This window comes from Triticum aestivum, chromosome 2A (assembly GCF_018294505.1).
Source record: "Triticum aestivum cultivar Chinese Spring chromosome 2A, IWGSC CS RefSeq v2.1, whole genome shotgun sequence".
Taxonomy (NCBI): Eukaryota; Viridiplantae; Streptophyta; class Magnoliopsida; order Poales; family Poaceae; genus Triticum; species Triticum aestivum.
Genome location: NC_057797.1, coordinates 752,405,478 through 752,476,925, shown reverse-complemented (window position 1 = coordinate 752,476,925; position 71,448 = coordinate 752,405,478). Strand labels below are relative to the sequence as shown.

The 71,448-nt window shown below is 47.0% G+C and overlaps 4 protein-coding genes and 1 long non-coding RNA gene across 6 annotated transcripts; 2 read left to right on the top strand and 3 right to left on the bottom strand.

The window, feature by feature from the left end:
- Nucleotides 1-18,728: 18,728 nt before the first annotated feature.
- On the bottom strand, nucleotides 18,729-21,466 carry LOC123190890 (uncharacterized). 2 transcript variants are annotated; one of them, XR_006496605.1, is made up of 5 exons: nucleotides 21,300-21,466; nucleotides 20,959-21,208; nucleotides 20,501-20,698; nucleotides 19,528-19,583; nucleotides 18,729-19,344 (listed from the first exon to the last, which is right to left on the bottom strand). It is a non-coding gene; the product is annotated as an uncharacterized lncRNA (long non-coding RNA). The 2 variants fall into 2 exon arrangements; XR_006496604.1 differs by lacking the exons at nucleotides 18,729-19,344; nucleotides 19,528-19,583 and having other exon boundaries at nucleotides 20,079-20,698.
- Nucleotides 21,467-23,713: 2,247 nt separating this feature from the next.
- On the top strand, nucleotides 23,714-25,797 carry LOC123191990 (protein Rf1, mitochondrial). The gene has a single exon (XM_044604494.1). It carries the CDS (start codon nucleotides 23,714-23,716, stop codon nucleotides 25,730-25,732), a length of 2,019 nt encoding a protein of 672 aa, XP_044460429.1. The 3' UTR covers nucleotides 25,733-25,797.
- A 9,511-nt stretch (nucleotides 25,798-35,308) lies between these two features.
- On the top strand, nucleotides 35,309-37,927 carry LOC123190887 (glucomannan 4-beta-mannosyltransferase 1). Its single transcript, XM_044603614.1, has 2 exons — nucleotides 35,309-35,889; nucleotides 36,360-37,927. The coding sequence occupies exons 1-2, from the start codon at nucleotides 35,587-35,589 to the stop codon at nucleotides 37,638-37,640; spliced, it is 1,584 nt and encodes a 527-aa protein (XP_044459549.1). The 5' UTR covers nucleotides 35,309-35,586; the 3' UTR covers nucleotides 37,641-37,927.
- LOC123190888 (histidine--tRNA ligase, chloroplastic/mitochondrial) lies at nucleotides 37,879-41,432 on the bottom strand. Its single transcript, XM_044603615.1, has 9 exons — nucleotides 40,905-41,432; nucleotides 40,562-40,691; nucleotides 40,384-40,476; nucleotides 40,162-40,236; nucleotides 39,373-39,490; nucleotides 39,032-39,174; nucleotides 38,815-38,943; nucleotides 38,330-38,490; nucleotides 37,879-38,237 (listed from the first exon to the last, which is right to left on the bottom strand). Exons 1-9 carry the CDS (start codon nucleotides 41,348-41,350, stop codon nucleotides 38,099-38,101), a joined length of 1,434 nt encoding a protein of 477 aa, XP_044459550.1. The 5' UTR covers nucleotides 41,351-41,432; the 3' UTR covers nucleotides 37,879-38,098.
- A 1,080-nt stretch (nucleotides 41,433-42,512) lies between these two features.
- Nucleotides 42,513-45,121, bottom strand: LOC123190889 (protein Rf1, mitochondrial-like). Its single transcript, XM_044603616.1, has one exon. The coding sequence runs from the start codon at nucleotides 43,502-43,504 to the stop codon at nucleotides 42,686-42,688; it is 819 nt and encodes a 272-aa protein (XP_044459551.1). The 5' UTR covers nucleotides 43,505-45,121; the 3' UTR covers nucleotides 42,513-42,685.
- Between the last annotated feature and the right edge of the window lie 26,327 nt (nucleotides 45,122-71,448).

Here is a 71,448-nt window from a genome sequence, read left to right as displayed (position 1 = left end):
TTTTGCTCTAGGGAGAGGTTTAGTCAACGGATCTGCTATATTCAGGTCTGTATGTACTTTACAAATCTTTATATCTCCATCTTGAACATTTTCACGAATGGAGTTGAAGCGACGCTTGATGTGCCTTGTCTTCTTGTGAAACCTGGGCTCCTTGGCAAGAGCAATAGCTCTAGTGTTGTCACAGAAAAGCTTGATCGGCCCCGACGCATTGGGTATGACTCCTAGGTCGGTGATGAACTCCTTCACCCAAATTGCTTCATGTGCTGCCTCCGAGGCTGCCATGTACTCCGCTTCACACGTAGATCCCGCCACGACGCTCTGCTAGCAACTGCACCAGCTTACTGCCCCACCATTCAAAATATACACGTATCCGGTTTTTGACTTAGAGTCATCCAGATCTGTGTCGAAGCTAGCGTCGACGTAACCCTTTACGACGAGCTCTTCGTCACCTCCATAAACGAGAAACATTTCCTTAGTCCTTTTCAGGTACTTCAGGATATTCTTGACCGCTGTCCAGTGTCCCTTGCCGGGATTACTTTGGTACCTTCCTACCAAACTTACAGCAAGGTTTACATCAGGTCTGGTACACAGCATGGCATACATAATAGAACCTATGGCTGAGGCATAGGGGATGACACTCATCTCTTCTATATCTTCTGCCGTGGTCGGACATTGAGCTGAGCTCAATTTCATACCTTGTAACACAGGTAAGAACCCCTTCTTAGATTGATCCATATTGAACTTCTTCAATATCTTATCAAGGTATGTGCTTTGTGAAATTCCTATGAGGCGTCCTGATCTATCTCTATAGATCTTGATGCCTAATATATAAGAAGCTTCACCAAGGTCCTTCATTGAAAAACTCTTATTCAAGTAGGCCTTGATGATGTCCAAGAGTTGTATATCATTTCCCATCAAAAGTATGTCATCTACATATAATATGAGAAATGCTACAGAGCTCCCACTCACTTTCTTGTAAACACAGGATTCTCCATAAGTCTGTGTAAACCCAAACGCTTTGATCATCTCATCAAAGCGAATGTTCCAACTCCGAGATGCTTGCACCAGCCCATAAATCGAGCGTTGGAGCTTGCACACCTTGTCAGCATTCTTAGGATCGACAAAACCTTCCGGCTGCATCATATACAATTCTTCCTTAAGGAAACCATTAAGGAATGCCGTTTTGACGTCCATTTGCCATATCTCATAATCGTAAAATGCGGCAATTGCTAACATGATTCGGACTGACTTTAGCTTCGCTACCGGTGAGAAAGTCTCATCGTAATCAACCCCTTGAACTTGTCGATAACCCTTAGCGACAAGCCGAGCTTTATAGATGGTCACATTACCATCCGCGTCTGTCTTCTTCTTAAAGATCCATTTATTTTCTATGGCTCGCCGTTCAACGGGCAAGTCAGTCAAAGTCCATACTTCGTTTTCATACATGGATCCTATCTCGGATTTCATGGCTTCTAGCCATTTGTCGGAATCCGGGCCCGCCATCGCTTCTTCATAGTTTGAAGGTTCACCGTTGTCTAACAACATGATTTCCAAGACAGGGTTGCCGTACCACTCTGGTGCGGAACGTCTCCTTGTGGACCTTCGAATTTCAGTAGGAGCTTGATTAGAAGTATCTTGATCATTATCATTAACTTCCTCTCTAGTCGGTGCAGGCACCTCAGGAACATTTTCTTGAGTTGCGCCATTTTCCGGTTCAAGAGGTAATACTTCATCAAGTTCTACTTTCCTCCCACTTACTTCTTTCGAGAGAAACTCCTTCTCTAGAAAGGATCCATTCTTGGCAACAAAGATCTTGCCTTCGGATCTGAGGTAGAAGGTATACCCAATAGTTTCTTTAGGGTATCCTATGAAGACGCATTTTTCCAACTTGGGTTCGAGCTTTTCAGGTTGAAGTTTCTTGACATAAGCATCGCATCCCCAAACTTTTAGAAACGACAACTTAGGTTTCTTACCAAACCATAATTCAAATGGTGTCGTCTCAAGGGATTTTGACGGAGCCCTATTTAAAGTGAATGCGACAGTCTCTAAAGCATAGCCCCAAAAAGAAAGCGGTAAATCGGTAAGAGACATCATAGATCGCACCATATCTAATAGAGTGCGATTATGACGTTCGGACACACCATTACGCTGAGGTGTTCCAGGCAGCGTGAGTTGTGAAACTATTCCACATTTCCTTAAGTGTGTGCCAAATTCGTGACTCAAGTATTCTCCTCCACGATCTGATCGCAAAAACTTGATTTTCCTGTCACGTTGATTCTCAACCTAACTCTGAAATTCCTTGAACTTTTCAAAGGTTTCAGACTTGTGTTTCATTAAGTAGACATACCCATATCTACTCAAATCATCAGTGAGGGTGAGAACATAACGATAGCCACCGCGAGCCTCAACACTCATTGGACCGCACACATCAGTATGTATGATTTCCAATAAGTTGGTTGCTCGCTCCATTGTTCCTGAGAACGGAGTCTTGGTCATTTTGCCCATGAGGCATGGTTCGCACATGTCAAATGATTTATAATCAAGAGACTCTAAAAGTCCATCTGCATGGAGCTTCTTCATGCGTTTGACACCTATGTGACCAAGGCGGCAGTGCCACAAGTATGTGGGACTATCATTATCAACATTACATCTTTTGGCACTCACACTATGAACATGTGTAGCATTACGCTCGAGATTCATTAAGAATAAACCATTCACCATCGGAGCATGACCATAAAACATATCTCTCATATAAATAGAACAACCATTATTCTCAGATTTAAATGAGTAGCCATCTCGAATTAAACGAGATCTCGATACAATTTTCATGCTCAAAGCTGGCACTAAATAACAATTATTAAGGTTTAATACTAGTCCCGAAGGTAAATGTAGAGGTAGCGTGCCGACGGCAATCACTTTGACCTTGGAACCATTCCCGACGCGCAACGTCACCTCGCCCTTTGCCAATCTCCGCTTATTCCGCAGCCCCTGCTTCGAGTTACAAATGTGAGCAACTGCACCGGTATCAAATACCCAGGAGCTACTGCGGATACTGGTAAGGTACACATCAATTACATGTATATCACATATACCTTTTGTTTTGCCGGCCTTCTTGTCCGCTAAGTATTTGGGGCAGTTCCGCTTCCAGTGACCACTTCCCTTGCAATAAAAGCACTCAGTCTCGGGCTTGGGTCCATTCTTTGGCTTCTTCCCGGCAGCTTGCTTGCCGGGCGTGGCAACTACCTTGCCATCCTTCTTGAAGTTCTTTTTACCCTTGCCCTTCTTGAACTTAGCGGTCTTATTCACCATCAACACTTGATGTTCCTTCTTGACTTCTACCTCTGCTGATTTCAGCATTGAACCTAACTCAGGAATGGTCTTTTCCATCCCCTGCATATTGAAGTTCATCACAAAGCTCTTGTAGCTTGGTGGAAGCGACTGGAGGATTCTGTCAATGACCGCATCATCCGGGAGATTAACTCCCAGTTGAGTCAAGCGGTTATGTAACCCAGACATAGTGAGTATGTGCTCACTGACAGAACTATTTTCCTCCATCTTACAGCTGAAGAATTTGTCAGAGACTTCATATCTCTCGACCGGGCATGAGCTTGAAAAACCATTTTCAGCTCTTCGAACATCTCATATGCTCCATGTCTCTCAAAACGCTTTTGGAGTCCCGGCTCTAAGCTGTAAAGCATGCCGCACTGAACGAGGGAGTAGTCATCAGCACGTGTCTGCCAAGCGTTCATAACGTCTTGGTTCTGTGGAACGGGTGGGTCACCTAGCGGTGCTTGTAGGACATATTCTTTCTTGGCAGCTATGAGGATGATCCTCAGGTTCCGGACCCAGTCCGTATAGTTGCTGCCATCGTCTTTCAGCTTGGTTTTCTTTAGGAACGCGTTGAAGTTGAGGACTACGTTGGCCATTTGATCTACAATACATATTGTAAAGATTTTAGACTAAGTTCATGATAATAAAGTTCATCTAATCAAATTATTCAATGAACTCCCACTTAGATAGACATCCCTCCAGTCATCTAAGTATAACATGATCCGAGTTGACTAGGCCGTGTCCGATCATCACGTGAGACGGTCTAGTTAACATCGGTGAACATCTTCATGTTGATCGTATCTTCTATACGACTCATGCTCGACCTTTCGGTCTTCTGTGTTCCGAGGCCATGTCTGTACATGCTAGGCTCGTCAAGTCAACCTAAGTGTTTGCATGTGTAAATCTGTCTTAGACCCGTTGTATGTGAATGTCTGAATCAAACACCCGATCATCACGTGGTGCTTTGAAACAACGAATTGTTGCAACGGTGCACAGTTAGGGAAACACTTTCTTGAAATTATTATGAGGGATCATCTTATTTACTACCGTCATTCTAAGTAAACAAGATGTGCAAAACATGATAAACATCACATGCAATCAAATAATAATAGTGACATGATATGGCCAATATCACATAGCTCCTTTGATCTCCATCTTGGGGCTCCATGATCACCTTGTCACCGGCATGACACCATGATCTCCATCATTGTGTCTCCATGAAGTTGCTCGCCAACTATTACTTCTACTACTATGGCTAACGTGTTTAGCAATAAAGTAAACTAATTTACATGGCGTTTCTCAATGACACGCAGGTCATACAAAAATATAAACAACTTCTATGGCTCCTGCTGGTTGTCATACTCATCGACATGCAAGTCGTGATTCCTATTACAATAGCATGAACAACTCATACATCACATATATATCATTCATCATTCATCACAACTTTGGCCATATCATATCACAAAGCACTTGCTGCAAAAACAAGTTAGACGTCCTCTAATTGTTGTTGCAAGTTTTACGTGGCTGAAGTAGGGTTCTAGCAAGAATGTTTTCTTACCTACGTGAAAGCCACAACGTGATTTGTCAACTTCTATTTACCCTTCATAAGGACCCTTTTCATCGAATCCGCTCCAACTAAAGTAGGAGACACAGACACCCGCCAGCCATCTTATGCAACTAGTGCATGTTAGTCGGTGGAACCGGTCTCACGTAAGCGTACGTGTAAGGTTGGTCCGGGCCGCTTCATCCCACAATACCATTGAAGCAAGATAAGACTAGTAACGGCAAGAAAGTTGACAACATCTACGCCCACAACAAATTGTGTTCTACTCGCGCAAGAAGAACTACGCATAGACCTAGCTCATGATGCCACTGTTGGGGAACGTTGCAGAAAACAAAAATTTTCCTACGATTTCACCAAGATCTATCTATGAGTTCATCTAGCAACGAGTAATCGGATGCATCTACATACCTTTGTAGATCGCGAGCGGAAGCGTTCAAAGAACAGGGATGAGGTAGTCGAACACGACGTGATCCAAATCACCTGAGATCCTAGCACTGAACGGACGGCACCTCCGCGTTCAACACACGTACGGTCAGCGTAACGTCTCCTTCTTCTTGATCCAGCAAGAGGGAAGGAGAGGTTGAGGGAGATGGCTCCAGCAGCAGCACGACGGCGTGGTGGTGATGGAGCTGCAGTACTCCGTCAGGGCTTCGCCAAGCGCTATGGAGGAGGAGGAGGTGTTGGAGAGGGAGAAGGAGGCAACCAAAGGCGTGGATCAAAAAGCCCTCCTTCCCCACTATATATAGGAGGGCCAAGGGGGGGGCGCCGGCCTAGGAGATCCAATCTCCTAGGGGGCGGCGGCCAAGGGAGGTTTCCCTCCCCCCCGAGGCACCTAGGGGGTGCCTTCCACTTGTGGGACTCCTCCCCTTTTGGAACCCTAGGCGCATGGGCCTCTTGGGGCTGGTGCCCTTGGCCCATGTAGGCCAAGGCGCACCCCCTACAGCCCATGTGGCCCCCCGGGGCAGGTGGCCCCACCCGGTGGGCCCTCGGGACCCTTCCGGTGGTCCCGGTACAATACCAATGACCCCGAAACTTGTCCCGATGGTCGAAATAGCACTTCCTATATATAATTCTTTACCTCCGGACCATTTCGGAACTCCTCGTGACGTCCGGGATCTCATCCAGGACTCCGAACAACATTCGGGTTACTGCATATACATATCCCTACAACCCTAGCGTCACCGAACCTTAAGTGTGTAGACCCTACGGGTTCAGGAGATATGTAGACATGACCGAGACGACTCTCCGGTCAATAACCAACAGCGGGATCTGGATACCCATGTTGGCTCCCACATACTCCACGATGACCTCATCGGATGAACCACGATGTCGAGGATTCAAGCAACCCCGTATACAATTCCCTTTGTCAATCGATATGTTACTTGCCCGAGATTCGATCGTCGGTATCCCAATACCTCATTCAATCTCGTTACCGGCAAGTCACTTTACTCGTACCGTAATGCATGATCCCGTGACCAGACACCTGGTCACTTTGAGCTCATTATGATGATGCATTATCGAGTGGGCCCAGTGATACCTCTCCGTCATACGGAGTGACAAATCCCAGTCTTGATCCGTGTCAACCCAACAGACACTTTCGGAGATACCCGTAGTATACCTTTATAGTCACCCAGTTACGTTGTGATGTTTGGCACACCCAAAGCACTCCTACGGTATCCGGGAGTTACACGATCTCATGGTCTAAGGAAAAGATACTTGACATTGGAAAACTCTAGCAAACGAACTATTCAATCTTATGCTATGTTTAGGATTGGGTCTTGTCCATCACATCATTCTCCTAATGATGTGATCTCGTTATCAATGACATCCAATGTCCATAGTCAGGAAACCATGACTATCCGTTGATCAACGAGCTAGTCAACTAGAGGCTTACTAGGGACATGTTGGTGTCTATTATTCACACATGTATTATGATTTCCGGATAACACAATTATAGCATGAATAAAGACAATTATCATGAACAAGGAAATATAATAATAATGCCTTTATTATTGCCTCTAGGGCATATTTCCTAATAATAATGCCTTTATTATTGCCTCTAGGGCATATTTCCTAATAATAATGCCTTTATTATTGCCTCTAGGGCATATTTCCATAGGAAATATGCCCTAGAGGCAATAATAAAGGCATTATTATTATATTTCCTTGTTCATGATAATTGTCTTTATTCATGCTATAATTGTGTTATCCGGAAATCGTAATACATGTGTGAATAATAGACACCAACATGTCCCTAGTAAGCCTCTAGTTGACTAGCTCGTTGATCAACGGATAGTCGTGGTTTCCTGACTATGGACATTGGATGTCATTGATAACGAGATCACATCATTAGGAGAATGATGTGATGGACAAGACCCAATCCTAAACATAGCACAAGATCGTATAGTTCGTTTGCTAGAGTTTTCCAACGTCAAGTATCCTTTCCTTAGACCATGAGATCATGTAACTCCCGGATACCGTAGGAGTGCTTTGGGTGTACCAAACGTCACAACATAACTGGGTGACCATAAAGGTATACTACGGGTATCTCCGAAAGTGTCTGTTGGGTTGACACGGATCAAGACTGGGATTTGTCACTCCGTATGACGGAGAGGTATCACTGGGCCCACTCGGTAATGCATCATCATTATGAGCTCAAAGTGACCAAGTGTCTGGTCACGGGATCATGCATTACGGTACGAGTAAAGTGACTTGCCTGTAACGAGATTGAACAAGGTATTGGGATACCGACGATCGAATCTCGGGCAAGTAACATACCGATTGACAAAGGGAATTGCATACGGGGTTGCTTGAATCCTCGACATCGTGGTTCATCCGAAGAGATCATCGTGGAGCATGTGGGAGCCAACATGGGTATCCAGATCCCGCTGTTGGTTATTGACCGGAGAGTCGTCTCGGTCATGTCTGCTTGTCTCCCGAACCCGTAGGGTCTACACACTTAAGGTTCGGTGATGCTAGGGTTGTGAAGATATGTATGTGCAGTAACCCGAATGTTGTTCGGAGTCCCGGATGAGATCCCGGACGTCACGAGGAGTTTCGGAATGGTCCGGAGGTAAAGAATTATATATAGGAAGTGCTATTTCGGCCATCGGGACAAGTTTCGGGGTCACCGGTATTGTACCGGGACCACCGGAAGGGTCCCGGGGTTCCACCGGGTGGGGCCACCCATCCCGGAGGGCCCCATGGGCCAAAGTGGGGAGGGGAACCAGCCCATAGTGGGCTGGTGCGCCCCCCTAGGCCCACCCCATGCGCCTAGGGTTGAAACCCTAGGGGTGGGGGGGCGCTCCACCTTGGCTTGGGGGCCACTCCGCCCTGGCCGCCGCCCCCCTAGGAGATCCAATCTCCTAGGGCCAGCGCCCCCCCCTAGGGGAGCCTATATATATGAGGGGAGGGAGGGGCAGCCGCACCCTGAGTCCTGGCGCCTCCCTCTCCCCTGCTACACCTCTCTCTCTCGTAGTATAAAGCGAAGCCCTGCTTCTGTGACGCCCTGCATCCACCACCATGCCGTCGTGCTGCTGGATCTTCATCAACCTCTCCTTCTCCCTTGCTGGATCAAGAAGGAGGAGACGTCACGCTGACCGTATGTGTGTTGAACACGGAGGTGCCGTCCGTTCGGTGCTAGGATCTCCGGTGATTTGGATCACGTCGTGTACGACTACCTCATCCCCGTTCTTTGAACGCTTCCACACGCGATCTACAAAGGTATGTAGATGCATCCGATCAGTCGTTGCTAGATGAACTCATAGATGGATCTTGGTGAAACCGTAGGAAATTTTTTGTTTTCTGCAACGTTCCCCAACAGTTTTGACATCCATTTGCTAAATTTCATAATCATAAAATGCGGCAATTGCTAACATGATTCGGACAGACTTAAGCATCGCTATGGGTGAGAAGGTCTCATTGTAGTCAATCCCTTGAACTTGCCAAAAACCTTTTGCGACAAGTCGATCTTTGTAGACAGTAACATTACCGTCAGCGTCAGTCTTCTTCTTGAAGATCCATTTATTCTCAATTGCTTGCCGATCATTGGGCAAGTCAACCAAAGTCCATACTTTGTTCTCATACATGGATCCCAACTCAGATTTCATGGCTTCAAGCCATTTTGCGGAATCTGGGCTCACCATCGCTTCTTCATATATAGTTCGTAGGTTCATCATGATCTAGTAGCATGATTTCCAAAACAGGATTACCGTACCACTCTGACGCGGATCTTACTCTGGTTGATCTACGAGGTTCAGTAGTATCTTCTTCTGAAGTTTCATGATCATTATCATTAGCTTCCTCACTAATTGGTGTAGGTGTCACAGAAACAGGTTTCTGTGATGTACTACTTTCCAATAAGGGAGCAGGTACTGTTACCTCGTCAAGTTCTACTTTCCTCCCACTCACTTCTTTCGAGAGAAACTTCTTCTCTAGAAAGTTTCCGAATTTAGCCACAAAAGTCTTGCCTTCGGATCTGCGATAGAAGGTGTATCCAATAGTTTCCTTTGGATATCCTATGAAGACACACTTCTTCGATTTGGGTTCGAGCTTATCAGGTTGAAGCTTTTTCACGTAAGCATCGCAGCCCCAAACTTTCAGAAATGACAACTTTGGTTTCTTGCCAAACCACAGTTCATAAGGCGTCGTCTCAACGGATTTTGATGGTGCCCTATTTAACGTGAATGCGGCCGTCTCTAGAGCATATCCCCAAAACGATAGCGGTAAATCAGTAAGAGACATCATAGATCGCACCATATCTAGTAAAGTACGATTACGATGTTCGGACACACCATTACGCTGTGGTGTTCCAGGTGGCGTGAGTTGCGAAACTACTCCACATTGTTTCAAATGTACACCAAACTCGTAACTCAAATATTCTCCTCCACAATCAGATCATAGGAATTTTATTTTCTTGTTATGATGATTTTCAACTTCACTCTGAAATTCTTTGAACCTTTCAAACGTTTCAGACTTATGTTTCATTAAGTAGATATACCCATATCTGCTTAAATCATCTGTGAAGGTGAGAAAATAACGATATCCGCCACGAGCCTCAATATTCATCGGACCACATACATCTGTATGTATGATTTCCAACAAATCTGTTGCTCTTTCCATAGTACCGGAGAACGGTGTTTTGGTCATCTTGCCCATGAGGCACGGTTCGCAAGTACCAAGTGATTCATAATCAAGTGGTTCCAAAAGTCCATCAATATGGAGTTTCTTCATGCGCTTTACACTGATATGACCTAAACGGCAGTGCCACAAATAAGTTGCACTCTCATTATCAACTCTGCATCTTTTCGCTTCAACATTATGAATATGTATGTTACTACTATCGAGATTCAATAAGAATAGACAACTCTTCAAGGGTGCATGACCATAAAAGATATTACTCATATAAATAGAACAACCATTATTCTCTGATTTAAATGAATAACCGTCTTGCATTAAACAAGATCCAGATATAATGTTCATGCTCAACGCTGGCACCAAATAACAATTATTTAGGTCTAATATTAATCCCGAAGGTAGATGTAGAGGTAGCATGCCGACTGCGATCACATCGACTTTGGAACCGTTTCCCACGCGCATCGTCACCTCGTCCTTAGACAATCTTCGCTTAATCCGTAGCCCCTGTTTCAAGTTGCAAATATTAGCAACAGAACCAGTATCAAATACCCAGGTGCTACTGCGAGCATTAGTAAGGTACACATCAATAACATGTATATCACATATACCTTTGTTCACTTTGCCATCCTTCTTATCCGCCAAATACTTGGGGCAGTTCCGCCTCCAGTGACCAGTCTGCTTGCAGTAGAAGCACTCAGTTTCAGGCTTAGGTCCAGACTTGGGTTTCTTCTCTTGAGCAGCAACTAGCTTGCCGTTCTTCTTGAAGTTCCCCTTCTTCTTTCCTTTGCCCTTTTTCTTGAAACTAGTGGTCTTGTTGACCATCAACACTTGATGCTCCTTCTTGATTTCTACCTCCGCAGCTTTCAGCATCGCGAAGAGCTCGGGAATAGTCTTGTTCATCCCTTGCATATTATAGTTCATCACGAAGCTCTTGTAGCTTGGTGGCAGTGATTGAAGAATTCTGTCAACGATGCAATCATCTGGAAGATTAACTCCCAATTGAATCAAGTGATTATTATACCCAGACATTTTGAGTATATGCTAACTGACAGAACTGTTCTCCTCCATCTTGCAGCTATAGGACTTATTGGAGACTTCATATCTCTCAATCCGGGCATTTGCTTGAAATATTAACTTCAACTCCTGGAACATCTCATATGCTCCATGACGTTCAAAACGTCGTTGAAGTCCCGATTCTAAGCCGTAAAGCATGGCACACTGAACTATCGAGTAGTCATCAGCTTTGCTCTGCCAGACGTTCATAACATCTGGTGTTGCTCCAGCAGCAGGCTTGGCACCCAGCGGTGCTTCCAGGACGTAATTCTTCTGTGCAGCAATGAGGATAATCCTCAAGTTACGGACCCAGTCCGTGTAATTGCTACCATCATCTTTCAACTTTGCTTTCTCAAGGAACGCATTAAAATTCAACGGAACAACAGCACGGGCCATCTATCTACAATCAAACATAAACAAGCAAGATACTATCAGGTACTAAGTTCATGATAAATTTAGGTTCAATTAATCATATTACTTAAGAACTCCCACTTAGATAGACATCCCTCTAATCCTCTAAGTGATTACGTGATCCAAATCAACTAAACCATGTCCGATCATCACGTGAGATGGAGTAGTTTCATTGGTGAACATCACTATGTTGATCATATCTACTATATAATTCATGCTCGACCTTTCGGTCTCCGTGTTCCAAGGCTATATCTGTATATGCTTGGCTCGTCAAGTATAACCTGAGTATTCTGCATGTGCAACTGTTTTGCACCCGTTGTATTTGAACGTAGAGCCTATCACACCCGATCATCATGTGGTGTCTCAACACAAAGAACTTTCGCAACTGTGCATACTCAGGGAGAACACTTCTTGATAATTAGTGAGAGATCATCTTATAATGCTACCGTCAATCAAAGCAAGATAAGATGCATAAAAGATAAACATCACATGCAATCAATATAAGTGATATGATATGGCCATCATCATCTTGTGCTTGTGATCTCCATCTTCAAAGCACCGTCGTGATCACCATCGTCACCGGCGCGACACCTTGATCTCCTACGTAGCATCGTTGTCGTCTCGCCAATCTTATGCTTCCACGACTATCGCTACCGCTTAGTGATAAAGTAAAGCATTACAGCGTGATTGCATTGCATACAATAAAGCGACAACCATATGGCTCCTGCCAGTTGCCGATAACTCGGTTACAAAATATGATCATCTCATACAATAAAATTCAGCATCATGTCTTGACCATATCACATCACAACATGCCCTGCAAAAACAAGTTAGACGTCCTCTACTTTGTTGTTGCAAGTTTTATGTGGCTGCTACGGGCTTAAGCAAGAACCAATCTTACTTACGCATCAAAACCACAACGATAGTTTGTCAAGTTGGTGCTGTTTTAACCTTAGCAAGGACCGGGCGTAGCCACACTCGGTTCAACTAAAGATGGAGAAACTGTCACCCGCAAGCCACCTATGTGCAAAGCACGCCGGGAGAACCGGTCTCGCGTAAGCGTACGCGTAATGTCGGTCTGGGCCGCTTCGTCCAACAATACCGCCGAACCAAAGTATGACATGCTGGTAAGCAGTATGACTTATATCGCCCACAACTTACTTGTGTTCTACTCGTGCATATAACATCAACACATAAAACCTAGGCTCGGATGCCACTGATGGGGAACGTAGTAATTTCAAAAAAATTCCTACGCACACGCAAGATCATGGTGATGCATAGCAACGAGAGGGGAGAGTGTGATCTACGTACCCTTGTAGACCGACAGCGGAAGCGTTAGCACAACGAGGTTGATGTAGTCGTACGTCTTCATGGCCCGACCGATCAAGCACCGAAACTACGACACCTCCGAGTTTTAGCACACGTTCAGCTCGATGACGATCCCCGGACTCCGATCCAGCAAAGTGTCGGGGAAGAGTTCCGTCAGCACGACGGTGTGGTGACGATCTTGATGTACTATCGTCGCAGGGCTTCGCCTAAGCACCGCTACAATATTATCGAGGATTATGGTGGAAGGGGGCACCGCACACGGCTAAGAATATGATCACGTGGATCAACTTGTGTGTCTAGGGGTGCCCCCTACCTCCGTATATAAAGGATCAAAGGAGGGGTGCGGCCGGCCATGAGGAGGGCACGCCAGGAGGAGTCCTACTCCCACCGGGAGTAGGATTCCCCCCTTTCCTAGTTGGAATAGGATTCAGGAAGGGGGAAAGAGGAGAGAGAAGGAAGGGGGGGCGCCGCCCCCCTCTCCTTGTCATATTCGTACTAGGGGGGAGGGGCGCGCGGCCCAGCCCTGGCCACCTCTCCTCTCATCCACTATAGCCCATTAAGGCCCATATACCTCCCGGGGGGTTCCGGTGACCTCCCGGTACTCCGGTAAAATCCCGATTTCACCCGGAACACTTCCGATATCCAAATATAGGCTTCCAATATATCAATCTTTATGTCTCGACCATTTCGAGACTCCTCGTCATGTCCATGATCACATCCGGGACTCGGAATAAACTTCGGTACATCAAAAAGCATAAACTTATAATATAACTGTCATCGAAACCTTAAGCGTGCGGACCCTACGGGTTTGAGAACAATGTAGACATGACCGAGACACGTCTCCGGTCAATAACCAATAGAGGAACCTGGATGCTCATATTGGCTCCTACATATTCTACGAAGATCTTTATCGGTCAGACCGCATAACAACATACTTTGTTCCCTTTGTCATCGGTATGTTACTTGCCCGAGATTCGATCGTCGGTATCTCAATACCTAGTTCAATCTCGTTACCGGCAAGTCTCTTTACTCGTTCCGTAATACATCATCTCGCAACTAACTCATTAGTTGCAATGCTTGCAAGGCTTATGTGATGTGCATTACCGAGAGGGCCCAGAGATACCTCTCCGACAATCGGAGTGACAAATCCTAATCTCGAAATACGCCAACCCAACATTTACCTTTGGAGACACCTGTAGAGCTCCTTTATAATCACCCAGTTACGTTGTGACGTTTGGTAGCACACAAAGTGTTCCTCTGGTAAACGGGAGTTGCATAATCTCATAGTCATAGGAACATGTATAAGTCATGAAGAAAGCAATAGCAACATACTAAACGATCGGGTGCTAAGCTAATGGAATGGGTCATGTCAATCACATCATTCTCCTAATGACGTGATCCCATTAATCAAATGACAACACATGTCTATGGTTGGAAACATAATCATCTTTGATTAATGAGCTAGTCAAGTAGAGGCATACTAGTGACGTTTGGTTTGTCTATGTATTCACACAAGTATTATGTTTCCGGATAATACAATTCTAGCATGAATAATAAACATTTATCATGATATAAGGAAATAAAATAATAACATTATTATTGCCTCTAGGGCATATGTCCTTCAAAGACGTCGCAGGGCAAAGCCCGTGCGGCCGACGGCGGCGGCGAGGCTTCTTCTTGCGGCTCCCCTGGGTCCGTGGGCGATGTTCTCAGCGGGATCCGGCGGTGCTCCAGGTGCGTGTGTGCCTCGCGTCAGCCGCATGGCGGCGGAGCTCGGCAAGTGGTGGTGGGGCGCGACTACTGTGCTCCATGTGTGGCCATGCCAGACGTGGCCGGCGGGATGGGCGTTGGCCAGGCTGACTGCGTGTGGCATGCCTGATGCGCGCATACTCTGTCCTTTGGCGGCGCTCTGGAATGGCAGATGGGTCATCGACATTGCTCCGGTGGCCTTGCCTATTCTCGCCGGCGCACTGGACAAGACGCCTTAGTTCATGGTGGTTGATGCGAAGGGGAGGGTGTGAGGGGAGTTGGGGAAACCCTATCTCGGCTTGGTGCCAGGAGTGGTGACGACGACGCTTCAGGGCGTCGTAATCCTTGTTGAAGGCGTCGGTACATTGCTCACTTCCTCCCCTCGTGGTCTTTACTCCGAGGAAATCCTTGCTCCCTTCGTGGGACGGACGATGACGACGATGTCTTCGTCGTTGACCTTCTTGGAGGCACTTGTCTAGGAGTTGACTTGATCGCCAGGGCCAAGGAAGCTTGTTCAGCGTTGCTCTGGAGTGAGATCTATGGACGGCGACTTGATGCAGAGGGCATGGATGTGCAACAGTGGCTGTGGATTTATGGCTAGGCCGGCAGTCTCTGGTTGTGAGACATCGGTGGCCACAATCCCATCTGCAGACGACAACATCTGCCTGCCGCGTCATGGTATGGCGGTTCCGCTCGGGCGCATAGGCGAAGGCGTGGTTCTGCGCTGCTTGGTGCTTGCTGAGGCGGGGCCGGAATCTTGGATCTTCAAATCCGACGACAATGAAAATTTTGTTTTGCTGCCTGGTTCTACCGCCATGGACAAGAACGGTGAAGCATGAGGACGATGTGAGACTGTTGGAGCATCCCCATTTGGAATTTGACGGTGTCGGTGACTATCCTCCCTTGATCTCCGTTGCAAAGTGCGACGACGGTCTTCGTTGTTCGGAGTTTGTGGGCGGCGAGTGGCTCTTGTCGCGGCTTGACTGTCTACTTGTGCGGGCATGATTTTCACTTGCGTGGCACCTCCTGTCAAGGCCGTGCTATGCATGTAGTTGCTTGGGTCGTGGAAAGTGGTGGCGACATCACAACTGATGTCAACGGATGGTTGGTACGAATATGGTTGCTGTTGTAGATTGTTGATCATTATTTTGATCGCTTTGGAGTTTTTCTTTTTGCTGCAATAAGGCATAGCTTCGGTCATGTTTGACTTTGCAAGTTGTCGGTGTGATTTGTTTGTGTGTGTGTTGGTGTTGGCTGTGTGCATCCTACCTATGGAGAGGCCGGGTGTGTACTCACTATGATTGTATCACTTGATGCTCCATTTTGAGCTAATAAAATCCACCATTTGTCGAAAGGAAAAAAAACAACAAAGTGATGCAAGACTTAAACTATGATAAGCTACAGTTGGTTCAACAAAAAAAACTATGGAACACAAGCTGAAAGAAAGAGTTATCTGGGCAACAGTTGATGCAATGGTCTAAGTAGAAATCACAAGGAAGTAAAGGAACTTTACGACATCATAAATACCAATTCCACAGCAGGATCAATCCCTGAAGACATCTGAACGATATTCTCTCACAGATAAAGTATGTTGCCGATCGCCTGAGTAAATTGTAAAAAACCATCACAATTGGGGACTCTAATTCAAAAAACCGCTACCATTCGTTTTTTTTCAAAAAACCACCAACATTATGGTGACAATTTTCAAAAAAACGCTGATCACTGAATTAGAGACGTTTGACAAAAAAACTGACAGCTGGGTCCCACGTGCAAGTGATGACATGGCAAGGAAAATTGACGCCGTCCGCATGGACTGTTAATTTGACATGGATCCACTTGTCAGCATCTCCTATCTCTCTAAATCCCTTTCTCTGGCATTCCACCGAGCAGTTCGTGAGCTTGCCGGAGAGCTCGTTGCCGACGGCATCTAGACCAAGGAGGCCTGTTCAGGAGACCAGCGGACGACGGCAAGCGGAGGAAGCAGGGGGTGGCTGGCACAGCCGGCGAAGTGGCTGGTCGTGGCCGAGCCGGGCGGCGCTGTCCGGCAGGACGCTGTTGGCGCGCGTGGAGCTGTGCACAGCTGCGTCCATCACCATCCCCCGTCGATGCCAGGCGCTGCTTCCAGTCATGCCCATCGGAGTGGCGCCGTGCTGGATCTCCTCATGCCTAGGAGCTACCCCACGACGCCGACGAGGTCACGAGCTGAAGGTGCTGGATCCGGTGGGTGGCATGCCCGTTAGCACAGGGGTGGCGACGGTCGTGGAGCGACGGGGAAGATTGCTCCCTGGGTGGCGCAAGGGGCCGGCGCCGCTTGGATCCGTCGCCGGGCGGTGCATGGAAGCCGGCGGTGCTCGAATCCGTCGCCGGGATGTGGAAATTGGCGGCGGTCATGGAGCGATGGGGGAGTTGCGGCGCGGGAGATTGCTCCCTGGGCGGCGCGCCGCCAGGCCGCGGCGGCTGGTCGTCGACGGCGCAGCTCCATGTGGCTGCGCGGGTACGTCTCCGACGACCCCCGCCGGCGGTGGGATGTTGGGCGGCATCGGGTGGGGAGAGATGCGTGAGGTGGGGGTGGGCTGGTTATGTTAGTAACGTCGTTATCTTAGTCCTGGCAACGTGGCATCTGACTGTGGGACCCAGCGGTCAGTTTTTTTGTCAAATGTCTCTAATTCAATGATCAGTGTTTTTTGAAAACTGTCACCACAATGTTGGTGGTTTTTTGAAAAAAAATCGAATGGTGGCGGTTTTCCGAATTAGGGTCCTCAATTGTGGTGGTTTTTTGCAATTTACTCCGATCGCCTTGATGATACAACTTTACAATCAAAGGACACTCTATAGAAAACAAACAAGTATTATTGGGGATTGGACGATAATTGGAAGGCATTTCTGCTTTGCCCAATGACAGTCCACCAAGCACACCCATCATGAAGAGGTGCTTACTTAGATGATAAGGTCATTTTTCACGTGAATGGCACAAACAGCGATGACTACCTGATCTAAATGATTGCATATCTTAGTTGCCATAAGCTGGGTGATCAAAGTTATCTATATGATGTATCTCTGTCTATGTAGCTTTGCTTACCATGAACTGATCTCATGCTTTTCTTTTATCATATGAATCTACAATCAATGTAATATGTAACACTATCTATGAACATCATATCTAAATATATATTTCCCGATGCTTCAAGATTTAAGGATTTTTTGACCGATCTCAAAATATTCCAACTTGCATGCTTTCAAAGCTTGGTTTGCTCTCGCCCTTTGCACCATTGGCGCAACGGGTCATCTAGTTGAAATAACAAGCCTGACTCCTGAGGGTCATATGAGTTTCCCCCTTTTTGTGATGAAGAAAGTGTAACTCTAATCTGGAATGTTTGGATATCTGTCACACATTACATATTTATCAGCATCCAAGTTTGTGGCAAAGTACTTGGTTAGTTGCCTCTGGGAACAACTCATCTCGGCGTTTATGGATTCATGCAACAAGAAGGCGTGACCAAGGAGTGCAACACAAACCAGATATAAAATAGTCTGTTTAATAATTGTGAGATGGTTGATGCACTGCTTTTGCCCTCTGTTGTTGATAGTTACTATTATGTTCACTCTTAAAACCCCAACTAAGCTGTGATCTCTCTCTTCATAATGTTACTGAAAGCTAGGTTGCTCTAGATTAAATGCTTGCATTTTTTAAATTTCCTGGTTACTTTCAATTATGCCTCTCTCAACAGTAGTGCTAATTTTTTCTGTGAAGCGTTAAGTGGGTTGTTTTCATCTAAAATCTAGTTGCCTCCGCTAGTGCACTTTAGTTAGTAATCTGATGTTATGTGCTAAGCATGTTTCGAAGATGACAAACATTGACTGTAAAAATACATTGCAGTGCATAGGTCTCTCCGCTAAGCAATATTTACCTTTATTCTTATTGTATTGACTGACGGACTTATCATGAACAGAGCGTGAAGGATCAGCGCTTTACTGCCATTGGAATTCTCATCTCAAACATTTGTCATGGTACATTCTAGGGTGTTGTGCGATTACCTTGAAGAATTTCTTTAGATAAAAAGTTGTGCAATTTGGATGCCTCCAATGGATGCACGCATTACACATATTCTGTATGGTCATGATCAGTCAGCCAGTCAATACCAGTACGCTTAAAAGTAGCTCCTTTGGTTGAAACACAATGCTTGTCTCTGAAACCAAATAAATACTGCATTCTTTTTTTGGCTTTCTGTTGTGGAGATCGCAGGAGTTGATTATTTTCTTAGTCTTGTGACCTGGAAGGGGTAGACAATATCTTCTCAACAATGGAGAAGACTAGCTGCGCTCTCAACTCTCAGTTGCAAAAAAACATGTGGACAGGGTGTTATTGGAGAAAGGTGAAGTAATCAGGGCCGGAGGCTATCTTTCTAAAATTGATGAGAAGAATTCAGTACTATTTGAAGCTTCAGTCATTGAGTTTGCAGTTGCTGACCTCTCTCTTCCAAAGGAAAGAGACATTGCAGAAAATACCGGATATTCGTTTATGAGCCCAGGCTCAGCTGATCCTGAAATCACCACCATTCACTTGCATGGGGATGCGTGAAGCAGTGCTGTATTTTACTCTGTATAGCAGATGTATGGACGGAAAATGAAGCCTGCCTGTGGGTGCATTAAATGCGGCCACAGCATAAGGGAGAGACGGAACAACTAACTGGAGAACGGCTCAGGCATTATTCTGTGCCAGGCTGATTCCAGAACGGCAGGCACTATCTACTGTTCTCTGCTTGCTTCCCCTGCAAATTAATCAATGTAAAATGTCAGCCCCAAATTTATGAACAGTTGTATGTTCAATTGAATGTCCTGCCTCAAAGAGCAATTAAGCATTTTTTTCAGTACGCACGAAGTTAACTTCAGTCTGCTATTCCGTAACAAGTAGAGAGGAGAAGAAATATGCAAACCTCAGGTAAGCCTATTACCTAAGATGAATTTCTACTACCCCGTTTGTCCTTCCTCTTGCATGGAGCACATCCTCCTGCAAAATATTTTGAAATGTCAAAAATGGAAGTACCGCTGACATAACAGTGCCTCTCTCATTCTTACGAAGCCTTTGATCCCAAACAAGTTGGGGTAGGCTAGATATGAAACCCTTTCACGAGGACTTCCCAGGAGGTCACCCATCCTAGTACTACTCTCGCCCAAATGGGTTTCATACCCAAAAGACTGGCTAGTTTTTACGTTGGCTCGCCAAGCCTATCACAACCCTTAGATATGAAACTCTTTCACAAGGACTTCCCAGGAGGTCACCCATCCTAGTACTACTCTCGCTCAAATCGGTTTCATACCTATGGGACTGGCTAGTTTTTACGTTGGCTCGCCAAGCCTATCACAACCCTCCTCCTTTACCCGGGCTTGGGACCGGCTATGCCTAGAAGACATAGGCGGAGTTGCTGACATAACAGTGCACAACAACAAATTATCCATGATTTCATATGCAGACTCTAGAGCATCTACAGTTAACAGAAATATGAAGAAACCCACATATAATGGAAATTAAACATGTAACTTTCAGTTTCTATACACTTAGATAACCTCAAACTCAGATGAAGGTTTCAGTACACTGACAGCGAGCATCAGAGATATGTTGCTGCAGCGCATTACATGAGAAAACCACTAAATACATCTTCGGTGATGCAATTATCTCAAAGAGACTGTAGGACGCGAAAAGGAAATGCTCTATTCCAGTGGATTCTTTCCAATCAACAACTATCTAACAAACAGATATACATGCATGTTACATATAGTTGCTTCTCAGTATAGCATGAAACTTGCAAATCAGCTGATCTGCAGGTAACAAATTTGAAGTCCATTTTCTTAGTACACAATCAACATCCGCAAACGATCTCCCGCGCTGATTTGGTCCTCTCGGCATTCAGCCTGTTCTTTCCATACCTAACTCCCAAGCCGATCTCGCACGAATACAAGGTGTAGAAATCATATCCATCGCCAAGTGAGTCGAAACTAATTCCTAGTTCTGGTGTAATAACACTTTGTGTTGGCTCCTCCGAGTATTTGCGAATCGACTTCTCTTGTGCACTCATCCTAGAGGGGCACGGCATCCTGTCGGGTGGTGCACTGCCGAGACGCAACCTGAATTTTTCAAGCAAACCATTACTTTTCATTAGGTTCAACTGCAAAGTATGACTGTTCAAAGTAATTGCCGGACTAGGAGAACTAACAAGTTATCTGCACTTCTGCAGGAACAAGTTCCCATGGGCAGTGAACTTGATTTAAATCTCTCTAGGGAGAAGGAAAACTACAATACGAAGATATAGACCATACTACAACAGTCTAACATCCAGCCATCTACAACAAAATGCAGAGAAATTGGGTATGCATCCAGCGCATACCTTTTTGTCCAATCGGGCGCCTTGGGGTTGAACCTGTCGGACGACTGGGAAGACCGAGCATGCCTCACGCCACCGGCGCATGCCACCCTGCGACTCCTCCGGCCGGCGACACCCAACTTGTTGCCCTTATCTAGATCCCGCGTTTGACTCCTCCAGCACAATAGCGCTGGCTTCTCCCGTCCGCAGCACAGCGAGAGGGACCGGATCTGGGTGTTCTAGGCTGTCGGCGAACTCCTCCCGGAGTGGGAACCTATAACGCACCGCCGGTCGTGGTGTCAGCCCCCAGTTTAGAAACAAATCTCTGCAACCACTAGACCTAAATCGAGGAATGATGCACTTACCTGTCATGGCATCCAGCAAAAACAAAGACCAGCATCCACCATTAGTTCGTCGCCGGCGGGAAGCAGCGGCCGCCGCAGCTGAAAACCGGATTTTGGGAGGCTCCTTGGGCGGTGCGGGGATGGGAGTGGGCTGTGTTGGCGACGGCCGACGTGGTTTATAGAAACCTTTTTTTTTAGTTCGACATTCAGCGGCTCAGCATAAAACGAGGCGTTCTAGTCCACGGACCAGGACCCCGCGCCTGACGGAACGCACTATTCCATAATCCCTCCATTCCACAATGTAGTGTTTCCTCTATCCTCGTGCTTTAACTTTGACCATAAGTTTAACTACCAAAACCGATTACGGTGGGAGTAAAAATTATATCAATGAATTCGTATTCGAAAGAAGTTTTCAATTATATAATTTTTTCTGCTGTCGCAGTTGGTCTCGTTGGTTAAATTTATGGTCAAAGTTGGACCTTGGAAAACACGGACGCACTATATTTTGGAATGGAGGGAGTACAGTATACAGGCGTACGTCCTTTTTTCCAGCGCTTCCTGTCAAGTTGTCAGACCGGATTACTCGAATCCCAAACGAAGAACGAATGCCAGCGATTTCGGGCTCAGCTGGGCTCGAGCACCGAATCGCCGCTTTCCAGAAAATACAGTCTTTTTTCCTCTACTAGACGTTTAAGGATGCTGTAATAATCTGTGCCGGGCATGAGGTTCTCTGGACGGTTTCATTTGAATGAAACCGGAAGCATATAATTCGAAGAAAGAAAACAAAATCATGTGTGTGTGCTATCGGGACAAGAACCAACTCGAAGCAATGATCTTCCAAAAGAATCCGAAGTGGACATACTGGTTTGGGGCGCACTGTGAACGTTTTTTTCTGGAGCAGGGCAATATGAACTCGAATTTGGGAAGCTTCAAGCTTTCATCATCATCGTTTGTCCCAAACTCCCAAGTCCCAACACATATTTACAATCAGGAGGAGACTAGTTGATCGGCCGAGTCAACTAATTCTGGCCAAGATTCAATGAGCATAACTAATTTTATTTTATTTTAAAAAGTATCATTTCTTTCTATAGATTGTCACCCATGTGAAATCATTTAATCTATACACTACGGGGAAATGTTATATGCAGAGTGTCGGGCTCTTTGCCGAGTGATTTTTCACGAGGTTCTTGAGAAACATGGCTTTTGCTGAGTATCTCATACAAAACACTTGGCAAAACAAGGGTACTCGGCAATAGAAACTTTGCAAGTACTCACTCGGCAAATGTAGGGACTTTGCCAAGTGTTTTGTAACACTCGGGAAAATAGGTCTTTGCCAAGTTTTTTTTTACAAGACACTCGGTAAACAAATAAAAGTAATAAAATGCATATGTTTATTTAGATTTAGAAGACCAAATTTCATCCATTGGCCTCGAAATTTATTTATCTTTGTTGTTCTTTGTACTACCATGATTGATTACAACTAGATCAAAAGTTTCTCCCTAAAAAAAGAATCAAACAACATTATACTGAAATAGTGCATTACTAGACGGCAAATAACACAGAAAAGGAGGCCCACAATAGGATCCTACAACATGTAGGGATCGAGATTATACTCTCTTTTCTATATTAAAAGGGTAGGCTTGTGATTGTCCGGATCCATCCCTCAATCATGCAATTCAAAGAGAACTTGACCATCTCCGTATGTGACACATACGCACATACATACGAGCTACGTGTAGAGGTACATAGCCTATCCGTCCGCCGGGCACCCAAACCTATGTTCTCGCTTGGCACATTTTTTCTTTTCTTTTTTTAACCTTCAAATGATATGTGCATGACATAGGATTCAACCTATTAGTTTACCTCCAACCATTGTACCTAGTTACTTCTTTTATTCTTCTTGTTGTGCATCTTCTGAGTCCAGTTTTCTTCTTCTTTGATTTTGGTTGGCCTTTTTTTCCCCAGTTTTATTCCTTTTTAATTTTCTTTATTTCTTCTTCCTTTTCTCTATTATTGTCATTTGCTTAAATTCGTGATCATTTCCTTAAAATTATGACTTATTTTCAAATCCGTGAACCTATTTTTTGAATCCATGATTTTTTTCCAAATGAATGAATGTTTATCAATTTCGCAAACTTTTATCAAATTCATGAACTTTTTCGTCAAATTCATAAAAAAATTCAAATCGATGGAAAAAAATTCAATTTTGCAAACTTTTTTCAAATCGTCAACTTTTTGTTAAATTCGTGGACTTTTTTTTTTTGCAAGTGCATGGAATTGACGCCCCTGCGGCACGGGCGCTAGTCGCTACATGGTGGCAGAAATTTGCCGGGTTGCAACTCACCCGAGAAGAAAATGTGATGCATCCCTCTGATCCGATCTTCGGGGCGCCCTGGGGATCAAGAAATAGCATTGATAAGAGTGCAGCTCACCTGATGGGTGTGAGCATTACTCGGAAAGACTCATCAGAAAATCATCAAGTGCCATTGTACCCCAAGCACACGCCCCCGCCGCCGCCAGACTCGTCAGCCGCGTACGAGGCCGCTCACCGGCGGGCAAGTCCACCGGTCCCGCCTCCTGCGTTCACTTCCTCGGCAGCGGCGCTGGTTGCTGCGCGCGCGCCGAGCGTCGCAGGTGACACCAATCGATCGCGGTGCGCCTCTTCAGCGGACGCACGCACATCCCGCGTCGAGCTCGGCTGGAATCGGCCAGAAATGCCAGCCGCCCGCCTGTCCTCCATCTCCACCTCCTCCTTCAGGGCTCCTTCACGAGCCCCCCTCGCCGCCTTGGCTGCCGCCACGGAGCGTGTCCGCGCGGGAACGCTGAGCCAGGAGGACGCGCACCACCTGTTCGACCAATTGCTTGGCCAAGCCGCCGCCGTCCCGGAACGCGGGCTCAACAACTTTCTTGCCGCACTCGCCCGTGCTCCACCCTCAGCTGCCTGCCGCGATGGCCCCGGCCTTGCCATCGCCCTCTTCAACCGCATGTCCCGAGGCGCTGGTGCACGGGTGGCGTCGCCCACGCTCTGTACCTATTCCATCCTCATGGACTGCTGCTGCCGCGTAGGCCGCCCGGACTTGGTGCTTGCCTTCTTCGGTCGCCTCCTCAGGTTGGGGCTGCGCTTGGATATCATCTCCTCCAGCAATCTCCTCAAGGGGCTCTGCCAGGCCAAGCGTTCAAATGAGGCTTTGGACATGCTGCTCCACCGGATGCCCGAACTGGACTGTGTGCCTGATGTCTTCTCGTACAGCATAGTAATCAACGGCTGTTTTAAACAAGGTGAAGTAGACAAAGCGTGCAATCTCTTCCATCAGATGCCCCAACTGGGAGTTCAACCTAATGTGGTGATCTACAACTCAGTTATCGACGCACTAAGCAAATCCGGAGCAATGGACAAGGCAGAAGTGGTCCTTCGGCAAATGGTTGATCAAGGAATTGAACCCAATATCAAGACATATAACTGTCTGATCCATGGATATTCTACTTTTGGTCAGTGGAAGGAGGCACTTAGGGTATTCAAAGAAATGGCAAGTCTTGGTGTTGTACCAGACGTTGTCACGTTGACCTCATTAATCGATTCCCTTTGCAAGCACAGAAGGACAAAGGAAGCTAGAGAAATTTTTGACTCTATGGCTGCAAAGGGCCTGAAACCTAATATCGTCTCCTACTCTACTATGCTTAATGGGTATGTCAAAGAAGGATCCTTCGAGGATATGACTGATCTCTTCAATTCGATGGTACGGAATGGTGTTGTACCAAACCACCATATTTTCAACATACTGATCAATGCATATGCTAAACGTGGACTGATGGATGAGGCTATGCACATGTTCGAAGTAATGAGGCAACAAGGAGTAAACCCAGATGTAGTTGACTATCTAGTAATAATGGATTCACTTTGTAAAATGGGTAGGATGGATGCTGCTGTGGACAAATTTAATCAGATGGTCAATCAAGGAGTTTCACCTAACAAAGCTGTTTACCAATGCCTGGTTCTGGGTTCTTGCTCTCATGGTCATTTTGTGAAAGCCAAGGATTTGATCTCTGAAGCAATTAATAGAGGTCTGTTTTCTAACAGTGTGTTCTTCTATCCTGTAATAAACGACCTATGCAAAGAAGGAAAGGTAAACGAGGCACAGGATATGTTTGACTTCATTCTAGGTATTGGTCGGCGGCCTGATGTGATTATGTACAATTCACTGATGGATGGATATTGCCTTGTTGGCAAGGTGGAGGAAGCACTAAGAGTACTTGATGCTATGAAGTCTGCTGGCCTCCAACCTACTGCTGTTACGTATGCTATACTTCTTAATGGCTACTGTAAAATTGGCAGGATCGCCGATGGATTGAGTCTTTTCAGGGAAATGTCACTCAGCGGGGTTAAACCCACGACTTTTATCAACAACAACAACAACAACAAAGCCTTTAGTCCCAAACAAGTTGGGGTAGGCTAGAGGTGAAACCCATAAGATCTCGCAACCAACTCATGGCTCTGGCACATGGATAGCAAGCTTCCACGCACCCCTGTCCATAGCTAGCTCTTTGTCGATACTCCAATCCTTCAGGTCTCTCTTAACGGACTCCTCCCATGTCAAAATCGGTCGACCCCGCCCTCTCTTGACATTCTCCGCACGCTTTAGCCGTCCGCTATGCACTGGAGCTTCTGGAGGCCTGCGCTGAATATGCCCAAACCATCTCAAACGATGTTGGACAAGCTTCTCCTCAATTGGTGCTACCCCAACTCTATCTCGTATATCATCATTCCGGACTCGATCCTTCCTCGTGTGGCCACACATCCATCTCAACATACGCATCTCCGCCACACCTAACTGTTGAACATGTCGCCTTTTAGTCGGCCAACACTCCGCGCCATACAACATTGCGGGTCGAACCGCCGTCCTGTAGAACTTGCCTTTTAGCTTTTGTGGCACTCTCTTGTCACAGAGAATGCCAGAAGCTTGGCGCCACTTCATCCATCCGGCTTTGATTCGATGGTTCACATCTTCATCAATACCCCCATCCTCCTGCAACATTGACCCCAAATACCGAAAGGTGTCCTTCCGAGGTACCACCTGGCCATCAAGGCTAACCTCCTCCTCCTCACAGCTAGTAGTACTGAAACCGCACATCATGTACTCTGTTTTAGTTCTACTAAGCCTAAACCCTTTCGATTCCAAGGTTTGTCTCCATAACTCTAACTTCCTATTTACCCCCGTCCGACTATCGTCAACTAGCACCACATCATCCGCAAAGAGCATACACCATGGGATATCTCCTTGTATACCCCTTGTGACCTCATCCATCACCAATGCAAAAAGATAAGGGCTCAAAGCTGACCCCTGATGCAGTCCTATCTTAATCGGGAAGTCATCGGTGTCGACATCACTTGTTCGAACACTTGTCACAACATTATTGTACATGTCCTTGATGAGGGTAATGTACTTTGCTGGGACTTTGTGTTTCTCCAAGGCCCACCACATGACATTCCGCGGTATCTTATCATAGGCCTTCTCCAAGTCAATGAACACCATATGCAAGTCCTTCTTATGCTCCCTATATCTCTCCATAAGTTGTCGTACCAAGAAAATGGCTTCCATGGTCGACCTCCCAGGCATGAAACCAAACTGATTTTTGGTCACGCTTGTCATTCTTCTTAAGCGGTGCTCAATGACTCTCTCCCATAGCTTCATTGTATGGCTCATCAGCTTAATTCCACGGTAATTAGTACAACTCTGAACATCCCCCTTGTTCTTGAAGATTGGTACTAATATACTCCGTCTCCATTCTTCTGGCATCTTGTTTGCCCGAAAAATGAGGTTGAAAAGCTTGGTTAGCCATACTATCGCTATGTCCCCGAGACCTTTCCACACCTCAATGGGGATACAATCAGGGCCCATCGCCTTGCCTCCTTTCATCCTTTTTAAAGCCTCCTTCACCTCAGACTCCTGGATGCGCCGCACAAAACGCATGCTGGTCTCATCAAAGGAGTCATTCAGTTCAATGGTAGAACTCTCATTCTCCCCATTGAACAGCTTGTCGAAGTACTCCTGCCATCTATGCTTAATCTCTTCGTCCTTCACCAAGAGTTGGCCTGCTCCGTCCTTGATGCATTTGACTTGGCCAATATCCCTCGTCTTCCTCTCCCGGATCTTAGCCATCTTATAGATGTCCCTTTCACCTTCCTTCGTGCCTAACCGTTGGTAGAGGTCCTCATATGCCCGACCCCTTGCTTCACCAACAGCTCGCTTTGCGGCCTTCTTCGCCATCTTGTACTTCTCTATGTTGTCTGCACTCCTATCCAGGTATAGGCGTCTGAAGCAATCTTTCTTCTCTTTAAGGCCTTCTGGACATCATCATTCCACCACCAGGTATCCTTATCTCCGCTTCTCCTTCCCCTGGACACTCCAAACTCCTCCGAGGCCACCTTACGAATGCAAGTCGCCATCTTCATCCACACATTGTCCGCATCCCCTCCTTCCTCCCAAGGGCCCTCCTTAAATACCCTCTCCTTGAACACCTGAGCTACCTCCCCCTTGAGCTTCCACCACTTCGTTCTAGCGACCTTGGCACGCTTATCCCGCTGGACACGAATCCGAAAGCGGAAGTCAGCAACCACCAGCTTATGCTGGGGTACAACACTCTCCCCAGGTATCACCTTACAGTCTAGGCACGCACGCCTATCTTCTCTTCTCGAGAGGATGAAATCAATCTGGCTAGAGTGTTGGCCACTACTAAAAGTCACCAGATGTGATTCTCTCTTTCTAAAGAGGGTGTTAGCTACAATCATGTTGTAGGCTAGAGCAAAGCTTAAGACATCTTCTCCTTCTTGATTCCTGATGCCATAGCCAAAGCCCCCATGCGCCCCTTCAAAACCTGTGTTAGATGTACCCACGTGGCCATTGAGGTCTCCTTCTATGAAGAGCTTCTCACCAATTGGTACACTCCTAACCATGTCTTCCAAGCCTTCCCAGAACTCCCTCTTGGTGTTCTCATTGTGGCCTACTTGCGGGGCATATGCGCTGATAACATTGAGAACCAAGTCCTCAGCTACCAGCTTGACCAGGATAATCCGGTCCCCACGTCTCCTGACGTCTACCACTCCATACTTGAGGCTCTTGTTGATCAAGATGCCTACGCCATTTCTGTTTGCAGCCGTCCCCGTGTACCACAGCTTGAAGCCGGTATCCTCCACCTCCTTCGCCTTCTGTCCTCTCCATTTGGTTTCTTGGACACAAAGGATATCAACACCTCTCCTCACTGCTGCATCAACTAGCTCCCGAAGCTTCCCTGTCAGAGACCCTACGTTCCAGCTACCTAAGCGAATCCTCCTAGGCTCGGCTAGCTTCCTTACCCTTCGCACTCGTCGAGTCAAATGCGAAGACCCTTGCTCATTTTCCACTACATCCGGGCGCCGATGTAGCGCGCCACTAAGGATGCGACGACCCGATCCTCGCTCACTTGCCACCGTATCCGGATCAAGATACGGCGCGCCACTTGGGGGGTGACGGCCCGGCCCTTGCCCATTTTCCACCACACCCGGGTTCCGATGTGGCGCGTCGCTGAGAGGGTTACGCCCCAACGAAAATCTTTTGGGTTTCATCTCCATAAGAGTGGCTGAGTTAAGCCTATCACAACCCTCCTCCTTTACCCGGGCTTGGGACCGGCTATGTTGAGACAACATAGGCGGAGTTAAACCCACGACTTTTATGTACAACATTATATTTGATGGGCTGTTTCGCTCCGGGAGAGCAGTTTCTGCAAAGGAAAAATTCCGTACGATGACTGAAAGTGGCATACCAGTGGGCGTTGACACATACAACATAGTTCTTCATGGACTTTGTAAAAATAATTGCACTGGTGAAGCAATAGAGCTGTTCAAGAAACTACGTGCAATGAACGTGAAGATTGATGTCATAACACTCAATACCATGATTTCTGTAATGTTTAAAACTAGGAGAATTGAAGAAGCCAAGGATTTGTTTGCTACTATATCAGCCATCAGATTGGTGCCTTCTGTTGTGACTTACAGTGTAATGATGACGAATTTCATAGAAGAAGGGTTGCTGGCAGAGGCTGATGATATGTTTTTAGCAATGGAGAAGGCTGGCTGTGCTCCTGACTCGAGACTGCTAAATCACGTGGTCAGAGTGTTGCTGGAGAATGGTGCAGTTGTAAAGGCTGCAACTTATCTCGCTAAACTTGATGCAAAACAGCTGTCAGTTGAAGCTTCGACGGTTTCGTTAATACTATCTCTCTTCTCAAGGAAAGGGAAATTAAGGGAGCATGTAAAATTGCTTCCGGTAAAGTACCAGCCTCCTGAGATGTTGGACTGACAATTGATGCATTATTACTTGGAACTTCCTACTGAAAAACAAGTTGGTATTCACTCATAGCTGATACAATGGCATTGCCCCCCACCTTCCTTTTTGGAAAATGCAGAAAATTGTTGTTGCCTGATGTTTGATTGAAATAACAAGCCTGACTCCTGAGGGTCATATGAGTTTCCCCCTTTTTGTGATGAAGAAAGTGTAACTCTGATCTGGAATGTTTGGATATCTGTCACACATTACATATTTATCAGCATCCAAGTTTGTGGCAAAGTACTTGCCTACTTGCCTCTGGGAATACCTCATCTCGGCGTTTATGGATTCATGCAACAAGAAGGCGTGACCAAGGAGTGCAACACAACCCAGATATAAAATAGTCTGTTTAATAATTGTGAGATGGTTGGTGCACTACTTTTGCCCTCTATTATGTTCACTCTTGAAACTCCAACTAAGCTGTGATCTCTCTCTTCATAATGTTACAGAAAGCTAGGTTGCTCTAGATTAAATGCTTGCAGTTTTTAAATTTCAGCAACCATTGCATGTAAACCCAATTTGCCACCAGTGATATCCTGGTTACTTTCAGTTATGCGCCTCTCAACAGTAGTGCTAATTTTTTTTCTGTGAAGTGTTAAGCGGGTTGTTTTCATCTAAAATCTAGTTGCCTCCGCTAGTGCACTTTAGTTAGTATTCTGATGTTCTGTGCTAAGCATGTTTTGAAGATGAGAAGCGTTAAGCTACTCCCAGGAACTGCTGACTGTAAAAATACATTTCAGATGCCTAGGTCTCTCCGGTAAGAAATATTTACCTTTATTCATTGTTTTGACTGGCTGACTGATCACGAACAGAGCGTGAAGGATCAGTGATGTACTGCCATCGGGATTCTCATCTCAAACATTTGTCATGGTGCATTCTAGGGTGTTTTGCAATTACCTTGAAGAAATTTTTTAGATAAAAAGTTATGCAATCTGGAGGCCTCCAATGGATGCACACATTACACATAGTCTGTAGCTCCTTTGGTTGAAACACAATGCTTGTCTCTGAAACCAAATAAATACTGCATTATTCTTTGGCTTTCTATTGTGGAAATCGCAGGAGTTGATTATTTTGTTAGTCTTGTGACCTTCTGGTCAACCTGTATCTCAACCTGGAAGGGGTAGACAATATCTTCTCAACAATGGAGAAGACTAGCTATGCTCTCAACTCTCAGTTGCCAAAAAACATGTGGTCAGGGTGTTACTGGATCTCATAAAGGGAGGGTTGCTGGAAGGGGCAGACAATATCTTGTCAACAATGGAGAAGACTGGCTGTGCTCCAACTCTCAGTTGCAAAAAAACAGGGTGTTACTGGAGAAAGGTGAAGTAATCTTTCTAAAATTGACGAGAAAAAGTTAGTACTCGAAGCTTCAACCATTGAGCTGCAGTTGCTGATCTCTCTCTTCCAAAGGAAAGAGACATGCCAGAGAATGCAGTATTTTTTCCTCTAGACTAGACGTTTAAGGATGCTGAAATAATCTGTGCCGGGCCTGAGGTTCTTTGGACGGTTTCATTTGAACGAAACTGGAAGTGGAATAATTCGAAGGAATAAAATGAAATCATGTGTGTATGCGCTACCGGGACGAGAAGCAACTCGAAGCAATAATCTTCCAGAAGAATCCTAAGCGGGCATACTGGTTTGGGGTGCACTGTGAACATTTTTCCTGGAGCAGGGCAATGTGAATTCGAATTGGGGAAGCTTTCATCATCAGCGTTTATTGCAACACACATATTTACAATCAAGAGGGGATTAGTTGGCCGGTCGAGTCAATTACTTCTGGCCAAGATTCAATGAGCATAACTAAATTTAATTTTACAAAATATATCATCTCTTTCCATAGATTGTCACTCATGTGAATTATGTATACACTATGGCAAAAATGTTATATGTAGAGTGTTGGGCTGTTTGCCGAGTGATTTTTCACGGGGTTCTTGGCAAACAAGGTCTTTGCTGAGTATCTCACGGCAAATAGAAACTTCACGTCACTTTGCTGAGTACTACACTCAACAAAGTAGGGACTTTGAAAACACTCGGAAAATAGGTATTTGCCAAGTCTTTTTTTACAAGACACTCAGTAAACAAATAAAAAGAAATAAAAAGCATGTGTTTATTTGGATTTAGAACCAAGCTTCATCCACTGGCCCTGAAATTTTGTTACCTCTCTGGTGTTCATTGTACTATCATGATTGATTATCAATAGATCGACAGTTTTACCCTTAAAAAAATAAAGAGTCAAACAACATTATACTAAAATAGTGCATTATTACCTCCGTCCGGGTTTATTAGACCCATTTGTATTTTTGTCTAAACTTTGACCATCGATTTAATTTGCAAAATATAAGTTTTATGTCATAAAATTATATTGTTATATTTCATATTCGAATAATTTTTTCAATAATACCATTTATTTGATGTATAACTCATATTTTATTATGCAAATGTATGGTTAGGTCAAACTTTGTCTCAAAATATGAGGAGGCCTAATAAATCCGGACAGAGGGAATAGACGGCAAATGACACATAAGAGGAGGCCACGATAGATTCCTACAACAGTTAGGGATCGAAAATTATACTCTCTTTTCTATAAACAAAGTAGGCTTGTGATTGTCTGCATCCATCACTACTCTTTTTTTTGAGGGGTATCACTACTCAATCATGCAACAAGTATCGAGCGAACCAGCCCACAAAGGCCCTCTTTAGCTTCCCCCATGGGCCTCTAGGCCTCCATGCCCAATGACCGTTTTATTTTCTACAAAAAAATAAAAAAATGTCAAAAAGAAAGATGTGTATGATGTATGTAAAAGAAATTAATATAAAAAATGCCATCTTGTAGAGAACAATTTTGCCCCTGATACAAATTATGAAAAATGTCATGCTACTTTATAAAACTGACATTACTCTAATTTATAAATTTACAATAAGTATGATAAAACATAAAGAGGTCGTGTGATCTAGGAAACATATCATTGCCTTGTTGCTAAACTTTAAAACTACCATCCTGTAGATAAAAAATGTTTTATTTGGATAATAATATTTAGAAAAATTCCACCACTTATTAGTATAAATGTCACCTCTTAATAACAAGAATGACATCTCTTAATATTAAAAAATATCATATCTTAATAATAAAAATGACATATCTTAATAATAAAAAATTCCATCTCTTCATAATAAAAAATACCGTCTACTAATTATAAAAATGACGTCTATTAATGATAAAAATGCTGTCTTTTAATAATAAAAATGCCATCTTTTAATAATAAAAATGCCATCTCTTAATAATAAAAAATGTCATCTCTTAATAATAAACATGTCATATCTTAAAATAAAAAATGCCGTGTACAAAAACAAACTTGACTTGTGAAAAAAATGTTTAATTGCAATATGACGTATTTCTAAAATTTATAAACTGCAATGTTGCTTTTTTTTTCTAGAAAATTTGCCATGTACCTAAGCCAAAAAAACATAAAATTCCATCATGGTAAAAAAAGTCAAAAAAGGAGGGCTTGGGATTCAAACCCAAGTCTTCCATGTGCAAGCTCACGCCGCTAGCAAGTGTAGTGCACAGGGGCGTTTGAGAAATAAAATGTTCGCTTGGTTTTATCTTATAGCAAACTAGTTTCAAAATCTGAACTTGGCATCGGCCCTGCGCTGAGATCCGTGCAATGGTGGGGACGGCGTTCACTGGCAGATGCCAAAAATCTGATGGATGCCAGATAACATGGTTCACAAATATAAGATGTTTTATTCTACTGTGTATTACATACAGACTGAAATGAGTGAATAATAAACACACTAAAACATGTTGTGTCCGATTCTGGAAAAAGTTAGAACATCTTATAGTATGTGAACTGAGGGAGTAGCATATTAAAAACCTAGCTCTCCCTCCCTCCCTCCCTCGAAATAAGGCAGGCAGTGAGGAATCCACAGCTAGCTTAGCACACAACTATAGATGGATGGATGGTGTGCATGCCTGCTGCCATTGCCATGGAATGGATGCAGCACGACACGGTTGGCAACTCCAGTCCATATAGATGGATCCCACACGCACGCACGCACGCACGCACACGGTTTTATTTATTAATTTCTCTGCTTAATTCCCAGTGCGTATATCCGGCGAGTGCTAGGCGCCGGTCGACCGGCCCAAATTTGGGCCGGTCGCCGCGTAGCCCTCTGATCCAATTACCGATAGCTGTCAGATTAGAAAGCTTCGACCGGCCTCGTCCCTCTCTCTCGCATCTTCCTGCTCCCTTTCTCCGCTCGCGTACGCCTCACGTGTCTCTCGGGCTCATCCCCCGCTATCAGCGCGCTCCAAGCACGCCATCGGCGAGCTTCAAAATCATCCGTGATGAGCACTTCCGTCCACCTTTCGGCCATGGTTGAAGCATCTCTTGCAGCCGCTCCAGCAAAACACGGCCAGGGTTGTAGCATCCCCACAGGCCGGTTCCAGCTTTTTCAGGCCGTGGTTGTAGGCTTGTAGCACATCCGCAGCTGGCTCCAGCATATTTCGGCCATGGTCGTAGCATCCTTGAAGACCGCTTCCAGCATTTCATACCGCGGTTGAAGCTCCCGCGTTCGCCGGTTGTAGCTCCATTGACAAGGTTTGCAGCTCCGCCATTCAGAAAAGAAAAGAAGCACCACCGCAAATTGGTTGCAGCTTCTCCCGTGGCTGGTTGTAGCTCCATATGCATACGGTTGCAGCTCTAACGCCGGCGGTGACCGTTGCCTCCAGCTCCGCCAACCATGGTTGCAACTCCACCAACGGGCGGTTCCAGCTTCTGCCAATGCAGGTTGTAGCATCCCCTCGCGCGAGACCACCCAACATCGGGCGAGTTGCAGCTCGCGGCCTCACGGTTCCAGCTTCACGCGACTGATGCAGCTTCTGATGTTCGTGGTCGCGCTCGCTGCCCCGCTTGCATCGTGGCATGGCGCTCCTCTGGTTACAATGTCAGCGGGTGTCCCAAGCAGAAGGATGGGACGGGAGTTGGGAGGCAGGGGATTTGATTCACATCGGCCTTCAGCTGTAGCCCGACGAGCTGGAGACAGGGAACTTCCCATCGTTGATGGAGGCTAGTGCGTAGCGCTGGTGGAGGAAGAAGATAAGGTTACTATGGTGTGAGGTGCTTCTGGAGGGGGAGAGGATAAGGCTGGGTCGGCCGCATGATCTCTTTAAATCCAACGCTAGCGACGCGACCGGCGCTTCGTTCGGCCGGTCGTTTGACGCAAAACGTTTCCCTATATGGTATATCTCCTGGCTAGCTAAGCTTAGCGTGTTCATATGCATAAATGTGCATAAATAAATAAATATAGGTTCAATCATGCACAACAGAAAGAGATGGATGTATGCCATGCAACATAGTACAAACTCAGTTGAATTTGCTTTTCTTCTGTTTTGTGTTGGTAGTATGTGAATGCGAAACACACTTGATTCACCATGAAGGAGCTTGTTTGTTTGTTTCTTCACCGATCAATCAATATACTTACAAAGACAGTGGTTCGCTCGGCTAGCTTAGCTTGCACGTATATGTGGCAATTTGTACACGTGGCGTTTCCAGTAGTGATGCATGTCTTCACTCTTTGTGGCTGGCTGCACCGCCGCACCCACCCACCCCCTGTATTAGTACAGATAGCAAGCACTAATGCTGGTACTAATCTTGCCCTCAACTGTGCCAGATAGTGCTTTCTGGCTGTCCCCAGGTCAATGCCATGCCCCAAGTTCATAACCTCCCCCCTTGGGTTCTAATCTAGCCTGGCCCCCAATTTCATGCAATTTATATAAGAGATTAGCCTCCACCAATCTATCTATATACGCATCTACCAAGATCTGCTTAGCAAAACTCTACAATCCAACCTTTCGAATTAATCAGGAGAAGAAGAAGAAGAAGAGAAGAAGAAGCTCAATCTCTCTCTCTCTCTCTCTCTCTATTGGAGGAGGAGGAAGAAGAAGGATGAAGGGGGTGAGCATGTTGACGATGGCGCGCGCGGCATGGGCGGCGGTGCGGCACGCGGTGGTGGTGCCGCTGCTGCAGCTGGCCGTGTACCTCTGCGCCGCCATGTCCCTCATGCTCTTCGCCGAGCGCCTCTACATGGGGCTCGTCGTCGCGGCGCTATGGCTCCGCCGCCGGCGCCGTCAGCGCCGCAACCCTGGCAGGAACAAGGGGGGCGACGACGACGTCGGCGACCTGGAGTCCGGCGCCGCAGAGGACCTGCCCGTGGTCCTGGTCCAGATCCCCATGTTCAACGAGAAGCAGGTCAGTACGTACGTACTCTATGATCGATCGATTGCTCATCTACGATGATATATGATATGATATGCATGACCACTGTGATGGCTGTTGCTTGCCGCACGCATGATCCATCACTCGTATACTGCACTGCTGCTGCCTGCGATCGAGCAGTGCACTGCTGCTGGTAACGCTAGCTGCATGTGTACTCGATTTTGTTGCCTTCTTCAACCATCATCATGCAAAAGCCGCTGCTTTACAGCTCCATTTCCACAACATATGCATGCACGCACGCACGCACAACAAATATTGCCATTGTTGTTGCACTCCTGTACGTCCATCCAAATTCATCATCAAGATAATAAAAGAGAAACAGCTAGCGCTATGCTTTACTGCACGCAAAGACAAGAGTCAACTCTCTCTGCTACCTACGGTGGTACTTTGTCCGATGTGGGGAGTGACAACATACTTACGAAAGAATGGTGGCATGCATGCAGGTGTACCGCCTGTCCATCGGCGCGGCGTGCGGGCTGTGGTGGCCGGCGGACAAGCTGGTGATCCAGGTGCTGGACGACTCGACGGACGCCGGCATCCGGGCGATGGTGGAGGCGGAGTGCCGGCGGTGGGCGGGCAAGGGGGTGCACATCCGGTACGAGAACCGCAGCAACCGGAGTGGCTACAAGGCGGGCGCCATGCGGGAGGGCCTCAAGAAGGGGTACGCCAAGGACTGCGAGCTGGTGGCCGTGTTCGACGCCGACTTCCAGCCCGACGCCGACTTCCTGCGGCGCACGGTGCCGGTCCTCCAGGCCGACCCGGCGGTGGCGCTGGTGCAGGCGCGGTGGCGGTTCGTGAACGCGGACGAGTGCATCCTGACCCGCATCCAGGAGATGTCGCTGGACTACCACTTCTCGGTGGAGCAGGAGGTGGGGTCGGCCTGCCACGGCTTCTTCGGCTTCAACGGCACGGCGGGGGTGTGGCGCGTGCAGGCGCTGGCGGACGCGGGGGGCTGGAAGGACCGCACCACCGTGGAGGACATGGACCTCGCCGTGAGGGCGTCGATGCGGGGCTGGAGGTTCGTCTACGCCGGCGACGTGCAGGTGCGCAACGAGCTGCCCAGCAGCTTCAAGGCGTACCGGTACCAGCAGCACCGGTGGTCGTGCGGGCCGGCGAACCTGATGCGCAAGATGTTCTGGGAGATCGTGGCGAGCCGGCAGGTGTCGGCGTGGAAGAAGGTGCACGTGCTCTACGGCTTCTTCTTCGTGAGGAAGGTGGTGGCGCACCTCGTCACCTTCCTCTTCTACTGCGTCGTCATCCCGGCCTACGTGCTCGTCGGCGGCCAGGACGTGCGCCTGCCCAAGTACGTGGCCATGTACGTGCCCGCCATCATCACCCTGCTCAACGCCGTCTGCACCCCGAGGTCCTGGCACCTGCTCGTCTTCTGGATCCTCTTCGAGAACGTCATGTCCATGCACCGCTCCAAGGCCACCATCATCGGGCTCGTCGAGGCCAGCCGCGCAAACGAGTGGGTCGTCACGGAGAAGCTCGGCTCGGTGACCTCCACCCCTGCCGCGACGACCACCATGGCCACCAACAAGGGGGCAATGAAGAAGAAGAAGAGCCAGAGCAGCATCCTGGCGCCCGAGATCGTCATGGGGCTATGCCTGCTCTACTGCGCCGTCTACGACATCTTCTTCGGCCACGATCACTTCTATGTCTACCTCCTCATGCAGTCCGCCGCCGCCTTCGTCATCGGATTCGGCTACGTCGGCTCCCAATGAAGTGATACCAACAAAACAAATTAAAATCCCGTACCTGCCGGCCGCCTCTCCCTAGTGAATAAGCTACTATCAGCTTAATTTGCATTGCATACTAGCTTTGCTGTTTTGCAGGACCGACCGAACAATCCATACATATACCAGCTTAATTTCCAGGGCAAGACAATTACTTGCTTCATTATATTCATTCATCTATTTTGCATCATGTACAGAACCAAAAATAATCGCTTCAGAACAGCACTAGTTCAAAGCAGATGAGCATTCTCAATACATGTTGGTGAATGGAAAAACCTACAATTTCTTTGTTTGTTGCAAGATGAATGATCCGAAAGAAGATAGCAATAGCCTTCAAAGCCACCCAATTGTTTGTATACACAACGTGTATTGCAAAACCTACAGTGTTGAAGATGATCAAAGAAGGGGACAAGTCAAACCTTCAAATCGATCAGATCAGTTAACAGCTACTGCAATTCGCCCGCCTTGACCTCGAACTCTTCTCTGGTTGATAGTATCTTCACACGAACCATGCCTCGCTCCCACTCGGATTTCCCAACCAAGATCAGCCTGCTAGCGTTTATCCTCTCAGCGTGTTTGAACACCCTGCGGCGTAGTAAAAAGTAATTACAGATACACCCACCCACATAAGTATTCAACACAATGAAAAAACAGTAGAAATTCAGGAAAGGCAATACCATTTCAGACGCTTGTCTTCTACAAGGTCTACAGATCTGCCCTTCTTCCGCAGAGAGGATGCAACACTAGATGCTGGCCCCTCAAGCTCCTCGTCCAATGGGAACACAATGTCATCTATTTGACGTGGCAGGTCAGGCAAAAGACCCTTTTCTTTCAACAGCTGCCAGAAAATGTGTAAATTATAGAGTTGGTATTACTGCCACTCAAACTGCATCACAAATTCATAATGACATGTAAACAACGACAATCTTTTCCACATGAATTTATGTTCTCACCACTACTCAACTTGATAAAATCTTGGCCCAACCTTGTGCAATGCTGTGCTTCTGAATTTTATACTGTTACTTTTTTTTACTTAATATTAGCAAGTGTTTCTCATATCTTTATCAAAATATCAATTTTACAGGAACTTTAATCTTCGACCAAGCAGCATCGCTCGACACGGGAAAAGGAACCAGAGGAAGGGGGGGAAATAGTATCATACCTCCACTATAACAGCATCTCCAAATCCAAAGCCACAGGCTGGTACATCTTCAGTTCCAAATGTTGACAGTAGCCTGTCATACCTCCCCCCACCACAAATCGCTCTCAGTTCCCCTTCCCTATCAAAAGCCTGAAAACATGGATCAAGAGAGTTCGGCATGAAACAATAGTTGGTGACAAAACATAAAATAAAAGATGGAATGCCACTTGATTAGGACCTCAAAAACAATCCCTGTGTAGTATGCAAGGCCACGAACAACAGATGCATCGAAACAGATCCAATCAGCATAACCATATTGCTCAGCAAGCGAGAAGAGCTTCTTCAAGTCAGCAACGGCTTCAACACCGGAGCCTAGCACCTCTGCATGGGAATATCAAAATGAGCGATCCTTTTCTGGATAAAAGGGTCGACTTTGATTTCTTTTTCCAAAAAGTTGCACAAATATGGATGCCATAAGAAAAAGAGTTTGGACAGTATCAACAAGAAGTTTAACACGAAGGTACCACAGTACAGCCCAATAGTTTAAGCACATGTCGAATGCTAAAGCCAGTAACAGACCTTCAAGTTTGGACAGTGACTTGAGAGAGAGCACTTCAATGATACCCTGTACAGCTTCAGATGACAGACCAGTTGAAATCAATTCCTTCTCAATTTCTTCCCTACTCAGTTTCCCCAGCTGCACAATATTGTAAATTCATGATGCAATAAACAATTACATAGTGCATGTAAATTCATCTAGTAGTTATGAACAGAGTAAATATGCAACACAGAAACAACTATGATGTGCTTAACTTTAAAATCAGTAGACAAACAGGATTGTGGTTTTGTAATGACTATTTTACTAGTTATTTACAATATAGAGGGTTAGATGAAAACGGGTTTTAATCACAAATTGAGAAACAAGCATGGGGAAATTGGCCCATGTGATATGTATTAGCTACCAAGTTCTGCGTCATACAAAGAACACTCAGTGATCATTTCCAAAATTTCTAGATGGACTGCATAGTAAAGGATAAACAGAACGAAGTCCAACAAAAATCAACATCTTGATTTTTTAGCAATCTTATCCTAGGTCTCCACCCGGACAGCATAGCTAAGAAGAAAGTGCGTACAAATAAATAAAAACATAAAGATCTTACTATGTTTTTTTAATGAGCAGTGGAAAGAGGTGAACATGAACCTTTTTAACATCAGCATACGAACAAAAGCAGTTTAGGAGCAAACTTCCAAACTATACCATTATTCAGAATGCCATCGCTGATAAAGTTAGGCTTGAAACAAAGTAGGATGTGCATGAAGGCATCATGGTACAACAAATCGGAAGGTGGAAGGAGGATTTGGATGTACCTTGTCAACAATAACACAAACTTGAGTAAACAAGTTTTGTGGTACGGAGTACATATCCAACACGGCCTGAAGAACCTGGAGATAAGAGAGAACAGTGAGGCACAAAACAGAGAGATTGGTACTAGTAAACCCATGCATGGGACATGTATGCCATCGAACGAAAAGGGACAGCATGATTTTTTACTAGTAATTAGAGGGCAAATAGTGAAGTGAAAGGGCTACCTTTCGGCTGGACAGTCTGATCCCCACATCCGAAGACGTAATCCCAAGACGCTCGAACAAGAGAACGATGGCTTGAATGAGCTCAGCCTCAGCCTGAATTTGAACAAGGTGGAGAAGTGAAGTGAGTGTGAATCATAGAGAACAAGGTGAATCAGAATGGGCATAGATACATACATACCCGGACTTTAGGCATACCAAAAATGTCCATGTTCCACTGATAATGCTCGCGGCGCCTTCCTCTTGTCATACGCTCGTATCGCCAGCATTGTCCTATGGTGAACCACTTGAGTGGGAGGGAGACCGACTTTCTAGAGAGAGACATTCACAATAAGTAGATGAAGAAATGCACTTAGTAGGCGTCAATTGGGACAAACTGAATGAAGTGAGATTGGTATCTAGTATCCTAGGTTGGGAAAAATCAACCAACCAAACAAATCTAATGGTTGAATTAACTGAGATTGGCATCCAATCCAGCCATCATTTATCATACAGTACATAGATAGGAGTAGATAGATACATACCCTTGCTTGATGACAAGGCGCGCGAGGGAAGGCGTGATCTCCGGCCGGAGCACGACGCGGCGGCCGCCCTTGTCCTCGAAGTTGTAGAGCTGCTGCGTGATCTCCTCCCCTGCCTTGCGGATGAAGAGCGCCTCGGACTCGAGCACGGGGAAGTCCACCTCCTCGAAGGCCATGGAGCGGGACACCTCCCTGAAGTTGTCGAAGAGCCAGGAGCGGAGCCGCATCTCCTCCGGCGGGAAGTCCCTGGTGCCGCGCGGCGGGTTCACGTCCACCACCGCCGGCTGCGCCATGGAAGCAGAAGAAGCAGGGGAGGAGTCGCCGTCGGTGGCCAGCGCGGCCGTGGGGGAGGCGACGCAGAGGAGGCGGCGGGCGGGGCGAAGGGGGGCGAGGCCGATAGGGCGGCGGAGGAGGCGGAGCGACGCCGCCGCCGACGATGCGGAGGCCATCGCCGTCGCCGAAGAGGGGAGGGAGGTGGGGAGGAGCTCCGCTCTGCCTCGCCGAAGATGAGATAACTTCCTTCCTTCATCTGGGCCTGCTTCTCCGGCCCATTCATTCAAGGCCAGGCCCGACCCCGGTCTAGTTCAGTTCAGCGCCCACTCCTTTTTTTTTTTGCATCGATTCAGCGTCCACTCCCTGACGAGGAAAGGAAGAAGGGAAGGGAAGGTCGTCGGTCAATGTGACAAAAGCTCGCCGCCGGCCGGCCGTGGCAGAGCAAGCATCTCATTTTCCTTCCTAACACTTGTAACCACGCACTCATCATGTCATCAGCACACAAGAAATGGCTTTCGTTTCTGTCATCAGCAACCCAAATAAAACTGGAGAACCCTAACAGCAAATGCACAGCGCCATCGAATGCGCCGCCCTACATGTTCCTGGGATGAGAATCCCAACGGCAGTAGTACAGCAAACTGATCGTTCACGCTCTCTCTATCTCCCCTCTGATAGCTCTAGCTGCACCAGAAAAAAGAAACATAGACAATGAACAGATGTATTAAATGTTTCTGGTAGTGTGAGAATCCCAGCGGCGGTACAACACTGATCCTTCATGCTCTGTTCGTCTCTCCCCTTGATAGCTCTAGCTGGAGCAGAAAGAAAGAAAAACATATACGATGAATTAAGGTAAATACCTCTTACTGGGGAGACTGCAATGTAGTATTTTGACAGTCAGCAGTTGCTGGGAGTAGCACAAAACATGCTTAATAGCCCTCAAGTAACATCATATTACTAACTAAGGTGCACTAGCGCTGGCAACTAGATTTTAGATGACAACACAGTTCAATCCTGTTTACCAGTATGCAACCCATGAATACCGCGCACTTAACGCTTTCCCAAAAAAAAACACTACTGTTGAGAGAGGAATTACTGAAAAATATCACAGTTGTTAAACAAAATATTTTATATCGTGTTTGTGTTGCACTCCTTGTCCTTGGTCAAGCATAAATGCGTAAACACCGAGATTGGGTATTCCCAGAGGTAGGCAGCCAAGTACCCTGCCACAAATTTGGATACCCTGAATAGGCCTAAATGTGTGACATATCCAAACTTTCCAGATCAGAGTTACGCCTTCTTCATCACAGAAAATAGGGAAACTCATATGACTCTCAGGCCACAGGCTTGTTATATTAACTAGAACGTGACATCAAACATCAGGCAACAACAGAATGGATGAATTTTCTGCATTTTCCAAAAAAGGAAGGTGGGGGGCAATGCCATTGTGTCAGCTATGAGTGAATACCAACTTGTTTTTCAGTAGGAAGTTCCAAGTAATAATGCATCAATTGTCAGTCCAACATCTTAGGAGGCTGGTACTTTACCGGAAGCAATTTTACATGCTCCCTTAATTTCCCTTTCCTTGAGAAGAGAGATAGTATTAACGAAACCGTCGAAGCTTCAAGTGACAGCTGTTTTGCATCAAGTTTAGCGAGATAAGTTGCAGCCTTTACAACTGCACCATTCTCCAGCAACACTCTGACCACGTGATTTAGCAGTCTCGAGTCAGGAGCACAGCCAGCCTTCTCCATTGCTAAAAACATATCATCAGCCTCTGCCAGCAACCCTTCTTTTATGAAATTCGTCATCATTACACTGTAAGTCACAACAGAAGGCACCAACCCAATGGCTGATATAGTAGCAAACAAATCCTTGGCTTCTTCAATTCTCCTAGTTTTAAACATTGCAGAAATCATGGTAGTGAGTGTTATGACATCAATCTTCACATTCATTCCACGTAGTTTCTTGAACAGCTCTATTGCTTCATCAGTGCAATTGTTTCTACAAAATCCATGAAGAACTATGTTGTATGTGACAATGCCCACTGGTATGCCACTTTCGCTCATCGTACGGAATTTTTCCTTTGCAGAAACTGCTCTCCCGGAGCGAAACAGCCCATCAAGTATAATGTTGTACATAAAAGTCGTGGGTTTAACCCCGCTGAGTGACATTTCCCTGAAAAGACTCAATCCATCGGCGATCCTGCCAATTTTACAGTAGCCATTAAGAAGTATAGCATACGTAACAGCAGTAGGTTGGAGGCCAGCAGACTTCATAGCATCAAGTACTCTCAGTGCTTCCTCCACCTTGCCAACAAGCTCAATATCCATCCATCAGTGAATTGTACATAATCACATCAGGCCGCCGACCAATACCTAGAATGAAGTCAAACATATCCTGTGCCTCCTTCACCTTTCCTTCTTTGCATAGGTCGTTTATTACAGGATAGAAGAACACACTGTTAGAAAACAGACCTCTATTAATTGCTTCAGAGATCAATTCCTTGGCTTTCACAAAATGACCATGAGAGCAAGAACCCAGAACCAGGCATTGGTAAACAGCTTTGTTAGGTGAAACTCCTTGATTGACCATCTGAGTAAATTTGTCCAGAGCAGCATCCATCCTACCCATTTTGCAAAGTGAATCCATTACTACTACATAGTCAACTACATTTGGGTTTACTCCTTGTTGCCTCATTACTTCGAACATGTGCATAGCCTCATCCATCAGTCCACGTTTAGCATATGCATTGATCAGTATGTTGAAAATATGGTGGTTAGGTACAATACCATTCAGTACCATCAAATTGAAGAGATCAGTCATATCCTCGAAGTATCCTTCTTTAGCATACCCATTTAGCATAATAGAGTAGGAGAAAATGTCAGGTTTTTGGCCCTTTGCAGCCATGGAGTCAAAAATATCTCTAGCATCCTTTGTCCTTCTATGCTTGCAAAGTGAATCCATAAATGAGTTCAAAGTGACAGCATTTGGTAGAACACCAACACTTACCATTTCCTTGAATACTCTAGCTGCCGCCTTCCACTGACCCGAAGCGGAATATCCATGTATCAGGCTAGTATATGTCCTGATGTTGGGTTCAATGCCTTGATCAACCATTTGCTGAAGGACCACTTCTGCCTTGTCCATGGCTCCGCACTTGCTTAGTGCATCGATAATTGAGGTGTAGATGACCACATTAGGTTGAACTCCCAGTTGGGGCATCTCATGGAAGAGATTGCACGCTTTGTCTACTTCACCTTCTTTAAAACAGCCGTTGATTACGATGCTGTACGAGAAGACATTAGGCACACAGTCCAGTTCAGGTGTCCGGTGGAGCAACAAGTCCACAGCCTCATTTGTACGCTTGACCTGGCAGAGCCCCTTGAGGAGGTTGTTGAAGGAGATGACATTCAAGCGCAGCCCCAATCTGAGGAGGCGGCCAAAGAAGGCAACCACCAAGTCCGGGCGGCCTGCACGGCAGCAGCAGTCCATGAGAATGGAATAGGTACAGAGCGTGGGCGACACCACCTGTGCACCAGCGCCTCGGGACATGCGGTTGAAGAGGGTGATGGCAAGGCCGGGGCCATCGCTGCAGGCAGCTGAGGGTGGAGCACGGGCTAGTGCGGCAAGAAAGTTGTTCAGCCCGCGTTCCGGGACGGCGGCGGCTTGGCTCAGCAATTCGTCGAACAGGTGGTGCGCCTCCTCCGGTCTTAGCGTTCCGGCACACACGCGCTCTGTGGTGGCAGCCAAGGCGGCGAGGGGGGCTCGTGGCTGTGGCGAAGGAGCCCTGAAGGAGGAGGTTGCATTGCTGGTGAAGATGGAGGACAGCCGGCCGGTCGGCATTGCTGGCCGTCTCCAGCGGAGCTCGGCCCGCCACAGCCGCGGGTCTTGCCCTCCGGGAAGGCTGACCGTGCGTGCGCCGCCGCACCGCGCTCTAGTGGCGTCACCTGCGATCAGTGGCGGACCCAGGAATTGAAGTTAGCCGGGGCGGATATTTACTGTCTAAAAAAATTTCGGTACAAATACAACTCTATTCAATCAAAACTCCTAACATTCAACAAAAAAACATAAAACGTGTCTTAAACACTAGTAAACTAACATATCGTGTGCAATCGAAAGATTTTTTCAAGATCAAATGGTAAAAAAATCAGTGTCCTGCTGCCAGTCTACTGTTCCTGTCCAACTAACATGTCCAGTACTGAACATATCAAAGGAGACTAGAAGAACTGAAGAGGATACATGCTGATGATGCTTGTTCTTGGAATCATGTGGTCGCTTTCGGTTGGTTGACCTGACTGTACCATCCGTTGCCACCGCCAGAACCAAAGCTAGAGCCCCAGCCTCAGCTTCAACTTCTTCAGCAGCTAGCCAAGCTGCCTCTTCATCAGAAATTTCGGAATCCATCAATGCAGGCGGCAGACAGTGAGACAAGAGACAACAGCAGCACGGAGCAGCGGGGCGTGGCGCCGCGGCGGTACCGCACGGAGTGGCGAAGGAGCGGCGGGAACGTCCAACACTGGCGGAGGTCGCGAGGCATCGGCGTGTCGGGTGTCGACGGAGGCGCGGAGCAGCGTGAGGCGGCGTCAGGCGGCGGTGCAGTACCGCTGCAGTGGCTAGGTCGTAAGGGGAATTGGGGAACGACTGGGATCGATTGGGGATTTTTTTGTTTGACGAGCAGACCTGTCGATTGCGCATTTGGGCCTGTAGTAACGTCTAACGCAGCCCAGTTCTGCATTCGAGCCCAAATCTCTTCCTCCCTCAAACTGCTCACGTACCTCTTGGATTGGATAGAGTCATGCGTAAACAGAGAACAACGCCAATGCCGCCGCCACCACCATGAATCGCTCGCCGGAGGAAACGAGGAGGAAGAATATGTAACGGGGGTTCGATTTTTCGCCACCGGCGACCCGGGGCGGCCGCCCCAGCTCGCCCCAATGGTGGGTCCGCTACTGCCTGCGATGCTCGGCGCGCGCGCGCACTAACCAAGCTCTCGGGGGAACCGCTCGCCGCCGCCGCGGGTTGCAATCGATGCCCTCAACAGTGGCGATGAAGAGGAGCGGCAAGCGCAGGACGAGCAGCGCACCTCCGTCAGAGAGAAAGGGGACTCAGAAACTCCGGTGGTCCTGGCCGCCGGCGAGCGGCCTGGGAGGCGGTTGACGAATCTAAGACTGTGAAGGGAGAGGGGTGAGGTTGCCGGCGGAGTGGGGGAGTTGGATTTATGCCGTTGAATCCTTCGTCCAATCCAATCGGGGAAATATGGAGTATCAAGTACTCCCATCCTCCTTGAGTGCTTCCCATGCTCCAAGTTCAAAAATAATAATTTTAAATGTTTCAAAAAATTCTGAAAAATATGAATGTTTACAAGGAATGTGACTACAACTCCTAATAATTTCTGGCCCAAACTTCAAATACACATTGAGAAACAAAAATGTGAAATCTAGCATGAATAGTGTCATAAGAAGACAAAAGCAACATTTGACACTATTCACATCTGAATTTATCTTTTTTGTTTCTCAATGTACATTTTGAATTTGGGCCTAAAATTTTTAGGGGCTGTAGTTACATTTCTTGTGAACATTAACAATTTTTTTCAGAATTTTTGAAACATTTAAAATTGATGTTTTAGCCTTGGAGCATAGGGAGCATCCCAAGGATGGGAGCACCTGATATTTCCCTCAATCCAATCGTAGGCGGTACGCAAACATTTTTTTTTCTAAGAAACATCTGCAATTTTATTCATTTCTCCTATAAAACCAGCTATACTACCCGCCCATCTTGGCTATCTGCGTCGTGCGGTCGTTTTCGTGCCTACGATCTACTTCGTTCGTACCTTTTTACGCCGCTGGCCAAAATCCACCGGTTGGTTACTCTGCACAGCAGCACGCACAAAGAAGGTATCCACATCAATGTGCTTGGTGAGCTCATGCTTCACCCGGTCACGAGCAATACTGATAGCACCGATATTGTTTGACAATAAGGGAGTCGGTGTAGTAGCAGACACATCAAAATCCTCAAGTAACCATCGTAACCAGATTACCTCATCCGTTAATATAGCCATAGCTCGCAACTCAGCCTCTGTACTCAAGCAAGAAACTACAGTTTGTTTCTTTGTCTTCCAGGCAATGAGAGAGCCGCCAAGAAAGACACAATAAACAGAGAACGAGCGTCGATCAGAGGGATCACTAGCTCACGTAGCATCGGAGTAGGCCTGGAGATGGAGAGAGCTGGAGTGGGGAAAGAAAAGGCGGTGAGAGATCGTGCCACGACGATATCGTAGAACACGAAGGAGGTGACTATAGTGGACAGAGGTGGGGGCTGAAACAAACTGACTGAGAATGTGGACAGGATAATATATGTCAGGACGAGTAACAACTAGATAGACAAGGCTCCCAACGAGGTGGCGATAGCGAGTGGGATTAGGAAGAGGATCACCGTCAGAAGCACGAAGTTGAACGTTGAGCTCCATAGGAGTCACAACAGTGCGCTCATCACCAAGAGCGGCTCGAGCAAGAAGATCCTGAATATAATTTTCCTGCGAGATGAAGAAGCCATCAGAGGTTGAAGAAACCTCAATCCCAATAAAATAGCTAAGTGGACCAAGATCAGACATGAGGAACTGGTCGCGAAGGCAGGCCTTAACAAAGGCAATATAGTCAGAGTCGTCGTTGGTGATGATCATGGCATCTATATATAGAAGGAGAAGAGTCCGACCACGAGGAGACATGTGAACAAACAAAGTGGGATCTGATCATTGGGCGAGAAGCCAGCGGCAGTCACCACAGAGGCGAACCACTCGAACCAGGCGTGAGGGGCATGTTTAAGACCATGGAGGGAACGTCGAAGTCGGCAGACAATACCATCATGAACAGAGTACCCCGGTGGGGGCTACATATAAACCTCCTCACGCAACTCACCATTGAGAAAGGCGTCCTAAACGTTAAGCCGAGACACAGACCAATGACGAACAGAAGCCACAACAAGAAGAGTGCGGACAGTGGTCATGTGGGCCACATGAGCGAATGTTTCATCATAATCACGTCCCTGCTCCTGTTGAAAGCCACGAGCCACAAGACGAGCTTTGTAACGCTCAATAGAACCATCAGAGCGAGTCTTAATCTTATAGAGCTACTTCCACATGATGGGACAAACACCGGAAGAAAGGGAAACCAGATCCCACATGCCAGAGCGCTCAAGGGCAGCAATCTCCTCGGTCATCGCAAGCTGCCATTCAGGCTGAGTCATGGCAACCCGATAGGAAGTGGTCTTAGCAACAACAGATAGACCGTACCGGTTAGGAGAATAGCGACCGGGCACTACTAGGGAAAAGGCTAGCAGCAGCGCGGGTTTTAGACCTATCAGTAGCGCGGGGTGGTGCGCTACTGATAAGGCGCTACAACTAACGAATAGCAGCAGCAGCGTGCCTCCACCCACGCTACGGCTAAATCGACTTACTAGCAGCGAGTTCCAGGAGGAGCGCCGCTGGTAATTAGTAGTAGCGCTTCTCTCTGCCCGCGCTGCTACTATTATTTTGTATTTTATTTCTTTTTTATTTCATGTTGTATTCGTACACCTTTACACAAATTTTCATACAACAGGAATTTACAAATTGTTTTTACATCATAATGAGTTATTACATAATGGGGTGAAAGAACCGTGTGGACTAGTTTCAAGTGGACGGACATCCACTTGAAACTAATCCGCGGTTCTTTCACCTAATGATATAATAAATACCATCATCATCATCATATCATTAACAACTTATCATCATCATCATCATATCATTGGTCACTAGTCGTAATCACAAGTACTCCTGACATCTTCAACTCTAACACATTGTATCACATAATAAACATATTGTACCTCATAGGACCTACTACATTCTCTTAGGACCTACTATATTCTCTAAGGTAAAATAGCAAAAAACAAGATAGCCCCTCGCTCTCCATTATGGAGAATGCAGATTATCCTGTCTCCAATTCTTGCCTTTCGCTTAATGTTGCTTCCAAAAACCTCCTTACGAATGTCCAAACATTTTTTCCACTCTTTGATTAGCATGTGTTCATCGGTTTCAGAAATTCGATATGCACAGGTGAGATCCGTAGGATGACCTAGCTGTAGGTTTAGAACTTCAAGGCGACCATTGTAATACATCAGATGAGGCACATAATCCATCGGGATTTTCTGTTGAAAAACATAGTAATAACTTCGTAGTTAGCAATGATGTACTAGTTTTAGAAGTATGCAAAAGATGCACGGATGTCGTAATAGTAAAATATCTTACTAGGGTATCTCCATAGAAGTTATCGTGGTTCAACACGTGCACTAGTGGCACATATTCACCATAATTTGGAGGAGTTCGATAATAGGTATTGTAATTCTCAAAAAAATACAATAAGCAATCAGATGATTTTTCTCCTTATAAGTTAATTCGGAGCCATCGGTATAGTGGGTTTTGTCTACCATCTTCTGCACATTTTTTGAAGATTCAAAATAAGCTGTCAATGGAAATAAGCTGTCAACTATTTTAAAATAAACAATATAAATTAGTTAATAACTATGTTTGAGAAACTCACATTGTGGTAGAATCGGAAGCGTATCAACAAGGACCAAAATGTTCATATTGTCTTGCTCGATGTCAGGATGACCAAGATCCATGGTGACAATCATACCCTCATAAAAACCATACATTTTGCAAAGTGCTTCCCAATTTTGACAACCAAAATGGGTTACGGTCTGAGAATTATACAGATTTACTTCAAAATCGATATCATGATGGGTCCTTAGGTGTATTTTCTTTGTTTGAAAATTTTTATGGTCTTCAAAACCCATCCTCTCCAAGACATAGCGTCTTGCATGGCATGGGATAAGCTAGTCGAATTGTAAAAGATGAAAATTAGATGTTGAAATAGTTGAAGTCATGCTTAATTACGAAAAAAACACTTGTCGCTGTTGCGTACCATTTCAACATCGAAGGTCTCCTCGAGCTTAATGCTGAAGCGCCGATCTTCGTCCAGCTCAACGAACCTGTCGCACATACCTCGATCGTCGTGGCACCAGCTGCACTCCCCCGGAGACTGTCATCATCCGAGTACGACATTTCCTACGTTCATAATTCAAAGATTAAACTTGTACAATTAAATATATGTACTAAAAAACCTAAATTAGATCATTATTTTTCAAAGAAAATCCAGGCCACTCGATATTTCCCACATATTCTAGCACAAGTCATGCCAGAATTCACGGAAAAATCCGGCATGACCTTTGCTAAAAAAGGACATATCGAGCGCCTGAAATTTGCCGGAACGGAAATTAATCAACACTCCGGCAAAACATAGGCCACTCGGAGATGTAACCAAAACATGAAATAATTGCTTAAACTAAAAAATAACACCAAATATGGCATGTTCAACTAGTTCTATTAATTCAACTAGTTATATTAATTCAACTAGTTCTTACTAAATATAAACTTAGTATAAAAAGAAAAAAACTAGTTCTTTCTAAAAATGAAGTAGTTCAACTAGTTATTAATTTACTTACTATACTAGTTCAACTAAAACTTAACTAGTTCAACTAAAACTAAACTAGTTCTATTAATTCAACTAGTTCTTACTAAATATAAACTTACTATAAATAGAAAGAAACTAGCACATCTACTACTACTAATTAACATCTAACTACTACATCTACTACTAATTAACATGTACTACTGCTAATTATACAACTAGTTTACCATCACTACTAGTAATTAATATCCATTACTTTTAAAAATCATTATCTATGAACCCTAAATTAACATCTACTACTACTAAAATCATCTACTAACTAAGCAAAGAGAGAGGGGGTTGGGGAGGGGTGGGGGCTTATAGAGGGAGAGACGGTGGCGGGGAGGTGCTCGACGACGGAGGGGCGGCGAGGGCGGGCTCAGGATCGGGAGGGCGGCGGTCCTGGGCGACGGGCTCGGCGGGCTCGGTCGAGGGCGGCGGCGGTGAGGTCGAGGGCGGAGACAGTGTGGTCGAGAGCGGCGGCGGTGAGGTTGAGGGCGGGCGGCGGCGGCGGTGGTGAGGGCGCAGGCGCGCTCGGGCTCGGGCGGCGGCGACAGGGAGTAGGGGAACAAGCCGGTGGGGGGGGGGGGAAGGAGGACTTAGCGAAATTTTGATGCGGGGGGTGGTTAACTCGAACTAGCAGTAGTGAACATACAGAAAACGCGCTATAGCTAACTTATCTACAACGCGTTTTGGGAAAAACCGCTACTGCTAATGGAAGCAGTTATTTCTTATGTTTAGTAAAAACATCAAAAATATACATTGGTCATCATTGATCTGTTTGTGTATAATCTAAATAGTCAACATGAATCCTCACTGTACCTGTATAGGTACAGGCGAGGATTCATATTGCAACCACAAATCATACACATATAGTTCAATGAAGACCAAGTGCTCGAGATAGGTTGAGAAGCAACATATTTAAGGTGGTAAACACCTTGTTCGCTTAGCAGTATGGCACTAAACTTAATTAGTTGCGGTCATACTTACCAGCAGGGAGTTTTGAGCAAAACCGCTGCTACTAAGTTCTTTAGCAGTAGCGCGTCCACGGGAAGGGCGCTACTACTATATCTAGCCTGGAGGCAACACCGTGGCAATTATAGTAGTAGCGCTCTTTTCACCTAGAGCGCTACTGCTACTCAGTCATTAGCAGCGCTCTTTTCTAAAGCTCGTTGCTGCTAATTAGTAGTAGCGTCTGTTTTTAGACCGCGCTGCTGCTAAGATTATGTGTATAAGGTTTCCCTAGTAGTGGGGTGGGGGCGAGGGCCAAGCACGGAGGTTATGAACCGGTGAAGGCGTGTAAGGAGGCGTGCCGAAAGTGAAAGGCGCGTTAGTAGAATCATCCTCAACATGAGGGTGGCGAGTGTAGTGGAGAGGAAGAGGAGAGAGAGGCCGACATGCTGGAGAGGATGGTGGAGAGGTGGATGATGAGGGTGGGGAGGAGGATGGAGGGGAAGGTGGTGTCAGTGGTGGATGAGAAAGAGTGAGACGTGCCAGAGAAAGGGGGAAATAGGAGGCACATAGGAGGGTGTATCGGGAAGGAGAAGGAAAGAAATATCATCCACAGAAAAGCTCGAGGAGGAAGGCCGCGGGTAGTAAGAACGAGACTCATCAAATGTCACATCATGTGAAATGCGCAGCCGACGAACAACAGGATCCCAACATCTATAGCCCTTGTGCTCATCACTGTAGCCAAGAAAAACACACTCAACCGACTGGGCAGTCAATTTGGTGCGTCTCGTGGGGCAAGAAAAACATAGCACACACATCTAAACATACGAAGAGCTGAGTAGTTAGGAGAACAACCATTGAGACACTCCATAGGAATACCACCCTACAAGGCAGCCGATGGCTGAATGTTGATGAGATAGGTGGATGCGGAAACGGCCTCAGCCCAAAAGTGTGGTGGAAGAGAGGCGACGATCATTAGCGCACGAGCCGTCTCAAGTAGATGACGATGCTTACGTTCCGCAACGCCATTCCGAGCATGGGCACCAGGACATGAGAACTGGGTAAGAGTACCCTGTTTCGCAATAAAACCACACAACATTTGGGAGATATACTCTCCAATGGAGTCGACATGAAAAGTGCGAATGGGCGTGGAAAACTTGGTGTGAACCATGGCAGCAAATCGCTTGTATATATAGAGAACCTCGCTATGAGATTTCATAAAGTAGAGCCAAGTGTGACGAGAGAAATCATCAATAAACATAACATAATAGCGATGACCACCTTTCGAATCAAAGGGAGCACTACCCAAACATCATAGTGAACTAAGTCAAAAGGACGCTGAGATACCAACTCATTGGGTCTGTTTGCCAAGTCTACAACCATCACAATATAAAGAAACATCTCCAGAGACAGACCCTAAGAGGCCCTGACGCACTAACGATGACAAGCGGGAGCCACAGATATGACCAAGTCGACGATGCCACTGTTGAAAAGACGCAGAAGATGAGGCATCAAGAGCATGAAAACTAGCAGAAGTGGTGGCAGCCGAAGGAATACGAAGCCAGTCAACCTCCCAAAGGCCCTCTAACTCACGACGCGGAGGGCCAGCACCAACCAGAGCCTTGGTGCGATGATCCTGAACAGAGGAATAATCAGTATCAAGAATGACACGACAACCAGAATCAGTAAGCTGAGCAGCGGAAAAAAAATCATGGTAAGACGGGGAACATGTGAAACACTAGGAACAGAAAAAAGACGAAGTAGAAAGAGTGCCACGACTAGCAACATGAAGGAGTGTGCCATCGACAATGAGAACATTAATAGGAGAATCAAGAGGTCGAAGAGAAGACAGTGAGGAAGAACGAGAAGACATATGAAAAGAAGCTCCAGAATCCAGGACCCACGAAGATGTACTTGATTGTGTAGGTGCCGACAGTGATGGAGAGATGGAAGCAGTCACAACGGTAGCGGAACCCATTGATGAAGAGCCGGAGGAAGCCAGTATGCGCTTGAGCCGCACAATGTCCTGGTCGGTGAGTGACGGGGTCGAGGAAGATATATGAGTCCCACTGGAAAGAAGAGCACCTCTAGTCTCGCTGCTTCTGGCGACAGTCTGACTCTGGGTGACCTGGCCTGGAGCAGTAGCCATAGAAAGAATCATGGAGCGACCGACCCTTCTCTACATAAGGAGGGCGACCCACCCCCATTAAGGTGTGGGCAGGAGCGATGGAGCGGTGAGGCGAGCAGACGACACAGGAACTTGGGCAACCAACATAGAGGGAACCGCAAGCAACCCAGCAGAATGAAGACGGGTCTCCTCAACGCAAAGCTCAGAAAGCACCTCCGAGATATGAACACGGTCGCGAGCAAGCAGGTGAGCACGTCGAGGCTGAAACTCGAAGCGGAGGGGAGATAAGAACTCATGGACATGTTGAAACTCCAAGTATGATCGCATGGTATGGCAGCAACGGCAAGCACCACAAACAACTGTCAGGAGAGAGTCAAGCTGGCGCCAGATGGCAGAGCTCTGCGAGTAGAACTCATCAACAGAAGAGTCACCCTGCTGAAGAGCGTGCTCCTGACGCAGCACAGATAAGTAGAGAGCAGGCTGATAGCACTGACAGAGATAAGACCACATCGCTGCAACGGTGCTGAGGCCCATGAACTCCGAAGCAAACTGAGGAAGGACACTCGCAGTGAGAACAACAGCAGTCCGAGCATCATCATTGCACCACTGATAGTAAGCAGATAGATCATCGTGGTAGACGGAAAGAGCATCAGAATAAGCTGAGACCTGCTGATCATAAGCATCAACCGCAGCAGCATCGAGAGCCTTGGCTGCATCCCGATCATCCTGAGAAGCATCAGCTGCAAGAACAGGCGGCATCAGAGGGGCAGGTGCCACGGGAGCAACAGGGCATGGCGGACAGGGAACCTCGCTAGAAAGAACGCCTCACAGGAGAAGACCGCGCATGTGGATACGCATGAAACCCACAAACTCAGCATAGTTGGTGCCATCGAATATCACCGAGCACCGAGGAACAACGACATAGCCCGAAGAAGACATGCTGAGCTCTTTGTTTTTTTTGAAGTCAACTGTCACAAGAGGCCCGATCTGAATCGGGCTGAGGCATGCCCGAGCTCAGAGCACGAGCGGGGATCGGCCTGGACGCAGTGGCCAGGCGGCGGATAGCAACCAGCCGGCCTGGACGCAGCGTCGGCGGCCAGATGAGGCAGGCGGCGGCGACCGGGCGAGGAGGGGGCAGCAGCGGCCGGACGGACAGGCGGCGGCGACGTGACGAGGAGGGGGCGAATCCAGGCAGCGTGGGCATCGGAGATGGCCAGTGACGGGCGAAGACAACCGGCGGCGGGCGGCTCCAAGTAGGGGCGGCCGAAACGAGGCATACTAGAGACGGGGCCTAGCAGCGACGGCGGCTGGGATGAAGCACGCACGGAGTTGCAACGTGCGGGAGAGAGGCTAACCTAGCATCTGATACCATGTTGAATAATGAGCAACTAACATTCACAGAGGCCAAAGGCCAATATATGTACATGTGTGGTAAAGTGCAGAAAGCCCCTTATACAATACAATGGGGATATACAAAAAAAGACTATACACATCTAACAATGAGTTCTAATAGGAAATTTTGTATGTAGTCATCAAGCCTTACTCAGACACATGTTTTTCTTGTCAGCGGGATTTCCCTTAGGAAAACAAGGTGGGGCAGGCGAGGCTGCAAGGCGACGGCCCAAGGTGGCGGTGCAGGGATACAGTCAATCTACTGTTGTGCCGCCAGCGGACCGAGGAGGCCTCTCAGGTCGAGGTGGCAGCGCCGTCGGTAATGCCAAGGTGAGCTTTCTCTGAATCCTTAACCCCCCTTTGCTCCTGATCTCTATCACTCTCTCTCTTTCTCTCTTTCTGCCCATCAATGCAAGTTCTTGTATGCCTTTGGGCTTTGGTGAAACATAGGTGACTAACAAGGAAGCCGAGGCAAACTTCTCACCTCCTATCAGGTTATTATAATTCCAGTATGCATCTACGTATAAGCTAATTAGCACCGTATTTGTAGGGCTCCATTGCAAGTCAAATAAATGTGTAGTGTGACATACCGGTTGAATTGTCCATTTTGTATTTGGAATGAGGTTTAAGATTCAGTATGGGAATGAAGATGTTAATGAGAGGTATGTCCATTTAAACTCAACTAAAATTCAGTTTTGTACAATGTTTACTGAGTTTTACCTCTTGTTTTGTAAGCGATCTCGAATGATTAAAGGTATTAGTGAAGTAGACCCCATTAGGTGGTCTGGTTCAAAGTGGAAAAGCCTGTTGGTAGGTCTTAGAAATGCAGAACGTCATTATCTTCAGGCTGCCTTGCAGTATTTTCGATAACTATATTTTTTCTGGACCTTTTATATTGGGTGACCATGAATATGACTTAAAAGAAACACTTGAAAATGTTCGCAATCCAGGTTATTCACCCTTAAAGTGGGACTTGCCAATCCACCTTATGTCCTTACCGAAAGAGAGTGTTTACATATACCCTGGGCAGTCAATTTGGTGCGTCTCGTGGGGCAAGAAAAACATAGCACACACATCTAAACATACGAAGAGCTGAGTAGTTAGGAGAACAACCATTGAGACACTCCATAGGAATACCACCCTACAAGGCAGCCGATGGCTGAATGTTGATGAGATAGGTGGATGCGGAAACGGCCTCAGCCCAAAAGTGTGGTGGAAGAGAGGCGACGATCATTAGCGCACGAGCCGTCTCAAGTAGATGACGATGCTTACGTTCCGCAACGCCATTCCGAGCATGGGCACCAGGACATGAGAACTGGGCAAGAGTACCCTGTTTCGCAATAAAACCACACAACATTTGGGAGATATACTCTCCAATGGAGTCGACATGAAAAGTGCGAATGGGCGTGGAAAACTTGGTGTGAACCATGGCAGCAAATCGCTTGTATATATAGAGAACCTCGCTATGAGATTTCATAAAGTAGAGCCAAGTATGACGAGAGAAATCATCAATAAACATAACATAATAGCGATGACCACCTTTCGAATCAAAGGGAGCACGACCCAAACATCATAGTGAACTAAGTCAAAAGGACGCTGAGATACCAACTCATTGGGTCTGTTTGCCAAGTCTACAACCATCACAATATAAAGAAACATCTCCAGAGACAGACCCTAAGAGGCCCTGACGCACTAACGATGACAAGCGGGAGCCACAGATATGACCAAGTCGACGATGCCACTGTTGAAAAGACGCAGAAGATGAGGCATCAAGAGCATGAAAACTAGCAGAAGTGGTGGCAGCCGAAGGAATACGAAGCCAGTCAACCTCCCAAAGGCCCTCTAACTCACGACGCGGAGGGCCAGCACCAACCAGAGCCTTGGTGCGATGATCCTGAACAGAGGAATAATCAGTATCAAGAATGACACGACAACCAGAATCAGTAAGCTGAGCAGCGGAAAAAAAATCATGGTAAGATGGGGAACATGTGAAACACTAGGAACAGAAAAAAAGACGAAGTAGAAAGAGTGCCACGACTAGCAACATGAAGGAGTGTGCCATCGACAATGAGAACATTAATAGGAGAATCAAGAGGTCGAAGAGAAGACAGTGAGGAAGAACGAGAAGACATATGAAAAGAAGCTCCAGAATCCAGGACCCACGAAGATGTACTTGATTGTGTAGGTGCCGACAGTGATGGAGAGATGGAAGCAGTCACAACGGTAGCGGAACCCATTGATGAAGAGCCGGAGGAAGCCAGTATGCGCTTGAGCCGCACAATGTCCTGGTCGGTGAGTGACGGGGTCGAGGAAGATATATGAGTCCCACTGGAAAGAAGAGCACCTCTAGTCTCGCTGCTTCTGGCGACAGTCTGACTCTGGGTGACCTGGCCTGGAGCAGTAGCCATAGAAAGAATCATGGAGCGACCGACCCTTCTCTACATAAGGAGGGCGACCCACCCCCATTAAGGTGTGGGCAGGAGCGATGGAGCGGTGAGGCGAGCAGACGACACAGGAACTTGGGCAACCAACACAGAGGGAACCGCAAGCAACCCAGCAGAATGAAGACGGGTCTCCTCAACGCAAAGCTCAGAAAGCACCTCCGAGATATGAACACGGTCGCGAGCAAGCAGGTGAGCACGTCGAGGCTGAAACTCGAAGCGGAGGGGAGATAAGAACTCATGGACATGTTGAAACTCCAAGTATGATCGCATGGTATGGCAGCAACGGCAAGCACCACAAACAACTGTCAGGAGAGAGTCAAGCTGGCGCCAGATGGCAGAGCTCTGCGAGTAGAACTCATCAACAGAAGAGTCACCCTGCTGAAGAGCGTGCTCCTGACGCAGCACAGATAAGTAGAGAGCAGGCTGATAGCACTGACAGAGATAAGACCACATCGCTGCAACGGTGCTGAGGCCCATGAACTCCGAAGCAAACTGAGGAAGGACACTCGCAGTGAGAACAACAGCAGTCCGAGCATCATCATTGCACCACTGATAGTAAGCAGATAGATCATCGTGGTAGACGGAAAGAGCATCAGAATAAGCTGAGACCTGCTGATCATAAGCATCAACCGCAGCAGCATCGAGAGCCTTGGCTGCATCCCGATCATCCTGAGAAGCATCAGCTGCAAGAACAGGCGGCATCAGAGGGGCAGGTGCCACGGGAGCAACAGGGCATGGCGGACAGGGAACCTCGCTAGAAAGAACGCCTCACAGGAGAAGACCGCGCATGTGGATACGCATGAAACCCACAAACTCAGCATAGTTGGTGCCATCGAATATCACCGAGCACCGAGGAACAACGACATAGCCCGAAGAAGACATGCTGAGCTCTTTGTTTTTTTTTGAAGTCAACTGTCACAAGAGGCCCGATCTGAATCGGGCTGAGGCATGCCCGAGCTCAGAGCACGAGCGGGGATCGGCCTGGACGCAGTGGCCAGGCGGCGGATAGCAACCAGCCGGCCTGGACGCAGCGTCGGCGGCCGGACAAGGCAGGCGGCGGCGGCCGGGCGAGGAGGGGGCAGCAGCGGCCGGACGGACAGGCGGCGGCGACGTGACGAGGAGGGGGCGAATCCAGGCAGCATGGGCATCGGAGATGGCCAGTGACGGGCAGAGACAACCGGCGGCGGGCGGATCCAAGTAGGGGCGGCCGGAACGAGGCATACTAGAGACGGGGCCTAGCAGCGGCGGCGGCTGGGATGAAGCACGCACGGAGTTGCAACGTGCGGGAGAGAGGCTAACCTAGCATCTGATACCATGTTGAATAATGAGCAACTAACATTCACAGAGGCCAAAGGCCAATATATGTACATGTGTGGTAAAATGCAGAAAGCCCCTTATACAATACAATGGGGATATACAAAAAAAGACTATACACATCTAACAATGAGTTCTAATAGGAAATTTTGTATGTAGTCATCAAGCCTTACTCAGACACATGTTTTTCTTGTCAGCGGGATTTCCCTTAGGAAAACAAGGTGGGGCAGGCGAGGCTGCAAGGCGACGGCCCAAGGTGGCGGTGCAGGGATACAGTCAATCTACTGTTGTGCCGCCATCGGACCGAGGAGGCGCTCTCAGGTCGAGGTGGCAGCGCCGTCGGTAATGCCAAGGTGAGCTTTCTCTGAATCCTTAACCCCCCTTTGCTCCTGATCTCTATCACTCTCTCTCTCTCTCTTTCTGCCCATCAATGCAAGTTCTTGTATGCCTTTGGGCTTTGGTGAAACATAGGTGACTAACAAGGAAGCCGAGGCAAACTTCTCACCTCCTATCAGGTTATTATAATTCCAGTATGCATCTACGTATAAGCTAATTAGCACCGTATTTGTAGGGCTCCATTGCAAGTCAAATAAATGTGTAGTGTGACATACCGGTTGAATTGTCCATTTTGTATTTGGAATGAGGTTTAAGATTCAGTATGGGAATGAAGATGTTAATGAGAGGTATGTCCATTTAAACTCAACTAAAATTCAGTTTTGTACAATGTTTACTGAGTTTTACCTCTTGTTTTGTAAGCGATCTCGAATGATTAAAGGTATTAGTGAAGTAGACCCCATTAGGTGGTCTGGTTCAAAGTGGAAAAGCCTGTTGGTAGGTCTTAGAAATGCAGAATGTCATTATCTTCAGGCTGCCTTGCAGTATTTTCGATAACTATATTTTTTCTGGACCTTTTATATTGGGTGACCATGAATATGACTTAAAAGAAACACTTGAAAATGTTCGCAATCCAGGTTATTCACCCTTAAAGTGGGACTTGCCAATCCACCTTATGTCCTTACCGAAAGAGAGTGTTTACATATACCCTGGGCAGTCAATTTGGTGCGTCTCGTGGGGCAAGAAAAACATAGCACACACATCTAAACATACGAAGAGCTGAGTAGTTAGGAGAACAACCATTGAGACACTCCATAGGAATACCACCCTACAAGGCAGCCGATGGCTGAATGTTGATGAGACAGGTGGATGCGGAAACAGCCTCAGCCCAAAAGTGTGGTGGAAGAGAGGCGACGATCATTAGCGCACGAGCCGTCTCAAGTAGATGACGATGCTTACGTTCCGCAACGCCATTCCGAGCATGGGCACCAGGACATGAGAACTGGGTAAGAGTACCCTGTTTCGCAATAAAACCACACAACATTTGGGAGATATACTCTCCAATGGAGTCGACATGAAAAGTGCGAATGGGCGTGGAAAACTTGGTGTGAACCATGGCAGCAAATCGCTTGTATATATAGAGAACCTCGCTATGAGATTTCATAAAGTAGAGCCAAGTGTGACGAGAGAAATCATCAATAAACATAACATAATAGCGATGACCACCTTTCGAATCAAAGGGAGCACGACCCAAACATCATAGTGAACTAAGTCAAAAGGACGCTGAGATACCAACTCATTGGGTCTGTTTGCCAAGTCTACAACCATCACAATATAAAGAAACATCTCCAGAGACAGACCCTAAGAGGCCCTGACGCACTAACGATGACAAGCGGGAGCCACAGATATGACCAAGTCGACGATGCCACTGTTGAAAAGACGCAGAAGAGGAGGCATCAAGAGCATGAAAACTAGCAGAAGTGGTGGCAGCCGAAGGAATACGAAGCCAGTCAACCTCCCAAAGGCCCTCTAACTCACGACGCGGAGGGCCAGCACCAACCAGAGCCTTGGTGCGATGATCCTGAACAAAGGAATAATCAGTATCAAGAATGACACGACAACCAGAATCAGTAAGCTGAGCAGCGGAAAAAAATCATGATAAGACGGGGAACATGTGAAACACTAGGAACAGAAAAAAAGACGAAGTAGAAAGAGTGCCACGACTAGCAACATGAAGGAGTGTGCCATCGACAATGAGAACATTAATAGGAGAATCAAGAGGTCGAAGAGAAGACAGTGAGGAAGAATGAGAAGACATATGAAAAGAAGCTCCAGAATCCAGGACCCACAAAGATGTACTTGATTGTGTAGGTGCCGACAGTGATGGAGAGATGGAAGCAGTCACAACGGTAGCGGAACCCATTGATGAAGAGCCGGAGGAAGCCAGTATGCGCTTGAGCCGCACAATGTCCTGGTCGGTGAGTGACGGGGTCGAGGAAGATATATGAGTCCCACTGGAAAGAAGAGCACCTCTAGTCTCGCTGCTTCTGGCGACAGTCTGACTCTGGGTGACCTGACCTGGAGCAGTAGCCATAGAAAGAATCATGGAGCGACCGACCCTTCTCTACATAAGGAGGGCGACCCACCCCCATTAAGGTGTGGGCAGGAGCGATGGAGCGGTGAGGCAAGCAGACGACACAGGAACTTGGGCAACCAACACAGAGGGAACCGCAAGCAACCCAGCAGAATGAAGACGGGTCTCCTCAACGCAAAGCTCAGAAAAGCACCTCCGAGATATGAACACGGTCGCGAGCAAGCAGGTGAGCACGTCGAGGCTGAAACTCGAAGCGGAGGGGAGATAAGAACTCATGGACATGTTGAAACTCCAAGTATGATCGCATGGTATGGCAGCAACGGCAAGCACCACAAACAACTGTCCGGAGAGAGTCAAGCTGGCGCCAGATGGCAGAGCTCTGCGAGTAGAACTCATCAACAGAAGAGTCACCCTGCTGAAGAGCGTGCTCCTGACGCAGCACAGATAAGTAGAGAGCAGGCTGATAGCACTGACAGAGATAAGACCACATCGCTGCAACGGTGCTGAGGCCCATGAACTCCGAAGCAAACTGAGGAAGGACACTCGCAGTGAGAACAACAGCAGTCCGAGCATCATCATTGCACCACTGATAGTAAGCAGATAGATCATCGTGGTAGACGGAAAGAGCATCAGAATAAGCTGAGACCTGCTGATCATAAGCATCAACCGCAGCAGCATCGAGAGCCTTGGCTGCATCCCGATCATCCTGAGAAGCATCAGCTGCAAGAACAGGCGGCATCAGAGGGGCAGGTGCCACGGGAGCAACAGGGCATGGCGGACAGGGAACCTCGCTAGAAAGAACGCCTCACAGGAGAAGACCGCGCATGTGGATACGCATGAAACCCACAAACTCAGCATAGTTGGTGCCATCGAATATCACCGAGCACCGAGGAACAACGACATAGCCCGAAGAAGACATGCTGAGCTCTTTGTTTTTTTTTGAAGTCAACTGTCACAAGAGGCCCGATCTGAATCGGGCTGAGGCATGCCCGAGCTCAGAGCACGAGCGGGGATCGGCCTGGACGCAGTGGCCGGGCGGCGGATAGCAACCAGCCGGCCTGGACGCAGCGTCGGCGGCCGGACGAGGCAGGCGGCGGCGGCCGGGCGAGGAGGGGGCAGCAGCGGCCGGACGGACAGGCGGCGGCGACGTGACGAGGAGGGGGCGAATCCAGGCAGCGTGGGCATCGGAGATGGCCAGCGACGGGCGGAGACAACCGGCGGCGGGCGGATCCAAGTAGGGGCGGCCGGAACGAGGCATACTAGAGACGGGGCCTAGCAGCGGCGGCGGCTGGGATGAAGCATGCACGGAGTTGCAACGTGTGGGAGAGAGGCTAACCTAGCATCTGATACCATGTTGAATAATGAGCAACTAACATTCACAGAGGCCAAAGGCCAATATATGTACATGTGTGGTAAAGTGCAGAAAGCCCCTTAGACAATACAATGGGGATATACAAAAAAAGACTATACACATCTAACAATGAGTTCTAATAGGAAATTTTGTATGTAGTCATCAAGCCTTACTCAGACACATGTTTTTCTTGTCAGCAGGATTTCCCTTAGGAAAACAAGGTGGGGCAGGCGAGGCTGCAAGGCGACGGCCCAAGGTGGCGGTGCAGGGATACAGTCAATCTACTGTTGTGCCGCCAGCGGACCGAGGAGGCGCTCTCAGGTCGAGGTGGCAGCGCCGTCGGTAATGCCAAGGTGAGCTTTCTCTGAATCCTTAACCCCCCTTTGCTCCTGATCTCTATCACTCTCTCTCTCTCTCTCTCTCTCTCTCTCTCTCTCTCTTTCTGCCCATCAATGCAAGTTCTTGTATGCCTTTGGGCTTTGGTGAAACATAGGTGACTAACAAGGAAGCCGAGGCAAACTTCTCACCTCCTATCAGGTTATTATAATTCCAGTATGCATCTACGTATAAGCTAATTAGCACCGTATTTGTAGGGCTCCATTGCAAGTCAAATAAATGTGTAGTGTGACATACCGGTTGAATTGTCCATTTTGTATTTGGAATGAGGTTTAAGATTCAGTATGGGAATGAAGATGTTAATGAGAGGTATGTCCATTTAAACTCAACTAAAATTCAGTTTTGTACAATGTTTACTGAGTTTTACCTCTTGTTTTGTAAGCGATCTCGAATGATTAAAGGTATTAGTGAAGTGGACCCCATTAGGTGGTCTGGTTCAAAGTGGAAAAGCCTGTTGGTAGGTCTTAGAAATGCAGAACGTCATTATCTTCAGGCTGCCTTGCAGTATTTTCGATAACTATATTTTTTCTGGACCTTTTATATTGGGTGACCATGAATATGACTTAAAAGAAACACTTGAAAATGTTCGCAATCCAGGTTATTCACCCTTAAAGTGGGACTTGCCAATCCACCTTATGTCCTTACCGAAAGAGAGTGTTTACATATACCCTGAAATGCAATTCTTAAGATTTTAAGTCTGCGTATTCTTTTATTAAGATTTTATCATTCAGGTAGGGGTAGTTTCTAAAACATAGAATGGTGATGAAAATGCCTTCTTAGAAAATGAATTGATGCCTTAAGAGTTAGTAATGGAATTGTATGTCCTAATTTGCTCTAGCTATAGAATCACTAAAGATACATTAAGAGTTATACCTTTTTATCAAGCATGAATTGCTCATTATATTTATCTTAGTCCCGTGATGGACCTTGCTCATGATGTGTTTTTTTTACTTGATAATCTTCAGATTTCTAATTCATAACTCTGTGTAGTGGTGTTGTATAATGTATACACACTTCCCAATGGAAGATCACTATTTCAATTTCTTTTTTAAAATAATTATGAGTGAGTTGCTTTTGCAAAACTCCTTTCATTTTCCTTAAAAAAAACTCCTCCTCCCTCCTCTTCCCTAGCCGCCCCTCCTCCTCCTTCCTCCCAACCCTAGCCGCCTCTCCTCCCCCTCCCTCCTCCTCCCTAGCCGCCCCTCCTCCTCATCCCTTCCTCACCGCCGCCTGAGGCAGCCGCTGGGCAAGCCAGGGCGCCAAGGATGGTGGCGGCGGGGCCTCGGTTGCCCTGCCTCTGCGTGGGGAATCACAGATCTGGAGCGGCGGCTTCATTGGCAAGGCATGACCAGCTAGCAGCCGTGCCGGCGGTGGATCTGGCGTCTCGGCCGCGCGGGCGGCGGGATCCGGTGGTCGTTGGCGGTCGGCGGCGGTTTTCTGTGATGGCCGGTGTGCGCGATCTGGCGCCTCCCCTCCTCCCCTGTTCGGCGTGCGGGCCAGCCTCGTCGGGCCGCGCTTCCTTGGATCACCGGTTCTGTACACAAGGCGTTGCTGGTGGCGGGGATCTAGTTCGGGCAAAATCCCTGGCCGGCCGCGTTGACTGCGACGCCTGAGGGCGTCGTTCCCCTCCTTGGAGGCTTCGGTATGGACTGATCCCCTCACTCCCCCTTCCTCTAGGTCTCCCGAGCGAAATCCCTAACTTTGTTGGGCGGCGACAGCGCTCATGGCGTCGTTCCCTTCTTGAAGGCGCCGCTTTGGGAACCTTGGGGCTGGGTGGCGCTTGTGGGTGGTGGGCGACGGCGGTGGTGCGGCCCTATCCTAGCATGGATCTGCGTCCATTGCTTGGAGATGGACTCGCATAGGTGGAGGTCGTCGTTTGGCGTCATGTTGGCGTCGATGGCGGAGGCACCTGCCAAGGTTGGCACCTCAATCTGCTCTGAAGATGGACCAGTGGAAGATGACGACGATGACACATGTGAGTGCGTCGGACCGGTTTGTGCCCGTGACCCGGTATGTGGCTCGATCGGGGACTCCGGCTTTAGATGTTAGGCTTAGGTGAGAGGTCTGGGTATTTGGCCCAGCTTGCACCCCTTTATCATATGGATTGGAGTAGCGGCAGATGTTGCTAAGATGGTGGATTCAGGCATATTGTTGTACTACTTTGTAAGGTCCTCGAGAATAATCAATAAAATGGCCGTATGCATCTCCCAGATGCAGAGGCTGGGGGTCATCCTTCTTTTCTAAAAAAATAAGTGAGTTGCTTTCTGTCGGTTTACAAAACTCACCTTCATGATTGCTTCACTCACGGACATCACTCACAGAAACACACCTACGGACGGAGGTGGCAGCGACTAATTCATCCCACTCCCTTGAAATCCTAGGGTGGGGCTCCATTCCCTCCAATCTTTTAATGACATCCCTCTCCGTAAGCTTAAGTCTGTTGAAAAATGCCTGAAAGTGTAGCATTGCTCTTGTAGACATATACTGTTGTAACAATGCATGTTAGCTATAGATTTCATATGATTCTTGTTATAAATCTTGACTGAATCGAGATATCTTCTCTAGGAAAATCTTTTTTCAACCACCTCGGCCAGTGTTTCTCAGCTTTTTTTTGGAGCATGCTTTTTGTTTCTGTCAGTCAATGTCAGAAAATGTCGCCACGGGCCGGCGTGGTCGTGGACGAGGAAGCTCCTCCCCCTTCCCCTGCTCGCCGCCGGCCGTAGCAGAGCAAGCATCTCATTTTCCTTCCTGCTCTTCTAACTCCGCACACATCAGGCTCGGGCTTGACTTTTTAATTTTATTTCAGCTCCTCCTACTTTGCCGGTGCCGCTGCAGAGATCAAGAAGAGATCGCCGGTGAGGAGGGTGGTGACTATCAGTATCGGGGCCATCAGCAACCCAAATAAACTGGAGAACCTTATCTATCACCTCACGCGCTTCCGGTGACTGGTGACAGTGAGACCACATGTACTACGACAGCTGGTGAAGAAAACCAGAGGAGCAGGAGGACATTTGTTTCCTTGCTTCATTTCAGCGTTTGATTGCAAACAGCACGTGTATGACAGACGAATCCAAACGAGATGATGACGGCGGCTGGCTTGCATTGCATCCACCGCCTGCTGGGTCGCAGCTCATCGCCATGCCGGAGGCGATCCTCCTTTTCTAAAAAATAATTTTAAAAAAAGCTCCTGAGTTCACCATTTGCAGCATCGCCTCGTTTGGCTTGTCGCGCCTGTTGACACCAAATTTTGGCATGGTCACGAATCCGGGTTTGTATGCAAAAGTTAGAGGCAACACTTCGCGAGCCGGCCCTGAGTGAGAAAGTATTCGGCCTTTGCCGGCTGAACGAAACCTTGCCGGGGTAAAACCTTGCCGATGTGAGGGCTTGCCGGCGGAGAAGCCTGTCGGCGTGGAAAGCTTAACGGCGGAGAAGCTTGCCGGTATGAAATCTTGCCGAGGGAGAAAGCTTGCCGGCTGAAAAGCTTGCCGGGTGAAGACCTTGCCGGGGGAAGAGCTTGCCGGGCGAAGACCTTGCCAGGGCTGAAAAGCTTGCCGGGAAAAAGCTTGATGGGTGGAAACTGTCAAGGCCAATCCGACCAGAAACTGAAGATGGGCTCAAATGATTATCTAGATGGACTCGGATGAAGAAGTGTTCAACATGAAAATTATTCGTAACGTCGAAACGGCCAACTTTGCTTTTGGAGTCATCATCATCCGACGTAGTATACGACCTGCAGAGACGCTACAAGAGTCGGATGGTCCAGTCAGCTACATGACCGAGTCCGACTTGAAATTAAAGATGACGCCGTGGAGTATTCAAGATGGCCTTATTTTGGAAAAGTGATCAACATACGGATTGTTGGCCTCATCGAAGCATACAAAATTGATATTTGAACCATCTCCATCGGAAGTCATATGCAGATTCCACGGCCCGCGCAAGGAGCAAGACAGAAGATTGGATCAGATTCGGGCTGAATCCAAGTGGGACCAGAACTAGGACTCTAGGTCGTGAATTGATGTAATTTTCTTGTAAGGAAAGCCTAGATGAATCCTTTGCTTGTACGGGAAGTACAGCCGCCTCTTATATATGTTGGGGGTGACGGCAGATTGAACAACACACAATCGAACCAATCAATATAGTACTTTTTTATCTATGTTTTATCTCTCCACCGTTTTTCTCTCTCGTTCTTCGCTGTTCTTCGTGTTTGAGAGCTGCGAATCCCGAGGCTCTAGGGGCGAGCGAATCGACCTAGGGCAGCCCATAGCCGCCGCAATCCCTGACGGGGTCCCTCCCGGGTGCGCGGGGTTTCGGGTCTGCAAAAGCGCCCGCCGACTGTCTTGCGTATCGCGCTGTCGGTCGGGTCTCCTTCGACGTGAGCTGCGGTGCATCACCCCCGGCGTCGAGGGTACACGTGACGTGTTCATGTGTCAACACACTTTTTGGCGACTCCGCTGGGGAACAAAGATCAATCGTCATCATCCACCATGTCTGATATTCCCAAGCCATCTGAGGTAGACGCCGATAACATCATTAAGCCCAGTCTTGATGAGATATCGGCCGATCATCGCCAAGTTTATGAGGAGTACAAGAAGGCGCGCGAGGAGAAGGACTTGCAGGAGTTCCTTGCAAAGTTCAAGAAGGATCGCCAAGGCAACATCACTCCGATTGAAGAAATCAAGTTCCCTCCTCTTCAAGCCGAGCAGGTTAAACCCTCTGTAAGTATTGCCTTTTCTCCTGAGCAGTGGGCTGAGATTGAAAGTCGTATTGCTGATGGTAACAATCTAGTCTACCAAACTTTCATAGAAAATACTAATGCTCAGAAGAATACATCTCACTCGTCTAGTGGTAATGATGGTGTAGCTGCTAGTGTGCAAAACCCTAATCTGGCTCTATTGCATCGGCACCTCCTGTGCCGATGGCTTATTATCCTACCCAAACAAATCAGATTGTGACTGCACCCATCAATCCTATTATGAGCATGCCAGGTTCGGTGGCAACGCGGAACCAAACCCTACCTACAGCTACAACCACTCGGCCATTACCGAACTATAGTTCGGCATACGTGCCGCAGTTCATACCTACTACTAGTAGTCCTACTCCTCCTATGCCGCTGCCACAAGTTGCATCGTCCACTGTGGATGATGGTCTAGCTAATCTTAGAGAGGAGATGGCTAAGATGCTTCGAGAGAATTTTGGAGTTGAGTTACCTCGGAATCGGATTTACCAAAAGCCGTACCCCGAGTACTTTGATGCCATCCAGTGCCCTCCAGGATATAAAATTCCAGATTTTGTTAAGTTTAATGGAGAGGCACAAAAACCACATGGGAGCATGTTAGTCAATATTTAGCACAATTAGGTGAGCAGGCTCATTGAATGAATTGAAAGTGCGTTTATTTCCTCTATCATTAACTGGTACCGCATTTTCATGGTTTTCTTCTTTACCACATGGTTCCATTCGGGTTTGGTCGCAGCTAGAGCAGAAGTTTCATGATCACTTTTATAGCGGCGACAATGAACTCAAGTTGTCACATCTAACATCGGTTAAACAGAAGCATGATGAATCGGTCTCCGATTACGTCAAGAGATTCAGAGAAACAAAAAACCGGTGTTTTAGTTTGGTGATAACCGAGAGGGACTTGGCGGACCTAGTGCTGAGTGGTTTGAGAACTCCCATTAGAGAAAAGCTAGAAGGCTATGAGTTCTTAAATATCAACCAAGTCTTACAAAGGGCTTTGGCTCAGGAAAGCCGAAGCAAAGACCTCAAAGAAGTGCATAGATACAAAGCCGATCGTCCAAAGATGAATATGGTGGAATATGATAGTGATCACTCGGACGATGAGGGTGATGTTTTTTCTACTGAATTTGTTTGGCCATCTAAGGCCAAACCCTTTACTTGCAATGATCTGAAACCGATTCATAAGAATCGTGATGAAGAGATGAAGTTTACTTTTAACATTGCTAAGTGTGATAGAATATTTGATGCTTTGCTGCAGGCTAAGATTATTAGAATATCTCATACTTTACCGCCGTTTGAAGAGCTGAAACGGCGCGCTTATTGCAAGTATCATAATTCTTTTTCTCATGCTACTAACGATTGCAATGTTTTTTGACGACAGATACAATCGGCCATTAATGACGGACAATTGAACTTTTCTGAGATGCAAGTTGATAAACAACCTTTTCCAATGAATACCATGGATTTGGAGGGAAGAAGCTACTCATTCGGCCGGAGGTTGCCGAATCTGCTAATAAAGCTAATGTCATTGTTGGTGAGCCCAGGAAAGACAAGGAGGGCGACAAGGTCTTGGGGAGACAGGTTGTGCTTGACAAGCAACCCTGTGGCAAGGAGACAATCAAAATCACCATCAAGAATCCTACACTCGGGGGGCAACCGCAAGCGCAAGAAAATACTCGTGTTAAATTTGTCAAGCCCAAAAGTCCAGAAGTTGGCAAGTGGAAGATGAATGAAGCTAAAGTGCAACGCAAGAAAATCAAGCCAACTTTTGATATGTTGCTATCCAAGTTGCCAATCATGCAGCCGGTTCTAGCTCTAACCGGTCACCAAATTTGAAGCGCTCAAGGTCACCTCCTCGGGAAGAATTTCAGCATCATGCAAGGCCATATGGGTCGTGGGCGCCGGGACCATGGGTACCGCCTCTCCCCTATGTACCATATTACATGGGAGACTTCAATGGAGGATGGTGGCAGCCCCCAATGGCCCCTTATGCTTTTCATCCGGGTTGGGCAGAACAAAGGAGGCCCGTTCATGAGAGACTTTCTTATCCCACACGAGGCCGTTTGAACAATAGTGTCAATCGGCCAGTGCAAGATAATCAAAAAAGGGTCGGCAAGCAAGAATGGCGTGTTAAGTCGCCAAGTGCTGTAACGGTCGAGTCAAGCAAAGGCAAGGAAAAAACCGATGCCGACTCACTCATCTTGGGCACCGAAACATTCACCATACAACAGCCGATTATGCATAGCAATCCGACTGAGCTGATACTTGCTATCGCGCCAAAGCACTCGGCTAATGACCTTGAAGGAAACACCAGCCAAGTAAAGATGAGAGATCCTAAATACACTCAGCCAAAGTGGTGTCCTCCAGGGCTGACAAAAACACAAAAGAGGAAACTACAGAGGTTAAGGAGTCAAGAGATGACAAAACAAGAAGCCGAGAAGCAAAGGGATAAGTTGTTCAATGACACTCGGCTCATGGTGCCTACAAAACAAGTGTGGAGGCCTAAACAAATACAAGATGCAGTTGCTTCTACACCTATCATAGCAGCACCTGCGCCACCAAAGGAGGACGATGCGACAGCTATTACATCGTCTGCGACACTTCTTACTTCTCCTTCACTTGGACAAATTTCAGAATCGGTGGATGCACTTGAAGAAGAGGATGATATGTTGGACTATGAGTCTACGCCGGTTCATGAAGGTATGGATATCAATATGGTATATTACTTACCTGCTGAGTTTCGTGCTGTCAATGAGGAAGGGGAGGTGGCTCAGCTGGATTTTGGCCCTAAAAATGCAATATTCGAGAAGCCAAAAGACCCAGTAACGCATCTGAAACCGTTGTATCTCAGAGGTCATATCAATGGATCACCGCTCACTCGGATGCTTGTTGATGGTGGTGCTGTGGTGAATCTTATGCCGTATTCGGTCTTCAAAAAATTGGGGCTGCATGATGAAGAGTTGATAAAGACCAACATGGTGCTCAATGGATTTGAAGGCAAAGAGAAAACTGAAGCCAAAGGTGTGATGTATGTGGAGCTCACGGTGGGAAGTAAAACTTTGGCTACCGCATTCTTTGTCGCTGAGGTGCAAGGTAACTACAATGTCATACTAGGCCGTGATTGGGTTCATGCAAACCAGTGCGTGCCATCCACTATGCACCAGTTTTTGATCCAGTGGGTTGATGATGAAGTGGAAGTCATTCATGCGGATAACTCGGCCTGTGTTGCTTTGGCCGAGGCATCGGTGGATTGGCAACACCCAAATGCTACTTGCTTGACGGGACGTGACTTGTCAGAATTCGATTTTCTCAGCGCAACCAAGAATGGTTTCGTGCCCGTCTCTTTAAAGCCGACTGAATGCAATCGGCTCCAAGGTATGATATGTTTAAATGGATCCTAACTCAGAGTGGTTACAAAAGCGACTTGTAGAATATCGGTCCAATGAGAACGATATGTATGAGTCCATAGAAGAGTTAGATGATATGGATAAATTAGGACAAGGTTTTACATCGGCCGATCCATTAGAAGAGATAGATATAGGAGATGGTTCAACTCCTAGGCCGACATTTGTAAATGCAAATTTAAGAGCCGA

What these genes read in the sequence shown, in the direction of transcription:
- LOC123191990 (XM_044604494.1), top strand. Translation starts at nt 23,714, where the DNA reads ATGGGTGTGAGCATTACTCGGAAAGACTCATCAGAAAATCATCAAGTG.
- LOC123190887 (XM_044603614.1), top strand. Translation starts at nt 35,587, where the DNA reads ATGAAGGGGGTGAGCATGTTGACGATGGCGCGCGCGGCATGGGCGGCG. An exon ending in CCATGTTCAACGAGAAGCAG is followed by an intron (nt 35,890 to 36,359) that starts GTCAGTACGTAC and finishes GCATGCATGCAG; the next exon opens with GTGTACCGCCTGTCCATCGG.
- LOC123190888 (XM_044603615.1), bottom strand. Translation starts at nt 41,350, where the DNA reads ATGGCCTCCGCATCGTCGGCGGCGGCGTCGCTCCGCCTCCTCCGCCGC. An exon ending in TCAGACTGTCCAGCCGAAAG is followed by an intron (nt 40,237 to 40,383) that starts GTAGCCCTTTCA and finishes TCTTATCTCCAG; the next exon opens with GTTCTTCAGGCCGTGTTGGA. An exon ending in ACACAGGGATTGTTTTTGAG is followed by an intron (nt 38,944 to 39,031) that starts GTCCTAATCAAG and finishes CCATGTTTTCAG; the next exon opens with GCTTTTGATAGGGAAGGGGA.
- LOC123190889 (XM_044603616.1), bottom strand. Translation starts at nt 43,504, where the DNA reads ATGGATATTGAGCTTGTTGGCAAGGTGGAGGAAGCACTGAGAGTACTT.